Genomic DNA, 60,624 nt, shown 5'->3' on the forward strand with positions numbered 1-60,624 from the left:
AAAGGCAGAGGAGAACAAAGGAAGAAGGAAGTAACTTGTGGAATGCTGAGAAAGGTAAAAACACCTTCACATAAGGAAGAGGAACAGGCTATGACCTAATACTTGCTTGGACCAGTATAAGCATGCCAGGGCAAATATTTAGGCTAAAGTGTGGGAGCTAAGGACATAAAGTACATTGATTTCTTTACCACGGCTAGCAGATATTTAAGAATGTTAGCACAAGTCTTTGAATAAATTTTGCTTCTAAGAGAAGTTACTATTTATTCCTAATTAAATGGGGGAGAATGGGGAGGAAAGTCTTTGAAGAGGAACCTCTACTTTACTTTTTACATCCTGATCTATGGGTTGCAAAGATCCATGGGAAAAGCGTGATTTCCTGGGTGGGGTGGCGCAATCCCTCACCGCCTCTCTGGGCCGGGAGTGGGAGATCCCTGTGCTCCATGCAGCTCCCAGGTGGGCTGTCGCCCCGCCCTGCTTTTCCTTGCTCTCCATGGGTCACTGCCTAGCCAGCATCCAGTATCAACTGGATACCTCAGTTGAAGGTATAGAATGCACTCACCGTTTTCATTCTTCTTGGTGAGAGCTGAAGAGTGCAGCTCTTCAGCTGCAAAATCAGTAATTTTGTCCCTTCCCTCTAAAGGTTTTTTGTAGGAGGGAGGAGCCAAGATGGCTGATTAGAAGCAGCTGGAGCTACAGGTGTGCTCTACTCAGGTGGCTGAGGCAGGAAGATTGCTTGAGCCCAGGAGCTTGAGGCTACAGTAAGCTGTGATCGTGCCACTGCACTCCAACCTAGGTGACAGAGCAAGACCCCATTTCTAAAAGAAAAAGAATATCCATAAGGAATGATAAATGTATGCACGATTGTGTGAGTTACAGTTTTCCAGAGAAAGAGAATCAAGAAAGAATATATATAGATATATGAAAAGATTTATGAGAAATTGGCTTGTGGATTATGGAGACTAAGAGGTTTCACAATCTACTGTCTGCAAGCTGGAGACCCAGGAAAGCCAGTGTTGTATCTCCAGTTTGAGTCAACGGCCTGAGAACCAGGGAGCCTATTTAAAACTGCATAAAACTGTAAGCCTTACATTTGCAGCAACTTGGATGGAGTTGAAGACCATTATTCTAAGTGAAGTAGCTCAGGAATGGAAAATCAAATATTGTATGTTTTCACTTATAAAGGAGCTAAGTTATGAGGATGCAAAGGCATAAAAATGATATAATAGACTTGGGGGACTCGGGAGGTGGGGAAGGGTCAGAGGGGCATGAAGGATAAAAGACTATACAGTGGGCCAAGCGCAGTGGCTTACGCCTGTAATCCCAGCACTTTGGGAGGCCGAGGCGAGTGGATCGTGAGATCAAGCGATCGAGACCATCCTGGCCAACATGGTGAAACCCTGTCTCTACTAAAAACACAAAAATTAGCTGGGCGTGGTGGTGCGTGCTTGTAGTACCAGCTGCTTGGGAGGCTGAGGCAAGAGAATCGCTTGAACCTGGGAGGCAGAAGTTGCAGTGAGCCAAGATCACGCCACTGCACTCTAGCCTGGTGACAGAGCAAGACTCTGTCTAAAACAAACAAACAAACAAACAACAACAACAAAAAACTATACATTGGGTACAGTGTACACTGCTCAGGTACCAAAATCTTAGTGCACCAAAATCTTGGAAATCACCACTAAAGAACTTATCCATGTAACCAAGAACCACCTGTTTCCTCCAAAATATTGAAGAAAAAAAAAATACCCTGCAAGCCTTCAATATCATTAAGATATTTAATTCCTTAAATGTCTAAGAGCACCAGACATGGGATGATTGGATTGAGGAGCAGAACAGGAGCCAATTTTTAAAGGTAGTCTTGCTTCCTTGAGCAGCAGACCCCTTGCTACTCAGATGTTCTTCCTCCTCTTTGTCCTTCCTTCTCTTTGTGTGCCAGGTTGGGCTGCTAGTATAGCCACATATGGGGGCCACTCACCACCAAAGAGGAGAGCTAGCACTCTGTGGGCAGGACTGGTCTCTGTGAAATCAGAGGAAAACCAGACTGTGGCCACAGTCAAACTCCTCTGGCTTCTTTCTCTTTGTTAAGTTCCCAAACATTGGCCTGTTGTTGGTTGACCCAGAGACCCCTCTCAGGTTCAATGATTGGCTGGAAGGACTTACAGAACTCAGAAAAATTGTTATAGGCTGGGTGTGATGGCTCAAGCCTATAATCCCAACACTTCGGGAGGCTGAGGTGGGAGGATAGCTTGAGACCAGAAGTTAGAGACCAGCCTGGACAACATAGCAAGATCCCATCTCTACAAAAACTAAAACAACAACAACAAAACAGCCAGATGTAGGCCATGCACACCTGGAGTCCCAACTACTCAGGAGGCTGAGGCAGGAGGATCACATGAGCTCAGGAGTTTGAGGTTGCAGTGAGCTATGATTGTGTCATTGCACTCCAACCAGTGACACAATCAGAGTGAGACCCCATCTAAGAAAGAAGAAAAAGAAGAAAGAAAGAAAGAAAGAAAGAAAGAAAGAAAGAAAGAAAGAAAGAAAGAAAGAAAGAAAGAAAGAGAAAGAAAGAGAAGGAAAGAAAGAAAGAAAAGAAAGAAGGAAGGGAAGGGAAAGGGAAGAAAGAAAGAAAAAAGAAAGAAAAAGAAAGGAAAGAAAGAAAGAGAGAAAGAAGGGAGGGAGGGGGAAGAAAGAAAAGGAACAAGAAGAGAAAAGAAAATGTATATACTCATTACAGTGAGTTTTGACTTATTAGAGTGAAAGAATACAGGTTAAAATCAGCAAAGGTACCCATGCATGCATCGTCAGCTGATGTTTAACAAGAGTGCCATGAATACACAACAGGAAAATGATAGTCTCTTCAATAAATAAGGAAAATCGTATATCCACATCCAAAAGCATGTAATTGGAATCTTATCTTACACCATACACAAAAATTAACTCAAAATGGATTAACCACTAAAACATAAGTAATATAACCCTAAAAATCCTAGAAGAAAACATAGAGGTAAAGCCCCTTGACTCTTCTAGGTCCAGGCAATGATTTAATATATCTGACAGCAAAAAGACAGGCAAAAAATAAAAAAGCAAAAATAGACAAGTGGGACTATATCAAACTAAAAAGTTTCTGCATTACAAAGGAAACAACCTATGAAATAAAAAGACAACCCAAAGAATGAGAGAAAATATTTTCAAATAACATGTCTGATGATGGGTTAATTTCCAACATAAGGAACCCCTATAACTCAATAGCAAAAACAAAAATAACTTGATATAAAAATGAGCAAAGGACCTGAGTACACATGTTTCTCCAAAGACCTACAAATGGCCATGGCCAGCAGATATATAAAAAGATGCTCAACAGGCCGGGCGTGGTGGCTCACGCCTGTAATCCCAGCACTTTGGGAGGCCGAGGTGGGCGGATCACGAGGTCAGGAGATCCAGACCATCCTGGCTAACACAGTGAAACCCCGTCTCTACTAAAAAATACAAAAAAACTAGCCAGGCGTGGTGGCGGCGCCTGTGGTCCCAGCTACTCGGGAGGCTGAGGCAGGAGAATGGCGGGAACCCGGGAGGCGGAGCTTGCAGTGAGCGGAGATCCTGCCACTGCACTCCAGCCTGGGTGACAGAGCGAGACTCCGTCTCAAAAAAAAAAAAAAAAAAAGAAAAGGGAGCCCTTATACATTGTTGGTGGAGATGTGAATTAATACAGCTATTATGGAAAATGGAATGGAGTTTCCTGAAAAAAAGAATTAAAATAGAACTGCCAAATAATCCAGCAATAACACTTGTGGGTATATAGCCAAAAGAATAAAAATTATAATCTTGAAGAGGTATTTGCACTCCCATTGATTGTAGCATTATCCACAATAGCCAAGATAGAAACAACCCAAATGTCCATTGAGAGATGAATGGGTAAAGAAAATGCACATATGTATACACAAACATACGAACAACAGACTATTATTCAGCCTTTTAAAAAGAAGGAAATCCTACCATTTGCAGTCATTTAGATGGATTGAAAGACATGATACTAAATGAAATAAGTCAGTTACAGTAGGACAGATACTGCCTGATTCCTCTCATATGAGGTATTTAAAATAGTCAAACATATAAAAGTAGACAATAGAATCCTGGTTACCAGGAGATGGGGGAGAGGGATATGGAGAGTTGTTATTCAATGGGAATAAAGTTACAGTTACATAAAATAAGTTCTGAAGAACTGCTGTACAACATAGTGCATAAGTTAACAATAAGGTATTGTGCACTTAAAAATTTTAGAGGATTTTTCTCATGTTAAATGTTCTTATCAAAAACAACAACAAAGGGATAAAAGGAAACTTCTGAAATCGATGGATGTGTTCATTACCTTTATTGAGGTGATGGTAACATGAGTATGTACCTATGTCCAATTGTATACATTATGTGCCATTTTCTGGATACCAGTTATACCTCAATAAAGCTGGGGAAAATAAATTAAATGACCAAAGGTAAAACATATATAGTATCCAGAAAAGACCACAACAGACTTCCAGTTGTCTTTTCCCTGCGCAGTTGTATGGACAGTGCTTAGTTCTCCCAGCAACAGTGTATGACAATACATATAGACTATTGTCAACCAGGGAAGGACACTCAAGCCTGGGTGTCCAGAGTTTCTCTCAGAGGTGAGTCAAATAGATATGACTGACTACTGGAGTGGCTAACCTGAGTCTCCAACCCATCCGAAGGCCAAGCTGGTACTACATGAGCCAAGACCCACACCATAAATCATATTGTTCACATAGACTGTCTGTGGTAGCCCAAACCCCAAGTAAATAAAAACACTTTTATCAGGCAGGATATTCCAAGGGCTTAGATGTAGCCTCTTAATAGCCAGGTGTGAAAGAAAATAAAATTTCAGGACCCTGTAAATGTATTATGCCAAAGGAGAAGTTAAGTCCTGGAGATTGAATCACATAGAATGTTTACAATTGTGCTTCTTAGATTATAGCTTGACTCTCTTCATTTTTGTTCTTGTTCTGTAAATGACTAGGAGACCAGAAACCAAACCTTCACCCCTCCTTCCAATCACTGATGTTTAGATTAACTGCCTCCTTTATTGTCCTGTACCTAACTCAGACCAGATGACACCTAAGTCCCTCTATGACCGTTACATCTTCAGTGTAGAATGCTAAATATGCCTTTCCAAGAAAGAAAGTAAAAGGAAGAAAGGAAAGAAGGAAGGATGGTAGGAAAGGAAGGAAGGAAGGAAGGAAGGAAGGAAGGAAGGAAGGAAGGAAGGAAGGAAGGAAGGAAGGAAGGAACAAGACTACCTTGACCTACTCAGATTGTCATAACTATGCATTAACCCTTATATAGAAAGATGTTGAAAGTCTGTCACACTTCTGCACGCTTTGTCTATACAAGCAATCTCAAATTCTACACTTTGGAGCAGTGACTTCCATTCTTTGGAATCTGTGCTTCCCAGGCAGGCCTATCCTCAACTTTGTGCTTGAATAAACTCTCTTTAAACTAGATTCTGATCCTTTTGGTTATTTGGGGTTGACACAGGCAAGGCCTTTTTTTCTGCTGAATCAACCCTTTACTACAAAGACCTCATGAAGAGCTTAGTTTTCATTGTGTTAGTCATTACCTAGAAAGTATAAATTAGCTATAAAGACTTTATTTACAAGAGATTGGACTTTTCTTCAAAAACACTTTTTTTTTTTCTTTTTTAAAAAGACAGGGTCTCATTCTGTTGCCCAGGCTGGAATACAGTGGCTCAATCTTGGCTCACTGCAGCCTCGACCTCCAGGGCTCAAGCCATCTTCTTGCTTCAGCCTCCCTAGTAGCTAGGCACAGGGCATCTGTGCCTGGCTGATTTTTAAATTTTTAGTAGAGATGAGCTCTTGCCATGTTGCCCAGGCTGGTCTTGAACTCCTGGGCTCATGCAATTCACCTGCCTCAGCCTCCCAAAGGGCTGGGATTACAGTTGTGCACCACTGTGCCCAGCCCAAAAATATTTCTTAAAAGTATTTTAGACATTCTCTTGTGGCTCTTCATCAAAGTGTGTATCTCTTATTAAGCAAAAGTGATGACAAATCATTGAATCAAGCATTCTCAAAATTTATATCATGAAACCCAAAAAGTATAACCCACATACCCCACTCACAATCACAAATTTTCTCAAAAATGTCTACAGCACAGCCAGTCTACACTGTTCCCACCCACCCAGGTCCCTCTGTTGTCTGGCCTCAAATTGGATACATAGAGAAGAGGCTAATACTGTTATCTCAGTCTAGTTGGCTACAGGTAGGGTTGCACCCCCTTGCGAGAACCATTAATGTAGTGGGCAGTGTGCAGCATTCTAGAAAATAAAATGAAAGACAAAACAAAATCTTGGAGCATCACATCTGACAGAGACAAATTTTGTTTGCATAACTTTTCTTCAGAGTATGTCTATGTTACTGTGCATGTGTCCGTGTGTGAGTGTGATTTGTGAGTGGTATGTGCATGACTGTGTGTGTACTGTGGGTGCGTGGTGGGTGGTGAATGTGTGTATCTGTGATGTGTGATGTCTGTGGTGTGTAGAGAGGTGTTGGTGTGTGGGGTGTGGGAGTTGTACTGTTTGTGAGGTGTGTGTGTGGGGTGTGGGGAGGTGTGGTGTGTGGTACATCTGTGTATCTGGGATGCATAGAATCTGCAGTGTGATGGGGGGCTGTGGATGTGTGGGGAGGTGTGTGGTGTGTGTGGGTGTGTGTGGTGTATGTTGTGGTGTGTGTGGTGTGTGGTACGTGTGTATCTGTGATCTGTGGTGTGGGGGTGTGTGTAGTGTATGACGTGTAGTGTATGATGTGTAGTGTGTGTGGTCTGTAGTGTAGCTGGGTGTGGGTGTGTGTGGGGGTGAGTGGTGTGTGTGGTGCATGTGTGTATCTGTGATGTGTGGTATGTGTGGTGCGTGTATAATGTGTATGCATGTAGTATGTGTGTGGTGCATGTAGTGTGTGGGGTGAGTGATTGTAGGTGGGCTGGATCCTTTCATGACATGGATTACTTCTGTAGCCCTTGGGCTGTTAAGAGGTCACATGATTTGTGTGGAATAGTCAGGAGCCAGGCAGCCTAAACTTGCATGTTGACACTGGCTCATAGGAACTTTGTGACCTTGGGCAAGATTCCGAATCCCATTGCATCTGTTTCTTCACATAAAAACTGTGAACATAATAATAGTACCTGTAAGAATTAAAAAAAGAGGAGAGAAAGACGAAGGGTGGCTCGACAGTAGACAGGTTTATTTCAGAAAACAAACCCGTGAGGGACTTCTGACCTAATTAGGTCAGAAGCTGCACTCTCTTACAGAGTAAGAGTTTTTAAGGATTCAGGCCTGGTACAGGGGCTCATGCCTGTAATCCCAGCACTTTGGGAGACCGAGTCAGGTGGATCACTTGAGGTCGGGAGTTCGAGACCAGCCTGACCAACATGGAGAAACCCATCTCTACTAAAAATACAAAGTTAGCTGGGCATGGTGGCACATGCCTGTAATCCCAGCTACTTGGGAGGCTGAGGCAGGAGAATCACTTGAACCCGGGAGGCGGAGGTTGTGGTGAGCTGAGATCACGCCATTGCACTCCAACCTGGGCAACAAGAGTGAAACTCGTCTCAAAAAAAAAAAAGAGAAATAAAAGGATTCGGGGTGGGAGAGTTTATCAGACGCTTGGATTGCTTCTGTGACTCTTCGTTTTGCTTATCTGGGAGGGACAGTTGTGTGTCTGTTCCCATACATTTTTCTGCAGCTGCAGGCATATCCCCGAGTCTGCCTTTAGCTTCCCTATCTTAGAGCACCTGAAGGGAAAGGAATGTGCTTACTAAGGCCCGCTGTTTTACTGGGGCTCCAGTGTATGAGGGTGAAGTTTGGCAGCACCTAAGAGACTTCCGCCCCGCCTTTCTCTGTCCCCGAGCTGTCTTATCTGTGTGATACTGTCTGCTCTTTTCTGGTTGCTTGTAGTTAGAAGTGATTTCCTTGAAATGCATGAAGCTAGAAAGGGAGCTGGAACTTAAAGTGGCAGTGTTTGTTTGAGATGACGGTGCTCCTGCTCTCTCAGTACCTATCTCATAATTTGTCGTAAGAATTAAATGAAAACAATATTAAACGGAAAACATTTACTACAGTGTCCAGCTCAGTAAGTGTTATTTATTTATTTATTTATTTATTTATTTATTTTCTTTTTGAGACGGAGAAGTCTTGCTCTGTCACCCAGGCTGGGATGCAGTGGCGTGATCTTGGCTCACTGCAACCTCTGCCTCCCAGGTTCAAGCGATTCTCCTGCCTCAGCCTCCTGAGTAGCTAGGGTTACAGGTGCGCACCACCACACCCAGCTAATTTTTGTATTTTTGGTAGAGACGGGTTTCACCATGTTGGCCAGGCTGGTCTTGAACTCCTGACCTCATGATCTGCCCACCTTGGCCTCCCAAAGTGCTGCGATTATAGGCATGAGCCATCGTTCCCAGCCTATGTCTTTTATTTTTTATTTCTATTGTTGTTATTGTAGGTCATGGTCAAAAGTAAGAAACACTTAGAATGCATCAAAGCCAGTGCTTATGGGAAAAGGACTCCCTATTCAATAAATGGTGCTGGGAAAACTGGCTAACCATATGCAGAAGAATGAAATTAGACTCCTACTTCTCACCATATACAAAAAATAAGATGAATTAAAGATTTAAATGTAAGACCTCAAACTATAAAAAATCCTAGAAGAAAACCTAGGAAATACACTTCTGGACATTCGCCTTGGCAAATAATTTATGACTAGGTGCTCAAAAGCAATTGCAACAAAAACAAAAATTGGCCGGGCGAGTTGGCTCACGCCTATAATCCCAGCACTTTGGGAGGCCAAGACGGGCGGATCACGAGGTCAGGAGATCGAGACCATCCTGGCTAACACGGTGAAACCCCGTCTCTACTAAAAAATACAAAAAAGTAGCCGGGCGAGGTGGCGGCGCCTGTAGTCCCAGCTACTCGGGAGGCTGAGGCAGGAGAATGGTGTAAACCCAGGAGGCGGAGCTTGCAGTGAGCTGAGATCCGGCCACTGCACCCCAGCCTGGGCGACAGAGCGAGACTCCGTCTCAAAAAAAAAAAAAAAACCAAAAGTTGACAAGTGGGGCCTAATTAAACTAAAGAGCTTCTGCACAGCAAAAGAAACTATCAACAGAATAAACAGACAACCTACAGAATGGGAGAAAATATTCACAAACTCTACATCTGACAAAGGTCTAATATCTAGAATCTGTAAGGAACTGAAATAAATCAACAAGCAAAAAAACAAATAACTCCATTAAAAAATGGGCAAAGGACATGAATAGACAATTTTCAAAAGAAGACATAAACACAGCCAACAAATACGTAAAAAAAAGTTCAACATCACTATCAGAGAAATACAAATTAAAACCACAATGAGATATCATCTCACACCAGTCAGAATGAGTATCACTAAAAAGTAACAATATAACAGATGCTGGCAAGGCTGTGGACAAAAGGGAATGCTTATGTGGGAATGTAAATTAGTTCAGCCCCTGTAGAAAGCAGTTAGGAGATTTCTCAAGGAACCTAGAACTACCATTCAACCCATGAATCCCATTACTGGTACATATTCAAGGGTAAATATATTGTTCTACCAAAAAGACACCTGAGCTCATAGGTTTATTGCAGCACTATTCACAATAGCATGGACATAGAATCAACTAGATGACCATCAACAATGGATTGCATTAAGAAAATGTGGTACATATATATCATGGAGTACTACACTGCCATAAAAAGAGAATAGAATTATGTCCTTTGCAGCAACACGTATGCAGCTGGAGGTCATTATCCTAAGTGAATTAACACAGAAACAGAAAAGCAAATATCATGTGTTGTCACTTATTAGTGGGGGCTAAACTCTGGGTACACATGGACATAAAGTTAGAACAACAGACACTGGGGACTCCAAAAGGAGGGAGTGAGGGAGAGGAGCAAGGGCTGAAAACCTTCCTATTGAGCACTATGTTCACTCTTTAGGTAATGGGATCATCAGAAGCCCAAACCTCAGCATCACACAATCTGCCCTTGTATTAGGTTAGTGCAAAAGTGTTTGTGGGTTTTGCCATTGAATGTAATGGCAAAAATCGCAATCACTTTTGCACCAACCTAATAATAAACCTGCACAAGTACCCCCCTGAATTTGAAATTAAAATTTAATTTTTTACAAAGCTATTGGCTTCCATCAAGCCAGTTTCTTGTCCAGGCTGGAGCATTCTACCAGTTTGGTGTGTTTCGACCCCATCATCTCCTAACTGAAAACTCAGTTTTGCTAATTAAGATTAACGTCATTACTAACAAGATGGATTGGTATTATACGCCTCCTGATATAATGCTCTAGGAAGCATACAATATAACACTGTGGCACTGTTGCCAAATGCATGTCCTCTATTTAATAATGAACAAACAGCCAACAAACTCAAACGCAGGCCATTCAACAAGACAGCTGAGTAGAACTCCTAGCAAGTGTCAAGGTCTAAAAAGACAAGGAAAGACTGAGGAACCATCAGAGGTGGAAAGAGATTAAGAAGCTGTGACAATCAAATGCAGTGTGGGATCCTGGATGAGACACGAGTGAGAAAGCTGGGGAAATCTGAGTAAGGCCTGTATTTTAGTCAATTGTGTGGTATCAATGATAACTTTCTGGTTTTGGAAACAATACTATGATCAGGTAAAACGTTAGCCTTAGGATAAGCTGAGTGAAGCCTATTTTTAAATAATTTTTGTAACTTTTCTATAAGTCTAAAATATTTTCGGCCGGGCGCGGTGGCTCAAGCCTGTAATCCCAGCACTTTGGGAGGCCGAGACGGGCGGATCACGAGGTCAGGAGATTGAGACCATCCTGGCTAACACGGTGAAACTCCGTCTCTACTAAAAAATACAAAAACTAGCCCGGCGAGATGGCGGGCACCTGTAGTCCCAGCTACTCGGGAGGCTGAGGCAGGAGAATGGCGTGAACCCGGGAGGCGGAGCTTGCAGTGAGCTGAGATCCGGCCACTGCACTCCAGCCTGGGCCACAGAGCGAGACTCCATCTCAAAAAAAAAAAAAAAAAAAAATTCAAAATACATAGTAAGCTTATGTGTGTATAACATATACACATATACATATGCATGCATAAAAACATATATAAATATTATATATCCTGTAATCCTGAGTACAATATATATCATAATTGGCAACCAAGTCACGGCATGCTGCAGAGTTTTACCCCCTTGAGATTTTCTAATTAGCTTGCTCTCTGGAAACCTGTGATCCTTTCACTACAGGTTTGCTGTTGACCGCTCTATCAGAGGAAGTAAATGTTTTTAAAGTTTCTTTTTGAACCCGCCAAGGAGAATCCCAAGAGACAAGTTAATAAGAGCTTATTATGGTGATTCCTCACCTCCTGCCAACACTCCTCATTCCCAGAAGACCAGGCTGGGGCCACACAGCTGGAGCATGCATTCACAGAGTGCTGTCTTCCCAGGCAGAGGAAGCAAATGGCAAGAGTCCAGGATGAGTCTGACGGGAGCTGGGCAATTTAAACTCCATAAATGCAATTCTCCAACATGAAAATCAGATTCCCCAACCCCCACCTTTTATCCCAATGCCTAGGAAGATATTTTTCTTCTCTTCAGCTGCTTTTTGTTCAATATCTGAGTGGTATAATTTGAATTCAAACAGATCAATCTTTCAGATGGAGTAGAAATGATCTCTGAAGGAGCCCTGAAAGTAATTAATCTCTTGGTACTAAATCAACAGTCATCTTCACTTCTCAGCACAAGAAAGCAATTAGTCTCAGAGGTGAGAACTCATTTAGGTGATCACATTAAGATTGATTTAGATAATGATATTTCACTCAAGTATCAGACTGGTGATATTGATAATAATAACTCATACATGCCTGTTTTTATTTCCTGTCTTTATAGTAACAAAATTTAAATCTTCCTGAAAAAAACTAGCATGTAGCAGCCACTGAGAGATCTGTCTTGGTCACTTTCCTAGTTTGGACATGGGGCAAGTTGGTGCAAACTGTAGTTAATATCGGCAAGGCCTTTCTTTGGCAACCATTATTTGCACAAAATATCGTAAGACAAGATTTTTTTTTTTTTTTTTCATTCATGATTTGTATCCTTGTCACAACTTAAGACAAATTACTGAGGAGTAAACTGACAGCGTAGGAAAGTTTGCTTTGTAGAAGGAAGACATTATGTTCTAATAGCAGATGTGAAAATATGACACATAGTTCAGTCTCAAGGCCTGCATGTGTTTATTTAGCAACTACTATTTGCATATGTAGCAGGTTATTAAAATGCAGCTCTGCTCTACTTTGAATTGCCAATTTAGATACATCAGATACCACAGATCTCTCAATGCAGAATTTAGGAAGGAAATGGCCAGGGAACTGGTCCGTAATTCCTCCCTTATGGTCAGCTTCAAATATATAAAGAACAGGATGAGTGTAGGGGTTATAGAACTGGTAAGATTGTCTTTGTCAAGCACTGTTTCTCCTGGGCGCCCTACCCTCACCATCTTCAAGTGGGATAGAGTTGGTTGGAGGGTGCATTCATTAGTTCCATGTCTAATTCGAAGGAGGTCTGGCTTCTGAACCAAGACTGGGTTTTGAAATTAAAATAATTGTAACTGTTGGGTACTATATTAATTTTATATTCCTGATGTAACAAATGTAAACTAGGCCGGGCGCGGTGGCTCAAGCCTGTAATCCCAGCACTTTGGGAGGCCGAGACGGGCGGATCACGAGGTCAGGAGATCGAGACCATCCTGGCTAACACGGTGAAACCCTGTCTCTATTAAGAAATACAAAAAACTAGCCGGGCGAGGTGGCGGGCGCCTGTAGTCCCAGCTACTCGGGAGGCTGAGGCCGGAGAATGGTGCGAACCCGGCAGGCGGAGCTTTCAGTGAGCTGAGATCGCGCCACTGCACTCCAGCCTGGGCGACAAAGCGAGACTCCGTCTCAAAAAAAAAAAAAAAAAAAAAAGACCTAAGACCATGCCAGGCATGATTTAAGTCACACCTGCAGGTCATCAATCTTGTTGCATAGCATTATTATCCTAACTTAAAACATTTCTTTCTGCTGATTCCAAGTTTTAGACAGAGTTTTACTAATCCAATTGAAATTAAAGAATCTGTGAATATATCTATAACCTATAAGACCCTGCTTCAAGATAGCCCACCTTTTCAGGCCAAATCAATGTATACCTTCCATGTATTGATTTATATCTTTGCCTGTAACTCTTGCCTCCTGAAAATGTTTTAAAAAGCTACAATGAGGGGGTCAGATCACGAGGTCAGGAGTTCAAGACCAGCCTGGCCCAAATGGTGAAACCCCCGTCTCTACTAAAAATACAAAAATTAGCTGGGTATGGTGGTGCGTGCCTGTAATCCCAGCTACTCAGAAGGCTAAGGCAGGAGAATTGCTTGAACCGGGACCCAGAAGGCGGAGGTTGCAATGAGGCAAGATGGCGCCACTGCACCCCAGCCTGGGCTACAGAGCCAGACTCTGTCTTAAAACAAAAACAAAAAACTGTAATCTGATCACCTCAAGGGCACTTTCCCAAGACTCCTTGAGACTGTGTTTCCTTGGGCTGAAATCACTTATCTTGGCTCAGAATAAACCACTTTAAAATATTTTACAGAGTTTGGTTTTTTCATAACACAGTTTAACACAAATTTGGCGCCTTACTAGCCATATGCAGAAAATGAAGCTGGACCCTACCTTTTACCATATGCAAAAATTAATTCAAGACGGATTAAATATTTAAATATAAGACCTCCAACTATAAAAATCCTAGAAGAAAACCTGGGAAATACTCTTCTGGATATCAGCCTTAGCAAATAATTTATGACTAAGTGCTCAAAAGCAATTGCAACAAAAACAAAAATTGACAGGTGGGACCTAGTTAAACTAAAGAGCTTCTGCACAGTGGAAGAAACTAGGGCCGGGCGTGGTGGCTCACGCCTGTAATCCCAGCACTTTGGGAGGCCGAGGCGGGTGGATCACGAGGTCAGGAGATCAAGACCATCCTGGCTAACACGGTGAAACCCCGTATCTACTAAAAATACAAAAAAAGTAGCTGGGCGTGGTGGCGGGCGCCTATAGTCCCAGCTACTCGGGAGGTTGAGGCAGGAGAATCACTTGAACCCTGGAGGCTGAGGTTGCAGTGAGCCGAGATCGTGCCACTGCACTCCAGCCTGGGTGACAGGGCGACAGGAGCTAGACTCTGTCTCAAAAAAAAAAAAAAAAAAAAAGAAAGAAAGAAAAAAAAGAAACTATCAGCAGAGTGCACAGACAGTTTGGGAGAAAATACTGACAAACTATACATCTGAAAAAGGTCTAATATCCAGAATCTATAAGGAACTGAAACTGAAACAAATCAACAAGCAAAAAACAAATAACTCCATTTAAAAATGGGCACAGGGCAGGGTGCAGTGGCACACGCCTGTAATCTCAGCACTTTGGGAGGCCGGCAGATCACCTGAGGTCGGGAGTTTGAGACCAGCCTGAGCAACATGGTGAAACACCGTCTCTACTAAAAACACAAAATTAGCCAGGCGTAGTGGCGCATGCCTGTAATCCCAGCTACTGAAGAGACTGAGGCAGGAGAATCACTTGCACCAGGGAGGTGCAGGTCACGGTGAGCCGAGATCCCGCCATTGCACTCCAGCCTGGGCAACAAGAGTGAAACTCCGTCTCAAAACACAAACTCACAAACAAACAAAACTCTTTAAAAACTAGAAACCCTCCAGGTGCGGGATATAATGCTCAAACCTGGGGATAACAGACCATATGGACAATTAGCTATATACAAATTGACAAATATATACATACATACCATTTTTTTAAGGCTCTTGATCACAAGTAAGCTTTCTAAAATACAATGCACCACATTCTGACATAAACATTCATACAGAAGGACTCAGGGGTAAGTCAACTTGAGGCTTTCTTGCCTCTGCTTCTGTCTGTTCTGTGGCTCTAAAGCTATACCCTGCACTTTTTACTGCTTGTCCAAATTATAAGACATTACAGAAACGAATCTTATTCCAAACCTTTTTAACTTATAATGGTCTATTAAGAAACTAAATGAAGTAAAATTTTCTAACCTAGTACAAATGAAAATGAAGTCCATAACACTGCCTACACCACAGCAGGCTACATGCACCAAACAGTACTCATTAAAGAAAGGACTTAAAGAAATAACAACAAAGATTGTAGAACTACTCGAGGAAGACATTATTACAATTGTCATTTCAAATAACTTTAATAGTTCAGTATGGCCTGTCTTAAAAACAAACAGGAGCTATCGATTAACTATTGACTATAGAAATTTAAATAAAGTCTCAACTAAAATGTTAAGAGCATTACCAGATGTAGAAAAGCTCATTAATAAGATCATTAATCATAGTGACAAATTCTATACAATCATAGACATGTCAGATGTGTTCTTTGCCACACTAATAAATAAAGAAAGCCAGGAATATACCAATTTTACATGGGAAGGTAAACAATACCAATTCAAAAGATTACCACAGGGATATCTAAATAGTTCAGTAATAGTTCACTCCATGTTATCATCACACATAGACCAATCAAAATATACATCTGGCCGGGCGCGGTGGCTCACACCTGTAATCCCAGCACTTTGGGAGGCCGAGGCGGGCGACTCATGAGGTCGGGAGATCGAGACCATCCTGGCTAACACGGCGAAACCTCGTCTCTACTAAAAATACAAAAAATTAGCCGGGCGTGGTGGCGGCGCCTGTAGTCCCAGCTATTGGGGAGGCTGAGGCAGGAGAATGGCAGGAACCCGGGAGGTGGAGGTTGCAGTGAGCTGAGATCCGGCCACTGCACTCCAGCCTGGGCAACAGAGCGAGACTCCATCTAAAAAAAAAAATATATATATATATATACACACACACACACACACACACACACACACACACACACACACATCTATAACAAGAAAAACTTGGGACTGTGACGTGCATCCCCCAAACTGGAAAGAAACCAAGAAACCAAAGAATGACTTGGACAAGTCTAGTTCGAGAAGTAAATGAATGTATTAGGACTTACATACAGGGACTCCTGGATGGTGGAAGGATAGCTCTGGAGATCCACACCACCTCTCATTTCTAAACTGCTTAAGCTAATTTTCTGGCTCTTTGCCCGCTGTGTTTAAGCAATGAGACTGTTTTCTCGGAAGGTTGTCAGATACTCCACGGGATGTCTGGCTCTCAGGGACACCTGCTCCTAGGCTGGGCACCCTGGCTTTGGCTCACTGCTCAGCCTTCAGGGTTCAGGCAGCAGACGCACACCCTTAAGTAACCCAGTGGTGGACACATCGTGCTACAAGTCACTAATAATATTATACACAGATAACATCATAATGGTAAATAACGACTAGGAACAAATTAAACAGGAAAAAATCCCAATTAATAACACATTTAAGATTATTGGGATGGACTATTAATACAGATAAAAACACAAGCCCAGGCAGCAACTGCAAATTTTTAGGAGTCTGATGATTATCAGAAGGGAGAAAAATCTCAGCCACAGTAACAGATAAAATAAAAGCCCTTAAGCTGTCAAAAACAAACAAGAAGCACAAAGAGTAACAGTTTTATCTGGATACTGGAGACGGCGTCCACCTTACTTAAACATCATCTTGGAACCAATATACCTAGAAAATCCCAAGACTTCACATAGGGACAAGAACTAAAACACTCAAAGACTACATTAGCACATTTCAAAGACTGCATTACCCATCTTCAGATTCACAACTTGGGTTGAAAGTCTTGATGAGTGATGAAAATAGAACGTGATCATTATGGACATAGAAATCAGATTCTAAATCTTCTGTCTGGTTGGATTTCAGACAGCAAAATTCCCATACTCGAACAACAAATACAACCCATTCAAAAATACGTACGGCTTATACATGAAGCCCTAACAAACACTAAGCATCTGACTGGCAACAACATTACAATAAAATGCCATACGCCTTTTCTCCACTGGATAAAACTGAGTCCTGGAAAACCAACAGGTATCCAAATTGATCCAAAACTGCTCACACGGAATGGATACATCCAGGATGGAGACACCAGTTTTAAGGGTCAACCAGTTCTTCTCAGGGAGCAGATTCACAAGACTAAAATAGATTTGCCAGAATTTATTCTGCAGACAAGAAAAATCCTGACAATATAGGAAAATGTGTCCTGGTCGGGTTTAATGTCTTGCCTAACACCTGGTTGACGGAAGGATCAGCTTCCATGACCGAAAAGGCCAGACCCAGTGAACAGCAGCAGCACTCAGACTCCAGGACCATATAATCCTGAAGGAGTCAAATGAATTACTCTCTCCACAGCATGCAGAACTGATTGCAGTCGTTACAGCAGTTGGACACTCAGTATCAGAAAATCGAAGGAATGTATATATGTGTATATACTCACAAATTCATGAGGAGTCACAACGAAGTAGCCCCATAATCACACAAATGGAAACAAAATAATTTTAAAATTAATGACAATGACATATGGTCCAAATCTTACTGAGAGGAACTATATCAATCATCAAAGAGAATTAAGATATTTATGACACATATCAGCATACCAAAAAGATAACTGAGGCTGGGCACAGTGGCTCAAGCCTGTAATCCCAACACTTCAGGAGGCTGAAGTGAGAAGATTGCTTAAGCACAGGATTTGGAGACCAGCCTGGGCAACACAGCAAGACCCCTGTCTCTACAAAAGATAAGAAAAAAATTAGCCATACGTGGTGGCACACACCTGTAGTCGTAGCTACTTGTAAGGCTGAGGCAGGAGAATCGTTTGAGCCCGGAAGGTTGAGGCTGTGGTGAGTTGGGACCATGCTACTGCACTCAAGCCTGAGTGACAGAGAAGGATCCTATCTCAAAAAACAAAAAACATTCAAAGGCCACCAATTTAATAGATAATTAGATGAATTAACAAGGAACATAACAATTGACACACAAAACGTACCCAAATTAAAGCTATACAGAAATCCACACAACTCATGAAGATGTTCATTACCACCTCTATAACTCAGAAGAAAATCAGACTATGAATGGGACATACCCCAAGTACCCCCAGGAACTATAATAAAACAGAAAGATGAATTTAAAAGTAAACAGACGCTGTGAGCAGCTTACACTCCACAAACATTCATATAATTACGTAAGCAGAAAGGACATTTAGGCACACACTCACTGTTCAGATGGCTGTTAAGACAGAAATCAAAAGGTGACAAGACATCAAATTTAAAAGGTTATATAGCTAATTGTGAGCAATGTAAAACTAACCTGGAGAAATATGGATACACTAAACCATAGATACATACAAACCCAACACCTTTAACTTCTGCCCACAGATAGATTTTTTTTTTTTTTTTGAGACAGAGTCTCTCTCTGTCGCCCAGGCTGGAGTGCAGTGGCACGATCTCGGCTCACTGCAAGCTCCGCCTCCCGGGTTCACGCCATTCTCCGGCCTCAGCCTCCCAAGTAGCTGGGACTACAGGCGCCGCCACCTCGCCCGGCTAGTTTTTTGTATTTCTTAGTAGAGACGGGGTTTCACCGTGTTAGCCAGGATGGTCTCGATCTCCTGACCTCGTGATCCGCCCGTCTCGGCCTCCCAAAGTGCTGGGATTACAGGCTTGAGCCACCGCGCCCGGCCACAGATAGATTTTATAAGACCATTAAATCACCCCAACCAACAAAAATATGCAGTAACAACAGTGGATACATATACAGAGATTGGCATAACAATAGTGGCGAGCCACCTGTTTGCCAAATACACCATCTTAGCCATAGAAAATTGGGCAGTGTACTGTGGAGCTTCCAGAATAATTTAAAGTAACCAGGAAACTAATTTTAGATCAAAGATTACAGAAGCTTTAGCAGATAAATGGGTTATACGATGGAATTTCCAAGTGCCTTTTAATTCCAGTGCAGCAGAATATAAGGAGAGATTAAATGGACTACCGAAAAGAGAACTTAAAACCTTAGACAAAATGAGCACATTCCAACAAGCTCTTAACCTGGGATGTTTTAATTTAAATAAGAAAGAAAGACTTTATAAGAGCAACCCCCACTCTTACCTTAATCAACTGCCTTTAATGGTCACAAAGGATATAGAGGCTGGGCTTGGTGGTTCACGCCTGTTATTCCAGCACTTTGGGAGTCCGAGGCGGGCAGATCAGGAGGTCAGGAGATCGAGATCAGCCTGGCCAACATAGTGAAACCCTGTCTCTACTAAAAATACAAAAACTAGCCGGGCGAGGTGGGGGCGCCTGTAGTCCCAGCTACTCAGGAGGCTGTGGCAGGAGACTCGCTGGAACTGGGGAGGTGGAGGTTGCAATGAGCCGAGATCCTGCTACTGCACTCCAGCCTGGGTGACAGAGCGAGACTCCGTCTCAAAAATAAATAAATAAATAAATAAATAAATAAATAAATAAATAAATATAAAAATAGATACGCAAAACAATGATACAAAGAGTATAACTCATAAGGTGAGCACTAAACTAAATGACAATACTATCTCCCAACAGAACATCATGGCCAATGGTCACAGAAATACTTACTGGACTAGAGAAAAAAGAGGAAAGTTACAATTCCCCATTCTCCAACCTTTCTCCAAATTCTACTAGACCTAGATTTGTTACCACACTTTCTGCAATATTGGTGCTACACTGTTTTAGTCATTGCATTAATACTCTCCATAAAATTAATGGAAAGTGTACTTCAGTTCAATTTTACTTGCCACTAACCCCATATTTTTAACCTCAACATCACTTCTAGCCATCAGCAGAATAATCAAATACTTTACTCACTTGAGACAACGTGCCTACAAATTTGTGTAGTTTCTCGACTGATCTTATCACCTTTCTCATTCACCCTCTATTAGCCATCATAATAACACACCCTTTCTCAAGATAATGACTGTATCCAAGGATTATTTAAATTCCAAAGAGAACTATTTCCAAGTTAATTTCTGTTCCCTGATCCAATCAGTCTCCCTAGTAATCATCTATTGCCCCTTAAATAGAATCCTTCTTCTCCCCCTCCCATAACCTGTTTTACCAGGATCCAAGCCCCCATTATTTCTGTAACCTCAAGATGGTACATAAGCTTCTGTATGGCATTGGGAGGCTGGGTCTTTATTCTGAAGGCTCCTGTGGATATATATTAAATAAATTTGTGTGCATGCTTGTAGTCCCAGCTGCTGGGGAGGCTGAGGTGTGAGGATCTCTTGAGCCTCAGAGGTCGAGGCTGCAGTGAGCCATGGGAAACTTGGCCACAATGTATACAAACCACATTTAGGCCAAGACTTTATAGAAAACATAGACAGATATGTCATCATAACTGGAAACTTCACTCTATGATGGCGTGTAACAGAAACTAAAACAGGCTTATTTTGGACATAACCATGAAAACCACACCAATTCCTAATCATCACAGTAGCTACAACAACATACAAAATTCCTACTAAATTTATTGTTTGCTGGGGGTCAGCATCTTCCAGAAACTCTTGGTGGTCCTGGACACCGCTGGATACAAGTATTGTTTTAATAAATTACAACCAAACTTTTGTTTGTACATGTGAATATTACATGTGATTTTTGGGGACAATTAATATTCACATGTACTCACAGACTAGAGACCTATAATCTGCTACAGTCTAACTCACCACAGTATTTGGACCATTTACAATCACATACAAAATGACAGAGATTATCAACACATTATTTACATAAAAGAACCAAAAAATATGACTATATTGGACAAATTTACTAGAAAAACCAAATATGTACAAAATCAAGTTGTTTTTCCAATGCGCCCAATGGAAATTCAGAATGATCCAAACTTTTATTTCAAAGATGTAGAGATAGCATACAATTTAAATCAGTTTACTGGTGGGAAACACTAGGAACTAAAATAAATATGGATAAAGTCACAAGAACAGACCCAGGTATGTCAAATTAGTTTTTCTCCATGACCCAACCATCCAGTGGGTCATGGAATATGGTTACATGGTCAGCTCAACTCCCTATTCAACAAAATAGAACAAGACTAGTCTCCATTTACCTATATTTATAGCTAGAGACATCTCTTTTACAAAGTGCAAGATTAAACGATGGGACCCTGAACCTTGCATAATGCTGGAATAAGACATTATTCTTTTTTGGGTCAGGATGGTCTCAATAAGACAGGATTCTAGAATAAGACACATTGCTTAAGAACACAACACTGGAAACCACAGCGGACCAAAGGAATAACAAACCCTCCACCTAAAGTATTAGAACCTATTCTAATTAATCTATTAAGATTAATTTACAAATCAACACCTAGGAGAGTCAAAATATTTTTGATAAAAGAACAGTTTAGACTGGGCTTGGTGGCTCATGCCTGTAATCCCAGCACTTTGGGAGGCTGAGGCAGGCGGATCACCTGAGGTCGGGAGTTCAAGACTCAGCCTGACCAACATGGAGAAATCCCATCTCTACTAAAAATACAAAATTAGCGGGGCGTGGTGGTGCATGTCTGTAATCCCAGCTACTCCGGAGGCTGAAGCAGAAGAATCGCTTGAACCAGGGAGGCAGAGGTTGCTGCGAGCCGAGATCACGCCATTGCACTCCAGCCTCCGCAACAAGAGCGAAACTCCCTCTCAAAGAAAAGAAAAGAAAAAAAAAAAAAAAAAAAGAACAGTTTAAAGTCACATATATTCAAGCACAATGTATACAGCTCTAGGAACAAGGATGTGACAAACAGCTCATTTTACCAGACTTACCACCACTAGAAAAATAGATAAATATTATTTAAGAAAATTTCTATAATATTTGTAGCAATTTGAATTATTTGAAACTAGTCATTTCAGCAGTACAAGAAGCAGAAATTCAGGAAGTTAAAACAGGCCTATTTGATTTTAAACACTGTGTAAAACACAAACGTGCATGGACCTGGTTCTGTCTGATCGTGTAGAGTGTATGATAACACAGCCTTTGCCTGGAGATCTGAAAAAGGTGCCCAGAGAGAAATAAAACTTCGGAAAACAGTAACAAATTAGGAGTATAGGCTCATAATATTACAAAATGTTAAGAAGATAGAACTTAAATGTGATTTAGGAGTTTTTAATTATTAAAATAATTTTCACAGGCTTCCCAAATTTGAAAAAATGGGCAATAAAAAACTTAGAATAAAAACTAAAAGCATCTATAAAATACATTTTAAGACCGGGGAAAATTAGAATGTAGACTAGCATATGATAGCATGTTAATGTCAATTTTCTTAGGTGTGACATGGAGTAATGTCATATCTGCGACTTGCAAGTTGGGGGTAAGGTTTCACAGATCTCAACTTTCTTTTTTTTTTGAGACAGAGTCTCGCTCTGTCGCTGGGAGAGCAGTGGCGCGATCTGCGATCACTGCAAGCTCCGCCTCCCGGGTTCCCGCCATTCTCCTGCCTCAACCTCCCGAGGAGCTGGGACTACAGGCGCCGCCACCTCGCCCGGCTAGTTTTTTGTATTTTTAGTAGAGACGGGGTTTCACCGTGTTAGCCAGGATGGTCTCGATCTCCTGACCTCGTGATCCGCCCGTCTCGGCCTCCCAAAGTGCTGGGATTACAGGCGTGAGCCACCGCGCCCGGCCATACAGATCTCAACTTCCAAATGGAATAGAGAAGTTCGTTCTCTCTCTCTCTCTCTCCTATCTCTCTATCTATGGAGCGATCTATCTATCATCTATCTATATCTATCTACCTTGCAAGAGAGAGAGAGAGAAGAGAGAATGTGACAAAATATTAACAGGTAAAGAGAAACCAGGGTTGGTTGTGGCATTATTTCAATTATCTTTACTTATTTAAAAAATGAAAAGATAGATGCTGGGGTGAGGGAGAAGCACCTAATCTCTTTTCATAGCGACAATTACCCAAGCGTCGTCGTTAAGGAGCTAGGACCGGCCCTGACCCGCCCCTTTGGGCACCTAGAGAGACTTTTTGAAGCCTGTGACATAATTTTAAGACCAGCCATTTTTGGCATCCCCAGAGCTATCTTTCTGGATCATTTTGTGCTGCTGGCATTCTTTCTCCGTTCTTAAGATATGCATGAGTAAAGACATTGACTACATAGACTGCACTCATAAACCGTAGTAGAGTTCATTTCAGGTAACTATTCTGCAAAATAAGGAAACCAGATGCATTTTGCCCTTTGTTTAGACATCGTCACAGCTGACTCTAGGAGAATTGCCTATTGGTTAGCCCTAGAGTCTTTGAAACAATTTTAAAAAGCTCCCTTTCCCTGACCGGGAATCGAACCCGGGCCGCGGCGGTGAGAGCGCCGAATCCTAACCACTAGACCACCAGGGAAGCCATGGCAAGGGGCTTAGCAACATTCTATACTAAATAAATACGCAGTGACGTATATCCTATAGAGACGTACAATTGGACGCGGTTTTCTCGCGATATTTGGGAATACGCTGACCGCGCTTCGCTCCCCTCGGTAGTACCCCCCGCTGCGGCAGATAGGGAAAACTAGGCAGCAAAGATGAGTTGTAACCTTCGTCCTGGAGAAGACAATAAAATACCAACAGAGTCAGGGGAAATTCTGGGGTTTCTTCAAGGGAATAAAATATTACTAAAACGAATGTGTCAGAAGTGGGATTCGAACCCACGCCTCCATCCGGAGACCAGAACGCCCGCAGGCAAGGTGCTTACCTTGAGTCTGGCGCCTTAGACCACTCGGCCATCCTGACACTCGGAAGTAAGGCGCCTGTCACTTACTCTCGTAATTGTGTTCACTGGTGTCGGCCTGTCGCGTCACACCCGTGTTGCGGCCGCGGGAATCCTGCTGACTGGTCGCGACTTTTCAGCGCTTCCTGTTCCCGGCGGAGCTCTGGAGAAAGCCGCGGCTGCAACGCAGCCCGGTGTGGCCCATAGCGCTCTCCCGGCCGGGAATCGAAGCTAACGACCGGGGGTTAGTGACCGTATGCCAGCGCCTGGCCCCGCAAACGCAGGACGATGCCTGAGAAAGGCAAAGCACCAGCTTCCGCCTCACACTCCGGCCCTCGCTGGGGAAAGTGTCTGACAAGCAGTTACTACTTGGAAAGTAGTTGGAAAAACGGTTGCCACAAAGTGACAGATGGATGCTTTTGTTTGTCTTCATTATCATCATGATGATAGCGGCTTTCTGCTTGATTGTTCCTGCGCATACCCTCCCCTCAAGGTCCACGGCGCTTCCTCCAGGAAACCACACAGATACGGTTGGCGATAACGGCGGGATCGGGAAGTCCCAGGTCGGAGGGGCCTGGCGGGCCTGGGCTGAGGTGAGGGCAGTCAGGCTGCGTTTACACAGCAGTGAACGGGGCTTCAGCGTCCAGTGGGAAGGCCCGGGACTCGCACTGCAGAGCAGCTCTGGCAGGGTCCTCCCGGTTGGCTGTGAGGTTACCTGTGAGCCCGGATACCACTCATCCAGGCACTCGTTCCTTGAATCTTAACACTGAGTGTCCACAGCGAACACAACGGTAAATAGACAAAGCCCCTACTAGGTGAGCTGACTTGCTAGGGAAGGAGATAACTAGCACAATCACATGTACAGAGTGAGGAAAAAACAAAAGCAATGAAGCGGTGGAGACGTTCTATTTTTAGACTGGGCAGTTAAGTAAGGCCTCACTAAACTGACTTTTGCTAAAATATTTTTCAAAAACTAAAATATATGTCATGCAAATATAAAATCCACATGTGTCAAGATTTTATTCCATTAACTAATGATGAAAGATAGTAATTTTAAAGAGAAAAATTATTCTGATACTCGTTCAAACAGCAAGGGAGAATTTTATTCAGACTGTTACAATAGGGGTGAGAGATTGGGCTCAACTCCAAATCAACAAAGACAGCTAGAAATTTAAAGCCAAGGAGCAGAGTGTGGGGGTATCAGTGGATGGAAAATTACTAAGAGAATGGGCCAAGTGGGGTAGCTCAGGCCTGTAATCCCAGTGCTTTGGGAGGCCTAGGCAGGAGGATCACTTCTGCCCAGGAATTTGAAACTTCAGTGAGCTATGATCAAGCTCACTTTCAAAGAAATTTGAAATTTCAAAGAAAGAAAATTACTAATAGAAGATATTAAGGGTAGGGGAGAAGGAAAGAAGGAAGGAAGGGAGGGAGGAAAAATTACGAATAGGAGTAGGGGCTATAAGCTAAACAGGCCTTAAAAGATTCTTACTTAATGGAGGCCAAAGACTTAGACATCAAAGGTGAGAAATGAGTAACTTGATCAATATCAAGGCTGGCGGAATTCACACTAAACTGAATAGCAGGACTGTTTGCTAAGACTAGACTTTACAGGCCAAAGACAGGATAGGGGCCAAAGTGGAGGCCTAATCAAAAAGAGGAATCAGAGGAGTCTGACTAAAATTTGGTCAAGGAAGGTTTTTGTCAGTGACCTATACAAAGTTATCAATGTTACAACTAATTAAAAGGAGAATTTCAAGAGACTTTTAAAATAATAATTCAGCCAAATGAAGGCTGAAAAGAGGTTGGTAACAGATTAAAGTTGGGTTAATATCCTGAGTAATAAACTGTGATATTGGAAGTTGGGATTTCTTTTTTTTTTTTTTTTTTGAGACGGAGTCTCGCTCTGTGGCCCAGGCTGGAGTGCAGTGACCGGATCTCAGCTCACTGCAAGCTCCGCCTCCTGGGTTCACACCATTCTCCTGCCTCAGCCTCCCAAGTAGCTGGGACCACAGGTGCCCGCCACCTCGCCCGGCTAATTTTTTGTATTTTTTTTAGTAGAGATGGGGTTTAATCGTGTTAGCCAGGATGTTCTCGATCTCCTGACCTCGTGATCCGCCCGTCTCGGCCTCCCAAAGTGCTGGGATTACAGGCTTGAGCCACCGTGCCCGGCCGGAAATTGGGATTTCTACTTCAGGGTTATCTTTTCTTTGCCAGAGATAAATCAGTTGTGTCTCTTGACAAATTTTATTTGTATTGCTATCCTTGGTCTTGCTCTCAGACAGAAACCATTTTCGTTACTATTAGTTTTCTAAAAGTTAACCTCTACCTCATACCAAGCTGCAAAATAGCCAAGTCAATAAAAACTAATAAAGGTGCACATACCAATGGAAACAATCCCACAAAGGGATTGATGGCTATTATGGTTATTTCCATATCTTACCCATGTGAATAATGCTGCAATAAACATGAGAGTGGAGGCATCTCTTCAACACGATGATTTCAATTACTTTGGATGTATACCCAGTAGTGGGAGTGCTGGATCATATGGTAATTTTGTTTAAATTTTATGAGGAGCTTCCATATTGTTGTCTATAATAGCTGTACTAATTTACATTCCCACCAACAGTGTGCAAGATTTCCCTTTTCTCCTCATCCTCACCAATGCTAGTTATCTTTCATCTTTTTGATAATAGCCATTCTAACAGATGGAAGGTAATATCTCTTTTTTTTTTTTGAAACAGAGGTTCGCTCTTGTCACCCAGGCTGGAGTGCAGTGGCAAAATCTAGGCTCACTGCAACCTCCACCTCCCAGGTTCAAGCGATTCTCCTGCCTCTGCCTCCTGAGTAGCTGGGATTACAGGCATGCCCCACCACACCTAGCACAATTTTGTTTTTAGTAGAGATAAGGTTTCACCATGTTGGAAAGGCTTGTCTTGAACTCCTGACCTCAGGTGATCCACCTGCCTTGGCCTCTCAAAAGTGCTGGGATTTATGGGCGTGAGCCACAGTGCCTAGCCAGAAGATAATATCTCATTGTGGTTTTAATTTGCATTTCCCTGATGAGTCCTGATATTAAGCATGTTTGCATATAGCTGTTGGCCATTTGTATGTCTTCCCTAGAGAAATGTCTATTCAGATTCTTTGCCTATTATTTAAGTGGGTTATTTGTTTTCTTATCATTGAGCAGTTTCTTTTTGATTCTGTACAAATTTTGGGATTGTTTTTTCTTCCCCAAATGTATTTAAGGATTGCTTTTTCTATTTCTCTGAAAACTGTCATTGGAATTTTTATAGGGATTGCATTGAATCTGTAGATTGCTCTGGTAGCATGAACATTTTAATAACTTTGATTCCTCCAATCCATTAACATGAAATATCTTTCCATTTACTCATTTCTTCTTCAATTTCTTTCATTAATCTTTTATAGTTTTTAGTGTAAGCTCTTTCGCTTCAGTGGTTAAATTTATTCTTAAGTATTTTATCTTTTTTTAGCTATTGTAAATGAGATTGTTTTCTTGATTTGTTTTCGGAATAGTTTATTGTTACTGTGTAGAAATGCTACTGATTGTGTATATTGATCCTCCAACTTTACTGAATTAATTTATTAGTTCTAACAGACTTTTTCAATGTAGTCCTTAGGGTTTTCTATATATAAGATAATGTATTATTCTGCTGTTGGATGGAATGTCCTGTGTACATGTGTTAGGTCCATTTGGTCTAGAGTTTAGTTTATGTCTGATGTTTCCTTATTGATTTTCTGTCTGAATTATCTGTCCATTGCTGAAAGTGGGGTGTTTAATTCCCCTACTCTTATTATATTGCAACCTGTGTCTCCTTTTACCTCTATTAATATTGCTTTATATATTTAGGTATCCCAATGTTGGGTGAATATATATTTACAATTGTTGTATCTTTTTGCTGAATTGATCCCTTTATTTTATTTTATTTTTTTTGAGACGGAGTCTCGCTCTGTCACCCAGGTTGGAGTGCAGTGGCCGGATCACAGCTCACTGCAAGCTCCGCCTCCCGGGTTCACACCATTCTCCTGCCTCAGGCTCCCGAGTAGCTGGGACTACAGGCGCCCACCACCTCGCCCGGCTAGTTTTTTGTATTTTTTAGTAGAGAGGGGGTTTCACCGTGTTAGCCAGGATGGTCTCGATCTCCTGACCTTGTGATCCGCCCGTCTCGGCCTCCCAAAGTGCTGGGATTACAGTCTTGAGCCACCGCGCCCAGCCTGATCCCTTTATTTTTATGTAGTGACCTTATTTGTCTCTTTTCACAGTTTTTGACTTAAGGTTTTAAAGTTTATTTTATCTAAGTATAGCTGCTCTTGCTCTCTTTCGGTTTCCATTTGCCTGGAGTATCTTTTTCTATCCCTTTACTTTCAGTATATGTGTGTCTTCATAGGTGAAGTGAGTCCTTTGTAGGCAACATACAGTTGGGACTTCTTTGTTTTTTTAAATTTATTCAGCCACTTTATGTTTTTTAATTGGAAAATTTAATCCATTCATATTCAAAGTATTTTGAATTCTTTTTAAGCAATTTATACATCTCCATCTTTTTAGAGTCAGTCACTGGTGCTTTATTTTGTCCCCTTGGTGATGCATATTTTTTTTAGAGATGGAGTCTCGGTCTCTCACCCAGGCTGCAGTGCAGTGATATGATCTCGGCTCACTGCAACCTCTGCCTCCTGAGTTCAAGCAATTATCCTGCTTCAGGCTCCCGAGCAGCTGGGACTACAGACATGCACCACCACACCCGGCTAATTTTTGTATGTTTTAGTAGAGATGGGGTTTCACCATATTGGCCAGGCTGATCTTGAACTCCTGACCTTGTGATCCGCCCGTCTCAGCCTCCCAAAGTGCTGGGATTACAGGCGTGAGCCACCACGCCCACCCGGTGATGCATATTTCTAATTGTTCTTGATTCTTCCATGCATTGGTGTGTGCATATTTGAAGAAGTAGCTACTTATTCCCGTTTTTGAAGACTTGATTATCTAAAAACACCCTTTATCTATCAGTCAGCCTGTCCAGAAATTCTGGGCAGGCTGCCTGTTGTGGTCAATGGGTGAGCTTGCTGCTTAAGTCCTCGGGTTGGCTGGTCTAGTGACTGGATGAACGGGCGGGCAGGACTGAAGGCTGGATCCACTAGGGTGGACCTGTTGATTGGATTTGCTGGGGTGGACCTGGAACCTGTGTCCCTTGTGGCAAACCTGAATCCCAGGTCTACAAGGGCTGACTTGCCACTGGAGTGGGCCTTGAGCCTGAGTCTGCAGGGACCAGCCAGATACTGAGATGGGCCTGGAGTCTGTCCTCTGGAGCCTAAGTCCACAGGAGTAAACCTATGTCCTGAGTTCACAGAGGCTGGCTTGGAGGACTGAATCTGCAGCAGTATCACTGGATCCTCTGTCCACGGAGGCTGGCCTGGCTCCAGGGTCTGCTGGGGTGGCCTGGACCCCGACTCCACTGGAGCCTGGGATTATACGTACTTACCAGGTACCTAGATCCACGGGGGCTGGCCTGAAGCCTAGGTCTACAGGGGTTGGCCTGAAGGCTAAGGGGGTGTGTGTGTGTGTGTGTGTGTGCTCTTTTGGAGACTAGGTCTTCAAGGTCTAAGGGTGTTGACCTGGTGCCTGAGGCTAGATGTGCTAACTTGGCTCTGGGGTGGGCCTGAAGCCTGCAGCTGCAGAGGCAGGCCTAGGACCTTGGGCTACCGGGGTCAGCCTGACTCTGGGGTATGTCTGGAGACTGAGTCTATAGGGCCTGGCCTGTTGCTTGGGTGAGCTTCAAGGCCTGTGCCACTGGTGCTGACGTGGGCCCAGAGGCCAGAGACTGAGTCCCTGGTCTGGAACCTGGGGATGCAGGATCCAGCCTGGGGCCAGGGACGCTTGAAGGCTCAGACCTCATGTACTGGCCTAGAGTCTGGTGATATGGGGGCCTTCCTGGTGCTGGGTTTGACTTGGGTGGGCCTAGTGTTAGGGTCCAAGGCAAAGTCCAGTGCTCACTTCTCTCTTCTTTCTCCAAGTGGAAAGAATCTCTCTGCTATGCTGCTTGAGGTTGAAGAACGGGTGATGCAGGCAAATGTAAAACTGTCCTTCCTACCATCTTCGATGCCCCTCTTCCTTTTTGTGTTTTTTGTTTGTTTGTTTTGACAGTGTCTGGCTCTTTCACCCAGGCTGGAGTACAGTGGTGCAATCCTGGCATCTTGACTCACCACACCTTTGCCTACCAGGCTCAAGCCATCCTCCCACTTCAACCCTTTGAGTAGCTGGAACTACAGGTGCACACCACCACACCTAGATAATTTTTATATATTTCTTGTAGACATGGGGTCTCCTGAACTCAACCAGTCCACCTGCCTCAGCCTTCCAAAGTGCTCAGATTACAGGCATGAGCCACCATGCGCGGCCAATGCCGCTCTTATTTCTTTGCTATACCCAGGTGCTGTGGTCCGTGGTCTCTCGTCTGGTTTCCTTACTTCTTTTTTTTTGAGGCAGAGTTTTACTCTTGTTGCCCAGGTTGGAGTGCAATGGTGCAATCTCGGCTCACTGCAACCTCCGCCTCCCGGGTTCAAGCAATTCTCCTACCTCAGCCTCCCAAGTAGCTGGGATTACAGGCATGTGCCACCTACACTGGCTAATATTGTATTTTTAGTAGAGATGGGATTTCTCCACGTTGATCAGGCTGGTCTCGAACTCCCGACCTCAGGTGATTCCTCCTGCCTCAGCCTCCCAAACTGCTGGGATTATAGGCATGAGCCACCATGCCGGGCCATGGTTTCCTTACTTCTTGTGAAAATATTTTCATCTGTGAATAGTAGTTCAAATTGATGTATCCACAGGGGGATAGGAAATGGAGAATCCCGGACCGGGCACGGTGGCTCATGCCTGTAATCCCAGCACTTTGGGAGGCTGAGGCAGGAGGAATCACCTGAGGTCAGGAGTTTGAGACCAGCCTGACCAACATGGTAAAACCCTATCTTTATTAAAAATACAAAAAATTAGCTGAGTATGATGGCACTGGCCTGTAATCCCAGCTACTCGGGAGGCTGAGTCAGGAGAATTGCTTGAGCCTGGGAGGTGGAGGTTGCAGTGAGCCAAGATCGCAGCATTGTACGCAAGCCTGGGTGACAGAGCAAGACTCTGTCTCAAAAGAAAGAAAGAAAGAAAGAAATGGAGAATCCTTTTCTGTCATCTTGTTCTATCCCTAAGGTGGTCAATTTTTTATCACTTTGGAGTCCTGTCTGAAGGGAGAAAGTGAAAAATGGAGGAGGGTTGTTTTCTATTACCCTCATATCCTAATGCTTCTGGTGGCCTATTTGGCCTTCAGACCCTTCTGGCCAGCCTGACCTCACCTCCCTGTCTCCCATATGCCCCAGCAAGCTTGGTGCCTTTTCCTAAAGGTGCTTGATCTGTCTTTGTTCCTTTTGCCTTGCCCAGAAAACTCCCTTGCTCTAGCTGAGCCCCATGGACCACGGATGCTGCAGAGAATAAAACAAATTATCTGTCCTCAAGATGCTCAGATTCCAGCAGAAAGACCTAGAATAAATAAAATAATTATTTGGTGGGGATGGGTAGTGATACGTACTGTTGAGAAAAATAATGCATAGAAAGAGGTTAGGGAGAGATGCAAGTGGTTCAGAAGGTCTCTCAGTATGTGGCATTTGAGCAGAAATTTCAAGAGTCAAGGAGTGACTAGATAAAATATCTGAGGGAAGAGGGCTCCAGGGAAAGAGAAGAGCAGAAGAAAATGCCAACAAGGAATGCAAAACAGACAATATGCTGAAACTGAGTGACAGGGCCTGGTGCTAGCCTTTGGATTGACAATAAGCAAAAAGGAAGGTTTTGAGCTGTGTGATAAGATCTTTCCTGCTTTTCAAGGATCCCCTGGGCTGGTTATGGTGGTTCATGCCTGTAATCCTGACTCATGCCTGTAATCCCAAAGCTTTGGGAGGCCAAGGAGGGAGGATCAGTTGTGCCAGGAGTTTGAGACCAGCCTGGACAACATAGCGGGAGGCCATCTCTACAAAAAATTTAAAGAATTTGCTGGGCATGTTGGCACATACCTGTAGTCTCAGCTACTTGGGAGGTTGAGATGGGAGGATTGCCTGAGCCAGGACTTCAAGGATGCAGTGAGCTGTGATTGTGCCACTGCATTCCAGTCTTAGTGATGGAACAAGATACTGTCTCAAGAAAGAAAAACAAAAAGGATCCTCTGGCTGCTGTGTGGAGGGTAGACTATAGAATACAAGAGTAAAGCAGAGAGAACAGTTGAGAGGTGCTGCAAGCCACATTGGTCTGGACTGGATGGAAGCAGGCTGGGTGGTGAGCAAGATTTGAATTCTGGGTGTATTTTGCAGGTAGAGGTAATAGGATTTGTTGATGTGCAAGAAGTAAATGAGCCACAAAAAGGATTTTTTGGCCTGAGCAATAGAAGGAAAAACCTCATCAGTTACTGACAAAGGGAAGGCTAAGGGGAGGCAGATTATGGAAGAGAGAGTTAAGTTTCAGACCTTCCAGTTTGAGATACCTAATAGATATGTCAAGTGAGCAGTGAGGAACAATCCTCTGGAGTCCAGGGCAGAGGTGATGCTTTGTGATCAAGTCCTGTCCATTTAGTTTTCAAGGTAAAGCATCTTTCATTATGGTCTGGCCTAGGGGAAAAAGCATGGTGTAGTTAGCCTCTGCATGAGTACCCAGAATGTCTAAATATAGTCCAAAGGCTTGAAATACATATAGGCTTGAAGCCCAAGGCCCTAATCTAGTGGATCACAGTCTCTGCTCAGGGCTCCAAATAGGATGTTTAGTCACGAGCTGTTTTAGGTGCTCCTGGAGAGAGTGAAGTGAAGACTAACAATGAGGAAAGGGGAGATAGAGAATTCTTTAGTCCCAACCATGTTTCCCAGTTCTCACTGGTGGGAAGGGCTTCATTTCTAACCAGCTGAATGAGCAGTGTGAGGAGGGTAAGATCTACCAGGTCCTGGTGGGTGGAAGCATGGAGAGAGAGCAAGGGAACAACCCAAAAATAGTCTGGTGAGTGGACTAAACAGGAGGGGAATGCAGCAGGAGTAGAACTAGAAGAAATGTCTTCAAATTGTTGGTAGCTCACAAACTCTTCTGTATTAGAAGCTTAATGCTGGAAGATGGCTGAAGAGAAATGGTTGGGTTCATTTTTTAGCCCAAATGCAAAACTTTTTAGGTACAGAGGGAGGAAATGAGATGAGGCAAGAAAAAGGGGAGAAGATGAAGGAGAGAAAGAGGGGGCAAAATTATGCAATGAGAGAGTCAGAGGGGAGGAGGAGGAAGGGCAGTTAGAAGTAAAACAGAAGGAACAACATTAGAGCACCCAGGCTGTTCGTGCTGAGGGGCACCTGCAGGTCAATGCTGGTTTGCCCTCAGCCCTCATCTCGGCCTCCCTCCTGTGCTCATTGGCGCCCGGAAGTCCAGAGGGGGCCGAGGCAGCAGGGGGCTGGCACTTCAGCGCTGCCCGAGTGTGCGCACACCTGGCCGGGTTGCAGTAGCGCCGGCCTTGGCCTCAACTTTGCTCTGAGATCAGACTGGGCACTGGGAGCGGGGAGCCGCCAGGCAGTGGGAGCAAGCATTTCAGAGCCCGTGGAGCAGGCACCAGGAGCGGGGAGAGACCAGGCAGCACAGCCAGGCATTTCTGAGCCTGCGCGGGCAGACGGGCCGCCCCTGGAGAGTGGAGATGCCTGGGTCCGCAGCCACAGCTTGAGCCGCAGTAGCTCTGCCTGGGAGGGCGGGGCTCCTGGCTGCTTCTGGCCCCCAAGAGCACAGGGAGGCCTGGGTCCGCAGCCACAGCAGGGCGGCAGCAGCTGCACCCAGGAGCGCCAAGCTCCCACCCAGTCAACTCAGGAGCGGGCGGGGCTTCTGCCTGTTCCTGGCTCCCACTCGCTTCCTGGAGCGGGCCGCCTCCCCCACCGCAGCCAGCATCAGGGCAGTGGCCACGCTAGACGGGCTGCTGCTGCCATCAGCACAACCACAGCGAGGGGCGCAGGCACTGCTTCAGCACCAGGAGCAACGTGTCGCTCCGCGGCCGGCGTCGCGAGCTCCGCAGCGGCAAGCACCCCTGTAGCCGCCAAATTTCCCACGGCCAGGCTCTTGGCGGCTGGCTTCCTCCTCCTTCATGTCGTCTGCCCTCCGGCCCCGGAGCCAAAGCTAACAGCACCAACCCAGGCAGCTGGGCCAGCCAGGAGCAAGGGCAACGGCATCTGTTATGTACCACCCCGCCCTACCTGGGCCACACGGCATCACAGAGGGCCCAGGTCCCCCGCACCAGGGCGTGATCAGACTCAGGGTAGAGGCATCACCCTTAAGTTGTCAGGAGCTCAGGAGAAACGGAATTGCACTCCCAGCAATGATGACTGGTTGGAGGATGAAGACACCAGTCACTGAGAGGATGAGAGCTGAGAAAGAGAGAGAATTCATGCAAATACTTGGAGCCTGGGCTGGGCGAAGGGTGTCTGTGGGTCTCGTGGAATTTGGGGCACAAAGTCCTGAAAGAGTGTTCCTCTTCCCACTGGGAATACGTCTCAGGATTTGAGGGCAGTGGGTTGACTCAACTTCTGTAGCAATTTGGCTCATTCTTCCTTGGACCTGGGGAATGGAAAGTAGTTTTTCTCTTTGGAGAGATGATACTAAAAGTTCAGAGGGTACAGCAATATTAGATTTGGCTATGCCAAGACAGGAGATAAGAAGAGCGCTATGGTGCCATGTGTAGTCCAGGAAAAATAAATGTTATGAAGATAAATGTGTCCTCCACATGGAGCCTTTGATGTGTATAAAAGAACTGGCAGTTTCAGCCGTCTGCAAACTGTATAGCTCAACGGTGAAAACATTACCAATAGCTTGCATTTAATCTTAGCCTTTGTAATGGGATGCTAAGATGGAATTCAAGGTCTCAGACTGCAATGAGGTCACTAAAGGCAGAGAACCAATGTTTACAGATAACCCCTCCTTAGAATGTTAGCACTCCTTTGCAGCACTTACAAAGGAAGGGGCTGATGACTGTTTTCGAGAGAGTTGGCTCATTCCTTACCTAGATGATATAAGAAATTAAAGAGAGGCTGAGAGATTTATTTGGAGAGGGTTATTGAAGAGCTGGGCATTGGCAGTAGTTTCATTTTATTATTTTAAACAAGATCAAACCAAGAGAACCAAGAATGTTCTTGGACCTCAAAGTGAGACCCAACATTCTAAGAGTAACCAAGAGTTATAAGACCTTTCATTCCCTTTGATGAAATCACAATGATTTTGCAGATATCTTTTAGGGACCTTGAGGAAAGGATAAAGTTTGTTCTCGATGGAGTCCTGCTCTTTTGATGTAAAAGTTACACTTTCATTAATGAGTAAAGTAGGTGGGACATCTTCTTTCCTACCTTACACTAGTCAGACAAGTAGGCTGAGTCACTGATACCACAAATCAAAAGGAATATGCACAGGACACACTGGGCTCAGCCTAAGGGTGTTCATGTTTGGACACCATGTCATTTGAGATATTTAGGCTGCAGAGGAGAAGGCTGGGCTAGTCAACAATCATTATATTACCAATAACAAACACACAGGGCTGGGCGCGGTGGCGCAAGCCTGTAATCCCAGCACTTTGGGAGGCCGAGACGGGCGGATCACAAGGTCAGGAGATCAAGACCATCCTGGCTAACACAGTGAAACCCCGTCTCTACTAAAAAATACAAAAAACTAGCCGGGCGAGGTGGTGGGCGCCTGTAGTCCCAGCTACTTGGGAGGCTGAGGCAGGAGAATGGCGTGAACCCGGGAGGCGGAGCTTGCAGTAAGCTGAGATCTGGCCACTGCACCCCAGCCTGGGCGACAGAGCGAGACTCTGTCTCAAAAAAAAAACAAAAAAAAAAAACCAAAAAAAAAACCAAACACACAGATAAGTCCCTGAGATGATTTCAGAAAGTAAGTGCCACAAAGAAGATACAATAGGGCACGGTGAAGTAGAGCATGACTGAAGAAAGGGAGCTTTCTGAATGAGGGATTTCATAGCTGAGTGGGTGATCTTATATAGAGGTTCACATGACAATAAGGGAGCAAACAGATGAAGAGTTGGGTGGTGGGCTGGGGGACAGGGCAGGGGCTGTGGGGAGAAATGAGTGCTGCAGAGACAAAATAACTCCCTCCAGCATACATGGCACACTTGAGAAATAGCAAAAAGGTGGGAGGACAAAGTGGGAAAAGTTGGGGGATGATGCCAGAGAAGAAGCCAAGGGCCAGATTAAGTTGGGCCTTGAGGCCACGATAAGGGTTTTGGATTACACTGGAGACCACTTACAGATTTTAAGTAAAAGATTTGATCTTTGAGGAAATCATCCCTGCTTTGTGAGGGTACAAGTTAAAGTAGGAGGCAGATCCATTAGGAAGATGTAGCCATAGACCAGGTGAGATGATAGTGGTATCGTAGGCTTAAAAATAGTCCTGGAAAAGATATCTGTGTCCTAATCCCCAGAACATGTGGCGATTACTTTTATTTTATTTTAGATGGAGTCTTGCTCTGTCACTCATGCTGGTGTGCAGTACCACAATTTCGGTTCACTGCAACCTCCTCCTCCCGGGTTCAAGCAATTCTCCTGCCTCAGCCTCCCGAGTAGCTGGGATTACAGGTCCATGCCACCATGCCCAGCTAATTTTTTTTTTTTTTTGTATTTTTAGTAGAGACAGGGTTTCACCATGTTGGCCAGGCACATCTCGAACTCCTGACCTCAAGTGATCCACCCGCCTCGGCCTCCCTAAGTGCTGGGATTACAGGCGTAAGCCACCATGTGCAGCCAATTACTTTATATGGCAAATACTTTACAGAAGTAATTGCTTTAGGATACTGAGATGAAGTGATTATTTGGATTATAAGGATGGACTCTAAATGCATTCACAAGCATCCTTGTAAGAGAGAAGCAGAGGGAGATGTGGCACAGGAGGAGGCAATGTGACCTCAGAGACAGAGATTGGAGTGATGTGGCCACAAGTCAGAGAATGCTGGCCACCATTAGAAGCCAGAAGAAGCAAGGAAAGGGTTCTCCTCTAGAGCCCTTATATGGCCCGTGGCCCCGCTGATGCCTTGATCTGGGTTTCTGGCCTCCAGAACCATGAGAAAATAAATCTGCCTAAAGGGAGCAAATTTGTGGCTGAAAACAACACAATTTATTATAACAGTTACAGAAAATTAATACCAGTGGCTTGGAGTAGGGTTTTAGCAATTGAGAGGGTTGGAAGTGATGGGATTTAAGATAAATTTTTGGAGACAGGACCAACAAGATTTGCTGATGTATATAGTTTAGGTGTCATAAAAGGCAAATAATCAAGACTGATTCCCTTTTTTTCTGAGCAAGGGGGTGGATGATGCCTTCGTTTACTGACATGGTGGAGGGTACAGGCATTATTGTTACATGTTTGCCATATTTATGTGGGAGAAAATATCAGCTATCATGTGTCAGTGCTCTCTACATGCCAGGCACTGTCCTAAATTCGTTACATGTGTTAGCTCAGTTAACACAGGTAAGTCAAGCGGGCAGTAAGATATATGACTGGAGTTGAAAGAAGGCTAGGCTAGGAGCCATCGTGTATTTAAATCCACGGACCTAATTAGATCACCCAAGAGAACATCTGCAGACGAGAGAAGATCTGGTTCAAGGCCTGAGCCAGGGCACACTTCATCTTTTGGCAGAACAGAGGGAATGGATCCAAAAAAAGGAAAGAGGGAGCCAGTGAGGAGGGTGGAAAACCAGGAGCATAGGAAGTCAGAGAAGTAAAACTGGGGCCAAAAAATGTAGAGGGAGCCATAAGGTTGACGAAGACGCGAGCTACATAGTCGCGCTCTTTCTAGGGCAGGGAGGCGGACAGAACTGACAGCTGCTATGTGGCAAGATGACCGTCGCCAGTGACCCTGTGGAGCGCCACTGCAGTGGCTGGGCGGGGAGGAAAGCTCCATCAGAGCCGTCTGAAGAGAAGAGGATGGGAAGCGAGAGTCCACAGAGAACGCCGGCGACTTTGAGGAGGAATTCTGACGCTAACAGAAGTGGGCTGTGACTGTGGGACTCTGCGGTCCAGAGGGCTCCGGCTGGCTTTCAAAGTGACTGGTTCTGCATCACGTTTGCGGGCGGCAACTGTGAGGGGAAATGGAAGGTGAATACAAAACGGCAACAAGTGAAGAGGCAACGCCCCCAGACAGGCCGATGGGCTGGGGCTGGAGCGCAGGACGCCTGACCCTGTCTCTTCCACTTTCCCTCAAACCTTTGGTCACCAAGCGCAGACGCTCACCACAGAAGCGACGCAACCACAACTGCCGCGGGGCTCCGTGACACGCTCGGGCGACTCGAGTCGGGGAACCACGGTTCCCGGCGGGCGTTGCGCGGGGCACCCAGTGCGCAGGCGCACGCCGTCGGCCTCCGACTCGCCCCTCCTTCTGGGGCGCGGGCCTCAGTTCCGGGATACCGCAGCCGACGCCGAGAAGCACCGTTTCTTCTTAAAAGAGAAACGCTGCGCGCGCGAGGTGGGCCCCTGTCTTCCAGCAGCTCCGGGCCTGCTCGCCTCGCCCGGGAGGCGCAGGCGCAGGCGCAGTCGGGGTGAGGGCGCGTGGGGGCGCACAGGTGAGGTCGGGGTGGGGTGGGTCGCGACGCGGTTCTGGGCAACCTGGGAGCTGCAATTGGGATTGGTCCGCTCCACTCACTGCCAGCATTAAGTGGGGGTGCCCAAGACGGGGTGGGGGGCGCCCTCTAGACCTCTGACCCCGGCCCCCACCGTCACTCGACCCAACTGTGAAGAGCGACCCCAGCTGCACGCCAGGACACGACCTTTCCTTCCCCTACAAAGCAGTAAAGGCCGCTGCCCTCTTCAAGATGAAATGTGTGGACCCCCCCAGCCCAGTTGAAATTTGCCGTGAAAGTCTATCGCTCCTTCCCCACGGCTACACTTCAGTGGACTGGAGGGCGCAGGCCTTTGTTCTGCCTGCTTGTGTCTGCCGGCCTCCCCCCGACGACACCCACATGGTAGCGCTGAGCTTCCACACCCTGTATCGCAGAAGGACGGGGTTTGCTCCACACCTGCCACTGCTGTTGAAATAGTTTAGTCTTGCCCCGGAATTGCATAGATCAGTGAGTCTTCCTCACTGATGAGGAAACTGAGGCCCCAACGACAGGTGGAGCCGGGTCCTCGACCCCCAGGATCGGCTGGGCGCTGAAGACACCTTCCACCCTCCAGCCTCTGGTGCACATGGCTTCCTCCCCGGCGGTGGACGTGTCCTGCAGGCGGCGGGAGAAGCGGCGGCAGCTGGACGCGCGCCGCAGCAAGTGCCGCATCCGCCTGGGCGGCCACATGGAGCAGTGGTGCCTCCTCAAGGAGCGGCTGGGCTTCTCCCTGCACTCGCAGCTCGCCAAGTTCCTGTTGGACCGGTTAGGGGCCGGGAGAGGGGCTTGGGGGAGGGTACCCAGGCAGCAGCCCCTAGCCTCCTCTCCAGGGCCTGTCCTGCTGCTCTTTTCCACCCTCAGGTTTCTCACTGTACCAGGACGGCCTGTGTGACTTGTGGCCTCCCAGGGTCCTGCTCCCCTCCTCATGGTCTCAGCGAATAGCGGCCCTTAGGGCTGGCCCCTTACATGTGTGGGTGCCCAGGGCCGAGGGTGGCTGGCCACCTGAGTCCTGACCTGCCTCTTCTCCTCCTGGCAGGTACACTTCTTCAGGCTGTGTCCTCTGTGCAGGTAGGTAGGGGATGGCAGGGGGTGAGAGCCAGAGGGAAGAGGGGCCACAGGGTGACCCAGAAACACCCTCCTTTCAAAGGGAGCCCTGAGTGAGTTTGGGAAGGGTGGGGTAAGTTGGGGAGCACGGAGTAGTTTGATGGGAGCAACCTCTGGGTGGGGAAGGGAGCAATGTCTCAGGATCTGGTGTGTCTAGGTTCTGAAGAATGATAAATTGGACTGTGGCTGAGGTTGCCCTGGGGTTTGAGGGAACAGGGCTCCCTGGGTATGGCTCTCCAGGGTGAGAGGAGACTTCCCAGTTCAGCCTGACTGCTTCCCCCACCCCTCCAGGTCCTGAGCCTTTGCCTCCAAAACGTCTGCAGTATCTGGTGCTCTTGTCTCATGCCCACAGCCGAGAGTGCAGCCTGGTGCCCGGCCTTCGGGGGCCTGGTGGCCAAGATGGGGGGCTTGTGTGGGAGTGCTCAGCAGGCCATACCTTCTCCTGGGGACCCTCTTTGAGCCCCACACCTTCAGAGGCACCCAAGCCAGCCTCCCTTCCACACACTACCCGGAGAAGTTGGTGTTCTGAGGCCACGAGTGGGCAGGAGCTTGCAGGTAGGCTGGGAAAAAGCAGAGTTGTGGAGAAAAGGGAGGAAAGAGGTTTCCCATTTTCTGTAGCTCAGAACCCTGTTCTCTAAAAATCATCCTTTTTCAATGGAAAAACTCTATGTTGACAAAGAAATATATCATCAAATACATTGTTGGGCACGAAAAGCAGAACAAAATACAGTGTATGGTATGCTATCACTGGTGAAAAATACAAATAAGGGGAAATGAGTGTGTGTGTGTGTGTGTGTGTAAGTACTTGTGAATGTATAACATATCTCTGGAAGGCACATAGGAAACCAGGTTGCCTGTGGGAAGAAGTAGGCGATGGGGGGACAGTATTGGAAAGGAGATTTTTGACTGTATAGTTTTGTGAACTGTGTGAATATCATCTCTGAAATAGAACAACGCCTCCTACTCCAATAGCCTCTGCTCCCTCCTCCTCAAGAGTCTCTGCCTGGGTGCAGTGGTTCACACCTATAGTCCTAGCACTCTGGGAGGCTGAGGCAAGAGGATTGCTTGAGCCCAGGAGTTTGAGACCAGCCTGGGCAACACAGTGAGACCCCATCTCTATTAAAAAAAAAAAAAAAAAAAGAGGAGTCTCCCACCACTTCAGACCTTAGAACTTTATATGTCCTCATCCCTTGAGTCCAGAGTTCCTTCCCTTTTGACTTTGCCTGTCCCACAGATTTGGAATCTGAGCATGTAGAGAGGACTCAAGAGGCCAGGTTGCCCAGGTGAGGATGTGAGTAGGAGGGAAAGGGCGGAATTGCATAGATGGTAAGATGAGGGAGCAGGACCTCAGACTTGCCTTCTTTGGGACTGCAGGAGGGTGGGACCCCCACCAGAGACCTTCCCACCTCCAGGAGAGGAAGAGGGTGAGGAAGAAGAGGACGATGATGAGGATGAAGAGGAGATGCTCAGTGATGCCAGCTTATGGACCTACAGCTCCTCCCCAGATGAGCAAGTTGGGGTTGAGGGAGAATGCTGAGCAGAGCAGGAGAGGGAGGCGGCTGGCCTGGCAGTTCATAGCTTTGCAGACTAGAGGGAAGGGCTTGTTGGTGTGGAGGGAAGGGTGGGTTTTGGGGAAGGCAAAAAGAACTAGAGGCTTTGAACTGCGTGGGTGAAAAGGGGTGAAGTCAGGCGCAGGGAGATTGAGGGCTGAAAGCAGATATGAATGGGGAGCCTAGGGTGGGGGTAGGGTTGTTTCAGGTTTGAGGTCTTTTCAGTTTAGGGGCTAGGGTCGGGCTGGGGCTAGCTGACTGCCCAGAGAGTTAATGCCATCTTCCTCTTTGTTCTCCTTTCAGTAGTGAGCCTGATGCCCCCAGACTCCTCCCTTCCCCTGTCACCTGCACGCCTAAAGAGGGGGAGACACCACCAGCCCCTGCAGCACTCTCCCCTCCTCTTGCTGTGCCATCCTTGTCAGCATCCTCACTGGGTTCCAGAGCTCCTCCACTTGCAGAAGTCGGGGTGCAGCCAGAGCTCAGCAGGACCCCTCAAGCGGCCCAGCAGACTGAGGCCCTGGCCAGGTAACCTGACGGCTGAGACAGAAAGGGCAGGGGCGTTCTGGGATGTGGCCCCCCCTCGAGGCCCTCTGCTCCCTCTTTGCTGCCCATAGCACTGGGAGTCAGGCCCAGTCTGCTCCAACCCCAGCCTGGGATGAGGACACTGCACAGATCGGCCCCAAGAGAATTAGGTAGGACTTGGGGAGATGGGGTTCTGGGGAGGGCCGACAGGAGGGAGGCAGAGAAGGGCAGGCAGGAGTCATCCTGTTCCTCTCCATTCTTCTCCCCAGGAAAGCTGCCAAAAGAGAGCTGATGCCTTGTGACTTCCCTGGCTGTGGAAGGATCTTCTCCAACCGGCAGTATTTGAATGTGAGGGGCACAGGTTGGGGCCTGTGTGGCTGCTGGGGTGGGGGGAAAAGGGCTAAAAGAGAAACTGAGGAAAAGGATCTTAAGGCATGGGAGGATTCAGAACCGGGAAGCAGAGGGTTAGGATGGATATGCAGAGCTTTCCTATAATTAGTAATCATTGAATCAGACAACTGGTAGATGAAACCATGCCTCAGGCGCACAGAGCCACGGCCCTCTACTGCTTGTTGCATGGAGGCCACACAGAGATGACAGTGGCATGCATCAGGCTCCCCTGGAGGTGCTAATGACAGTCCTGGGCACTTGACGTGTGTGAAGTCTTCTGGTTCTCACAATATCCCCATGGATTAGGTGCTGATATTATTCCCACTTTGCAGACAGAAAGGTTAGGCGTTGCTCAAGGCTCTTCAGCTAGTGTGTCTTAGTGCTAGGGTTCTGAGCCTGGTGGCCTGGCTTCAGAGTCCATGCCTGGGCTGCCTCATATCCTGGCTTGAGAGGATATTCCTAGAGTGAAGTGGGCTAGGAGATGGTCCTGTCCCCAATCTCACTCACTGGCTGAGAAATTTGAGGCACAGAGGGGGAAGGGTCCAATCCCTACAGTCAGCCAGAGCACTTGGAACAGCAGGTGCCAAGGCGGGGGAGGGCCACAGACACTGGGATGGTGAGGTGAGGGTAGAAGACAGGGAGAGTGCTGCCCACAGAAGATGACAGAGGAATCAAGTGAAAAGGGAGAACGACCGGGATGACAGGGAAGCTCTAGGCTGAGAAGAGCATTCAGCAGGGCATGTCAGTCCTTCTGGAGTCTGTTATGGAGGAGACCAAAGCAGCCCCTGGAAGTTTAACTGTGGAAAAACGGGATTCTAAAGAAGGGGACAGCCCATGCAATTTAGTGAGTGAGGATGCCAACTTAGGCCAGTGAAAAGAGAAATAACTTCGATATTTAGGAGTTAAGGTTGAAGAGCCTGTTACCCTTAATAGTGTTCTAGGTTGAGTGTGTGTGTGTGTGTGTGTATGTGTGTGTTTCCAAAGCAGATTTAGAAGAAAATCACAAATATCCATGGCGAAGTATTAAAAAGCAGGCAGTTGGGGAGATACTGTTGCACATGAATATTGACATCAAATGGGATAATCATACTTACCCAAACCGCTTTCCCCTCCACAGCAGATAGTGCATTCATGATTAGGTGAACCAGGGGTGTCACCCAGAGTGATACTTTGTACAGGGAACATTGCAGGGTGAGCGTGTGACAAGGAGCTGAGATCATGGAAGTCAAGCACAGAACAGGGTGACAGGAGAGTTGAGTGGTCAGGATGGGATGGGTGTGGGGCTCATGGTGGAGGTAAGGACTGAGCCTCAAGGAAATGAGCCATGACAGGGAGAACTGCTGGGGCACCGGGGCCAGGAAGGGGACAAAGGAGCATGCCTGCTGGGTCAGCTCAATTGATCTCCCTGTGGAGGGTGGCTATCCTTTTGCCTCTTCTCTCCCTACCACCCACTTCCTTCTCTAGCACCACAAAAAGTACCAGCACATCCACCAGAAGTCTTTCTCCTGCCCAGAGCCAGCCTGTGGGAAGTCCTTCAACTTTAAGAAACACCTGAAGGAGCACATGAAGCTGCACAGTGGTGAGTGGTGGAGCTCCACCTTCCTCTGTGGGCCCCGTCACCCCGGGCTCTGTGGGTTTCTTCACCTCCCCCTCTATGGGGTCCTGTCAGCTCCCACTCTGTGGGTTTCTTCACCTCCCCCTCTACGGGGTCCTGTCAGCTCCCACTCTGTGGGTTTCTTCACCTCCCTCCGAGGGATGACTCTCACTCATCCTGCATGCCCTGTGTGTTGAACACCTGCTTGTTTTAAACTGTTCTGGGTACTGGGTACAGCAATGAACAGAGTAGGCAGCGCTAACCCTCTTGAGACATCCACTTTAGTGATACAGGGCTATGAAGAAAAGTGGAAGCTAGGGAAAGGAGGAGAGCATAAGGAGGAGTTGCTATTGTAGAAAGAGAAGATGCTTTGAGCAAAGACTTAAGTGAAGCGAGGAGTGGAGACCTGCACCTTATAGACTATGGACAGCACCTGTGGGAAGGCCCTTAGGTGGTATCTGGGTGACATGTTCCAGGAATAGGAAGGCCAGGAGCTGAGAAAGGAAGAGAAGTCACATAGTTGGTGGAGGCCTCTGAGACCATCCACAGGACAGTGTGATGTCTGCTTTAAGTGAGATGGGTGCCATTGCAGTCTTGAATGGCAGAGGGATGTGGCTGACTTTTTAAAAAACCACATTGTGGCTGCTGTGTGAATAGGGGGACCTCAGATGAGCAGAACCAGGCACTCAACTGTGAGATGACTGCAGAGATGCGCAAGAGGGCAAGGTGGTGCCTGGATTTGCTGGTAGCAGCTGAGTCAGTGAGGAGTGGCTGGACGCCAATGTGTGTGCAGATGGAGCCAAATGGGCTGCTGTGGGAAGGATGGGTTGGCTACAGCCAAGTGGGCAGGGAGGAGTTGGGTAACTTGGAGGATTCCAGCCTCAGCAACCATGCCGAAGGTGATGTGATTTTTCTGAAAACAAGGGAGAAATGGTCTTGGGAAGGGAAATTTGATTTGAAACGTGCTAATTAAACATCCAGGAGATGTGAATGTGGAGATCAGGGAAGATGTCCGACAAAAATATAAATATAAATGTGTGGGTCATGAGCATATGGGTGGTATTTAGAGCCATGAGGCCAGAGTGTCCCTAGATAGAGGAAGTGAGTGTCATGGCACTCCAGCCATCAGAGGACAGGCCAGGTGAGTAGTGAGGAAGATGGAGAGAGTGGTATCTGAGGAGCTGAGTATAGAAAATGCTTCAGGGAGGAAGGGGAGATGATTGCCAGTGCGACAGGCCAAATGTGAGCTGAGAACAGGTGACCAGATGTGCGTTCAAGGCAGAGTGGAGACAGCAAGTATGGACAGCTCTGTTTTGCTGTGAGGATGGGCAGAGAAATGGAGCCTTAGCTGGAAGGCTGTGGGCTCAGGGCACAGAGATGGGAATGATTCCATAGAGAAAGGCTTGCTGCTGATGCTGGAGTGGAGTGGGGGACCTCAAGTGAGAAGGGGTCAGTCTTGAGGGGCACAGTGGAGGGCTGCCGGGGGGAACAGTTTGAGTAGTTGTTTATATAGGCACAGATGCAAGTTGAATAGTGGATTTGGTGGGCAGAAGATGTGGGTGTTCTAGTTTCTTGGTGACTTTAGAAACGAGCCCCGCTGAATAAGGCTGGTAGGCTGGGGGTGTTGGAGGCTGGTGGAGAAAGGAGGTGGTGTGAAATGTCTTCTGTATTTCTAGAAAGTTGGAAAAGTGAACTGATGAGGGAAATGCAGACGCAGTAGGGCAAGAAGGGGGCCTTAAGAAGATTTGTGACTAGATGAAGAGAGTGGCCAAGAGGCAGACTGTGCCCCCTACAGTACACACGTGCAGGCCTGGAGCAGACCAAAAGTTGTGTTTATCCTGAGTTGGGCTTTAACCAAGCAAGTACAGTGGACGGAGAGAGGGACAGGAAGATTGGTAGCGTGAATGAAAGAAGGCAACAAAGATGGCTGTGGAAATGCAGGTGAGCGGGGAAGGGGGTCAGAGGGAAGATGGTGGGGCCAGTGGACTGGCCTGGAGTCATGGGATTATCATAGCAAGAGCACAAGCTAGGAGGCCCTGACAGGAACCAGGATGTTTGAAATCACACTTTCTTTTTTTCTCCCCCCAACCCACTGTATCTTAGAAGAAATAGCAATTTCTGAAGTGGTGCAGTGCACGGGTGTGACCTGAGACTGGTGACTAAGGAGGGTGGGCGATGAGGTCAGCGAGGTCAGGGAACAGAGGGCTGGAGTGCTGATCGACAGCAGGAGTAGTGGCTGACAGGAGTAGAGGGGCTGAACCTAGAGTTACGTGGATGGGGAGTGATGGGGCCGAAGGAAGAGGCTGCAGGTGTGTGTGTGTGTGTGGTCTGATGGTGGGGTCTTCAGAGAGGTGGTGATGTTAGAGGTGGTCTAAAGGGCACCATGAAAAGCAGAGATGCCTTTTCTACTTGTAGACCCTGAGGTCTGGTGGGTTAGAGAAGCCACAGCAGCCTGTGAGAGCTGCTGGCAACACTGTGACCATGGGCAACAGACAGGTGCTCTTGGAACAAGCAGGGAGTGCAGTTTCAGGAAAAAAAAAAAGGAGAGGGGACTGGCTGCCTGCAGACAGGTAGTTCCACCGGGCACTGATAGGGTCTGGGACAGGTGGGATATGCAAGCCTGAATAGGTGGTAGATGATTCCAGGTGCCAGAGTCTGTCCTTGGGCTTTGAGCTTCAATCCTAATTCCCATTGTGGACTCCCAGCTTCTGCTTGGCTGCTGCCCAGGGCCTTCAGTTCATACATAAGGACCCAGCTCTCCATTGCATGGGTCTCCTTTGAGAAAGAACCAGCCTAGAGGCTGAGGTGGGGTGGTGCATCTCCATCGGGAGTTCCTTGGTTTGAGTGTGATTGGCGGGCAGGGGGTGGGGTGGACAATAATGAGGTCTTTTAGCTGGGTTCATGTCTTACTTGACCCATCAGGTCAAGGGACCTCATGACCCGTCAGGTAAGGGAGGTCCAGACGGGCTCCATGATCAGATAACAACTGATTAGAACCTGAGCCTCCTGACCTCTGATACTGGTGCACTCCGGTGAGGGACAGTGGGTGGGGTAGGCCAAGGAGGGGCCACAGGGTGGGGGCAGATGCTGGAGTGTTCCTCATATGCCTGCAGACACCCGGGACTACATCTGTGAGTTCTGCGCCCGGTCTTTCCGCACTAGCAGCAACCTTGTCATCCACAGACGTATCCACACTGGAGAAAAACCCCTGCAGTGAGTGCTGGATTGGGGTCTGAGGGTCGGGGCCAGAGGGAGGAGGTGGAGTCTGGAACCTAGGAATATAGGACACCTAGGCATTGGGGAGCAGGAGGAACCCCCTAGGGAAGTCAAGATGGCCTGAGGTCTGTTCCTTCCCTCCTCTGTCCCTAACTCCAGGTGTGAGATATGCGGGTTTACCTGCCGCCAGAAGGCCTCCCTGAACTGGCACCAGCGCAAGCATGCAGAGACGGTGGCTGCCTTGCGCTTCCCCTGCGAATTCTGCGGCAAGCGCTTTGAGAAGCCAGACAGTGTTGCAGCCCACCGTAGCAAAAGTCACCCAGTCCTGCTCCTGGCCCCTCAAGAGTCACCCAGTGGTTCCCTAGAGCCCTGTCCCAGCATCTCTGCCCCTGGGCCTCTGGGATCCAGCGAGGGGTCCAGGCCCTCTGCATCTCCTCAGGCTCCAATCCTGCTTCCTCAGCAATGAGCTCTCCAGCTTTGGCTTTGGGGAGCCAGACTCCAGGGACTGAAAAGGAGCAATGAGGAGAGGGTCTGCTTGAGAAACACCAGATGCTTGGTCCCCAGGAACTCAGGCGACAGAGTGTAGGGTGGGGACAAGACTGGGCTGTAGGAGAGCTGGACTAGTCTTCCTAAAGGACAAAATAAACAGAGTATGCAGGCATGTGTGGGCAGAGCGAGTGTTTTGGCACCTGAGGTGCAGAAATCCTGGATCCCTTTGAAACCATGTACCAGAATGCAGCTTAGGTGCAGGCCCTCACTGCTGACACTTTCCAGACTCACTTTGACACTTTGCAGCCCTTTCATGTGGAGTAAGACACCCACCCTCACACTCAAATAGAGCAGGCAGAGATAATCTGGAGAGTGCTGGGTCACTCCTGGCAGACTGGCTGGAACAGAAAGACATCATTCTGAGCCATCTTGTACTTGCCATTAACAGAGAAAACCCGATGTGTAGGCCTTGAAGTCTCACCTTTTAGTGTGGAATCAGTGGTCCTCCACACAAGATGACTGAGCTGCCTTGGGAAGGTATGAGACCTTGGAACTGAATGGATCACTTCCAAACTCTGGTCAGCAGCCTTAGGTTTGACAAAGGGGGCGCTTGGCATCTAGAACTCAAACAACTTTATTTCACTAGCCATTAAGCAAAAAGTTGTTGACCAGCTCCAGGGGATTTTCCATCCTGCCCTCTCCCTACTGGTGGCTCCCATGATTTGGAAATAACCTCATGTTCCACTTGGCAGTGCCTGGCTTTGTGGACCCATGTGGTTTTGGCCTGAGTCCCAGTGAAAATGTTCCTCACCTGGCTGGGGAACATTGTTCTGAGAGGCCCCTTGATCTGCCTGGGGGACGTGTGGCCATGCTAAGGGCCTTGCCCACCTTCACGTGAGTGGCCACCTCTGCCAGGGTGCAGGCAGCTCCTAGCATGGAGACATCCTGCCTGGAAGTGAGCTTTCCCACCTCCATACCCACATTTCTCAGAAGCAGAGTTAACAGGGAACCAAGAGTTAAGCCACAGGGCTGGTAACGTGACTACAGCCAAATCTGTGACCATTACCTGAAGAGGCAGGACAACAAAAGTAATCCGGAAAGGAGAAGATGCGGGTTGGAATAAGGAGATGGGACAAAAGAAGACAGAACAAAGGCAGGAAAATCGGAAACACCAGAGAGCACAGTGGCGTTAAAGGGACACACCAACACCTGGGCTCTTGCACTCAGGGGAGTCCGTTTCCTGGACTCCCTGCACCTACACCTGAGGAGAGAATCCGAGTTATACGAAGACAGGATGGCAAAAGGGCCGATAGGGAGTAGGTGTAGAGGCGAGGCAGGAGGCCAAGTGAAGGGCGGCCAACAGAAACTGGAAAGGCGGGAGGCCACATCGTCTTTTCCCAAACCTCCATCTACAAGTTGCCTCAGCTGTCCCCGTGGTATTATACAGGTGCTTCCCAACCACCTTTAGAGAAGCCTCAGCAAGCCTCCCGCAACTAGGACACAAAGAACCCTGGATTTTCCTGTTCAGCCGGCCCCTCGAAGACCAGAGCAGTGCCCACTGCGGACTGGATGGCAACGGCGGCAGCGGTGCGGGCGCGCGTGTGGGCCCGCTGATGCTGCGACAGCGAGCGGCTGTGGCTGAAGCACTTGCCGCACTCTGCGCACTCCGCTGGCCGTTCGCCCAGGTGCGTCTTGCGGTGTAGTGCAAGCTTGGAAGCCACGCTGAAGGCCTTGCTGCACTCGGGGCATTTGTGTGGCTTGTGGCCGGCATGGTTGCGCCGATGCACGTTGAGATTGGACACGCACGTGAACCGCTTGCCGCACAGCTCGCAGCGGTAGGGCTTCTCGCCGGTGTGCGTGCGCCGGTGCTTGGTGAGGTCCGAGCGGTCGCTGAAGCGGCGGCCGCACTCGGGGCACGCGAAGGGCTTCTCGCCCGTGTGGATGCGCTGGTGCACCACCAGGTCGGAGCGCTGCCCGAAACCCTTGCCACAAGTGGCGCACGCGTGTGGCCGCTCGCCCTGATGGCTGCGCCGGTGGCGCAGCAGCGTGGAACTCTCGCTGAAGCAGCGCCCGCAGTCGCCACAGGCGTACGGCTTCTCGCCCGTGTGTGTGCGCTGGTGGCGCACCAGCGTGGCGCTCTCCAGGAAGCCCTTGCCGCACTCCGGGCACTTGAAGGGCTTCTCCCCGGAGTGCGTCTGCAGGTGTCGCGTCAGCGTGGAGCTCTTGCCAAAGCACTTGCCGCACACGCCACACTGGTGGGCGTCGGAGGCACTGGGTCGCACGGGGCTCCGGGGCACGTGGATGCGCGCGTGACTCCGCAGCCCGGCGCCGCTCCGGAAGGCTCGCGGGCACTGCGCGCAGCGGTGGGGTGGGGCGGCAGGGTCAGAGGTTGTCCCCGGGGGGTGCGCCCGCGCCTGGTGGAAGCGCAGCGCACTCTGTCGGAAGGTGCGGGCGCACAACGGGCAGCGGCGGGGCCGCTCTGGCAGGTGCTGACGACGCCGGTGTAGCAGCAGCGCCGGGAGGTGCGGGAAGCGGCGGCCGCATGTGCGGCAGGGGCAAGTGCGGCATCGCTGCCGGTGTGCACCCAAGTGTAGGTCAAGGCGGCCGCTGTGGCGAAAGCTTTGTCCGCACTCACTGCAGATGTAGAGGGTCTGGCCGGCATGGGTGCGCCTGTGCGCTCGGAGGTCGGCAGCCCGTGCACAGCGCTCACCGCATTCTAGACAACGGAAGCGGCCGTCACCGCCGTGAGCTCGTTCATGTCGCAGCAGCACTGAGCTGTAGCAGAAGCTCTTGCCACACTCGCTGCACGCGTAAGGCTTCTCCGCTGCCACTGCCCCAGATGTGGCAAACATGGTGAGGATGGGTTCACAGGGAACCGTGCCACTCACATTCGGGGGTCCACCTCCTGACGCTGCGGCTAAGTTTTACTTCTCTTAAGGCCTGGAAAGGGCACTGTAACAGAGAGGAAACGGGGAGGCCGCAAAAACGGGTCTGATTTCAGGGTTCTTCTGTAAGGGCAGACACTGCGGCTGTTCCAGAGATAAGCTGTGGCCAGGTTCACCCTGCACCGTGAGCCTGTGGGGAGAAGGTCATTGTGAGCCTCTGCAGCAGCTCCTAAGGAATGGAGAGGGGAACATGAACTCCCTATTTGTTATAACTTCTTTAGGTAGTCCATCTCCAGGATTCCCTTCCCCAAGACAAAGCAAAGCCATGGGCATCCCGGAAATACGGAGGGGGTGTCCTTGAACCACTTGGAAGGGCAGGAGGGAAACTACAAGTGTCCTGGAGAACAAACAGGAATGGATTCAAAGGGGAGCTTGCATTAGCATGGGAACCATCAACACTGCTCTGAGGGAAGGGAACGCCAAGCCTGTTTGCCGGCCTTAGATGGGGATCCTTGTCTGGGGATACATTAGGAAATGACCAAGGTGGGATGGGGCAGTGAGAAGTCCCCTGCGTTTAGACTATACCAACGCCTTCCTCCAAGACCCAGCTTTCCTGAGTCACTGACATGAACCCAGCCAGGCTTGGGCTGGAAGAACAAAGCGGGTAATGTGATGAAGCACAAACAGTCACAGCCTAAGCAAAGGGTTCAGACCCTGAAGTTACAGAAGGGGCTGGGGCCTGGCCAAGGGAAGGCATTTGAGAAACTCCAAAATATTGTTCCTTGGCTTTGGACAGCACTTGATAAACACACTACCCCATGCCAGTATACAGCCCCAAAGTTGAGAAAGCAACTCAGGACCCAGGAAAGGGGTAAAACGGGAGCATAGATAATTCACAAAAAACATTATTAGAAGTTGGTGGCATTATCTGAGAAACACTTTTCCCGTTTTCAGGAAAGGCTGGAGAGAAGGAAGGGGCATCCTTTCTATAATTAATTGTCAGGATATCCAAGTTGTTTGTGAAGGTTTGAATATGATGAATCTGATCAAGAAAAACATATTGTTTATGAACATTCTGCAGCATTTCCTCACTGTCCCAGCCACAGGAATCTGAGAATCTGGAGTAGCAGAAAAACTCCTTTATGGAGATCAAATCTGCTCTATTATCCTATTTGTCTCACATGATATCCCTGAATTCTTCTGACAAGTTGCTCCGGGCAGCTGTCTGGGAGCAGGGTCAGCCTTTGTAGTATGTGCACAGAACCTCACCTGCCCTCTAGTCAAGAGCACAATGTGGCTGCCCTCCTCACCTGGCTAGCCTCAGCACTGACTACTTCTCTCACGGCCCCGGGGTCAGTCTCCAGCCTTACTGGAGATTAGGTCTAGTTGCTAGTACAGTATAGCCCCTTGTTGCTCAACAGATCAGGGAGAGGATGCAAAATAAATTGGTCAGCTGTTACTTTCTTCTTAGCAGATGAAAGTTCATCATAAATACTCAGACCTTTGGTTAAAATACCCCCATAGACAGGGTCCTTATGTTTTGGATACAAATGGGGTAAAGTGAAAACAGCAAACCTGCAAGTCTGGGCTCTGGAGCTTCTGCTCCCCCACCATGCTGGGCAGGAGTAGCCAGCATGGGATGTCCTCCTCTTGTGCCTCTGGAGTAGGATGTGCTGTGCCCAGCAGAGATGAAGTAAAAGGGAAAATGTGAATTACAACTGAGCAGGGGAAGAAAGGGAGGGAAATATTTTCAGGAGGAGGGTATTTATTTAATGGACATTTTAAAATACAAAAAACTGAATAGTACACAAATCACTCACCATTTTACCATTCTTGTTTCATCCACACCACCACTCCACTTTTTTTTTTTTTTTTTGGTTGGGGGAAGCTCTAGAGTATTTTAAATTCCAGACATCTTATATAAAGAGTATGATTAGTATGATTTTTAAACAAAAAATGCAAGCAGGAGCTCTGGAGTAGACTTTTTGACAGTCTTGCCCTGTCGCCCAGGCTAGAGTGCAGTCACCCAATCTTAGCTCACTGCAACCTCCGCCTCCCGGATTCAAGGATTCTCCTTGCCTCAGCCTCCCGAGTAGCTGGGATTATAGGCGCATGACAGTGTGTCTGGCTAAGTTTTGTATTTTTAGTAGAGATGGGGTTTCACCATGTTGGCCAGGCTGGTTTTGAACTTCTGACCTCAGGTGATCCACCCGCTTCGGCCTCCTAAAGTGTTGGGATTACAGGCATGAGCCATCACACCCAGGCTGAAGTAGACTTTAGAGATTCTTGGTTCCTCCAGAGAGACTTTCAATCCAGACACTGGCTGCTGATTCTGGTTAGATGTCAGTTCAGAGGAATGTTTGCCCTCCTGAAAATAAAAACTTCCCTGGAGACTCAGTGGCTGATCCCAAATGCCAAAGAAAGCAATGCTCATGTCCCACTGAGTGTTCTGCCTCCTCCTTGGGTATCTGGAGACCATGGCACCTCTCAAACCATGTTTCTAGGAGCCCACCCTCTCCCAGGGCACATGCCCAAGGAAGACAAACGCACACACACCAACATGCACACTTAACACTTAAACGGCATATACACAACAGTACCATTTCCTTCCATTACGGATGTGGAGTAAGACACTTGCTAGGGTACAGGTTTGGCGCTTAAGTCCCAAGGCAGGCTCTTCGAGTCTCTCTTCTGTACCTCACCCCATGCTGGAGCTCATCCCACAAGCAAAGGGATCACGCTTGAATTAGAAACCTGAAAGAAAAATTATTCCTGTGCAAAAAAAAAGAGTGACTTCTAGATCATTGTAATCCCCACTCTCCTGACTGAATGTGAGTTTTAAAGTTGCTATACCACCAAATTTCTTTCACTTTGGAAAAAAAGTACAGGAAAGTTCGGAAAGAGGGAAGGGGGAAATATGTACAAATAGGCGAAAATTCTCATTGTTGAATAATGTAAGTACCTTTCAAGCATTTAATACAAATACTATACATATAACTAAAAAAACAAAACAAAACAGGTACTAAGAAGGAAGATAAGCTAATGGAAAAACTATTATTTACAATAGGGGCAAGATAAACTTCTGAGTTTCATATGTCATTTTGTTTCTGAATAATTGAATAATAATTGAAAATCTTTATTTTCAATCAGAATAAAGATGTTTCTTCCCTGGTTATCTGTTCTGCCATGCCAGCATTTCTGGGGTGGGACAAAAGACCTCAAAAAGTCAAGATTCACAAGACACCAGTGGTCATCTTGAAGTCAGAGTTGGTAAACCTGGTCTGGGCAGCAGGGAATAGGGCCGAGGGGAACTGTTCCATGCTATGCTGTCTACTACAGTAGCCCAGAGCCACTTGTGGTGACTGAGCACTTGAAACATGGCTGGTTCAAACCGAGTTGGTTTGTAAGAGCCAAATACTCTCCTCATTGAAAAGACTTAGTATTTAAAAAGAATGAAAATGCCTCATTAATAATGTTTAGCATTGATTATATGTTGAAATATTTTTGGATATATTAGGTTAAATGAAATAAATCACAATACATTTTACCCATTTTTAAAGAAAAGTTAAGATGATAAATGTGGCTTATATTTTATTTTTATTGAATAGTGCTTGTCCAAATGGCCTTTCCAAATCCTGGAACATTTGAAGGGAGGCTAGCCCACCTCAGTCCTTGGAGGGCTTTAGTTGAGAAAAGGTCACTGACCCTGTCTGACCTTACCTTCAGTAAGCATAGAGGAGAGCTGTTCCTCTCATTTTCCAAGGCCCTAGTTCCTAGCCACCTTCTCCAGAAAAGTCTACCTGCTGTTTTGGAAACTGGACATCTAGACCTGGTAGGGACTTGGGGTTGTGACTTATGCAAAACCTTCTCTCACTGCGACTCTCAGAAGGTGAAACCATACCAGTTGTTACTGGTATTAACACACAAGAACTCTCACATGTTTGTACATGTGTTTCCCTTTTGTCTTCCCAGTAGTCCTTTGAGGTGGGTGTTATTAGTAACCCCGATGTGACCTGGGCTTCCTATACAGGCTTGTCCAGTCATCCAGCACAAGTGGGCAGGTGGGTCTGGGGACAGGAGTAAGTCAGCAGGCCACATAGCCCATCTCTCACTCTCCCTAGGGCAGCCCCACCCCTTCGTAAAGGCCCCAAGAGGCTTGCAGCAGCTCACTGAGCAGCAGGGAAAGACCTGGCTGTGAAATTCACAGGGAAGCACCAGGCAGCCAGGGGACAAGAGGGTAAAATGCCAACCCCAAGAACCAGCACTTGGGGCCCCAGGGAATGCTCTGTGTGCACTGTGTTCATCTTGGGGCCCTGACCCAGGAATGGAATGGTCTCCATGAGAAGAGGGGCAGGAACTGGCGGTGGGAGGGTGGGAGTTGTAGCTGCATCAGGAGCGGTGATTCTTCTGCTGGCTTCTCCTTGTATTCTTACCCCTCAGGATCTGAGTGATGCTGCTCAGCATCAGGATCTGTGATACCCCTAGACTGCCCTGAAATCTGGATGAGATAGAAGCAAACTATCCATTCCCCACTCTAGATAGGTGTGGAGTAGAAGTTTCCCTGGCTTTCAGGAGGCAGTTTTGGGGCCTTGCCACTTACAGTTCCTTCTACTGGCAAAGCCCTCTCACTCCTTCATTCAGGACTCTCTACCCTTTCTGAGAGGCTCCCCCTGCCTCCAGACCTCCCTCCTACTCATTGCTCAGCTTTATTCTCCCTGATCTGGGGTGCTGTGACCACTCTGGGCTTCAGCATTGCCCATGTCTCAACGAGACAGGATAAACTCCCACTATGTATGTTCTCTCCCTGTTCACATCCATACCTTCTCTATACTCCCCAGATTTCACAGGAAAATCTCTGTGAAACCAAAACTTTCAAAAGAATGTATTTGGATCATGATCAGACTTAGGCACTTGGGGTAGGAGCGAACTGTTATTCCTGTCTCCACCAGCTCCTTAGACATGTCAGACTGAATCTGAAGCTGGAAGGAGCATATATTAATCAGTGAATGTAACAGGAAACAGGGATTCCTGTCGACTCCAGAAAGATTTAAGTCCTATTCTAGGAGGTGCGGATGGGGAATGGAATTCAGAGCACCAGAACTGCCACTCCTTGCTTCCTTCCCCCATAAACAAACAAAATCCAATACTTCAAAAGAAGTTGCTCCTTCCAGCTTCAGATTCAGTCTATGTCTAAGGAGCTGGTGGAAATAGGAATGACAGTTTGCTCTCAGCTCAAGTGCTCAAGTCTGATCATGAGCCAACACATTCTTTTTATTTTGGAGGCAGAGTCTCGCTCTGTCTCCCAGGTTCAAGTGATTCTTGTGCTTCAGCCTCCCAAGGAGCTGGGATTACAGGCTCGAGCTACCACAGCTAATTTTTGTATTTTTAGTAGACACAGGGTTTTGCCCTGTTGCCCAGGTTGGTCTCGAACTCCTGGCCTCAAGTGATCCTCCTGCTTCAGCCTCCCAAAGTGCTGGCATTACAGGTGTGAGTCACCATGCCCAGTCCAAATACATTCTTTTGGAAGTTTTGGTTTCACAAAGATTTTCCTGTGAAATCTGGGAAGTATAGAGAAGGTATGGATGTAGACAAGGAGAGAACATATATAGTGGGAGTTTGTCCTGTCCTTTTGAGACACAGGCAACACTGAAGCCCAGAGTGGCCAGAGCATCCCCGATGAGAGAGAATGGACTATAAGATCTTTTGCAGCTTCCCTGGGCCTAGCAAGGACTTGGGCACACAGAAGGTATTCAGTGCTTTTTAAAAGTGATGTATTAGTCCGGAATCCAATTTTCCCAAATGTTAGGTCCCTGGAGGAAAGGACCTGACTACAGTCATCCTATTCTCCATAGCATTACCCACTACATATACAAATACTCTGCTTTGGTTTACTGAGTTGAGCCTGCAACCTGTGTAGCAGAACCAGAGAGGCAGGCCTCCAAATTCTGGTTCTTCCCATTACTAGCTGTCTGATTTTACGATAGCAGACTTGGAGTGTCTGATCCTCCTGGTTGGGAAAACTTTAGTAAAGAAAGTTGGCCAGGAGCGGTGGCTCACGCCTGTAATCCTAGCACTTTTGGAGTTCGAGGGGGGGCAGATCACCTGAGGTCAGGAGTTCGAGACCAGCCTGGCCAACATGGTGAAACCCTGTCTCTACTAAAAAAACAAAAAATGAGCCGGGCACGGTGGCACGCACCTGTAGTACCAGCTAACTTGGGAGGCTGAGGCAGGAGAATCACTTGAACCTGAGAAGCAGAGGTTGCAGTGAGCCGAGATCATGCCACTGTACTCCAGCCTGGGCGACAGAGTAAGACTCCATCTCAAAAAAAAAAAAAAAAAAAAAAAAAAAAAAAAAGCTATTATTATAGTGTTTCATATGGAAAGGCCAAACTATTGCTAAGTCTCGCCAGGCGCAGTGGCTCATGTCTGTAATCCCAGCACTTCGGGAGGCCAAGGTGCGGATCACTTGAGGTCAGGTGCTCGAGACCAGCCTGGCCAACATAATGAAACCCTGTCTCTACTAAAAATACAAAAATTGGCCGGGTGTGCTGGCACCCGTCTGTAGTCTCAGCTACTGGGGAGGCTGAGGTGGGAGGATCACTTGAGCCCAGGAGGCGGAGGTTGCAAGGAGCCGTGATTGCACCACTGTACTCCAGCCTGGAGGACAGAGCAAGGCTGCGTCTCAGAAAAAAAATAAAAAAATAAATTGCTAACACTGAGAAATCCGGTGCTTAGGATTTACTCTCCCTAGGACAGTCCTTCTTGTTGTTTGTTTTCTGAGACAGGGTCTTGCTGTCACCCAGGCTGGAATGCAGTGATTTGATCACTGTCCCACTGCAGCGTTGCCCTCCTGGACTCAAGCAACCCTCCAGCCTCAGCCTCCTGCGGAGCTAGGACTATGAGCAGGTGCTATCACACCCGACTAATTATTATTATTATTATTATTATTATTATTTTGTAGAGACGAGGGTTCTCACCATGTTGCCCAGGCTGGTCTTCAACTCCCGAGCTCAAGAGAGCCTCCCACTTTGGCCTCCCAAAGTGCTAGGATTACTGGCATGAGCCACTGTGCCCGGCCCTGAACAGTTCTTAAGAGGGACTCTGAGTAAAGGGCTTAACTCCCGTCTCCACTCCAGGCATCCTAAACAGTCTGCAGCCCTTTTCAGTCCTTCCCCGCTCAACCCCTAAGAATCCCTCACAAGATTAGAGCAGCACAGCATGGGACTTCCATAGCTCCACTTGCGCGAACTGTGCGCTCCAAAAGAAGGGAAGCTGGCCACTCATCTGGGACTTGGTGCCTGGTACTTAAGAGCGGGGCACAACTATTCGCCGGAGGAGGAACACAGCACCTGAACAGGTCGCTTTCCGTGACCCACAGCAGCGCAGCCAATCCTGGGGCGCCTCAGGCGGCGCGCGTCACAAGTTGCTGGGCAAACTTTCTTCGGGCGAGCCCCTCCCCAACCCCGAGCCTACCCTAGCCCCTCGCCTGTGGCGCCCGCCGACTCGGAGGGCGAGACCGGGCCCCAAAGACGTAGTGGGGAGCGTCTAACGCTGCCAGAACCCGGTGCCGGCCGTTGCCCCCTTAAGCCGGCTCAGCCTGGCGACGTTGGGCATGGTGACGCCAGCCCCGAAGGTCACCCGGGGAGCACCGGTGAGGACAGGCGGAGGGGAAGGCCTGGGAGGAGCAGGCCGCGCGGACGTGTCCGGCCAATCGCTCGCTCCGCAGTGTCTCCGCGTCACTCGTAGCCCGGGCGGCGCTCCCGACCGCCGCTGACAACAGTCGCCCGAGGCGGGTGGGAGGAGAATAGCCACAGCTGAGGACCGCTGCCCCGCGCCACCCGTGCCCTCCCCTGCCCTTCAGTCCCCTCACCGGTCGCCGACTGGCTCCTCAGACACCGCGCGGTTCCCACTCAGCCGGCGCCGACCCCCGCCTCCCGGACTGCGGGACTGGGGCGGGGGAGCGAGGAAGGGGCTAACGGCGCGTGCGGCCTCCGAGTTGGGGGAGCGGGGAGGCGCCCGAGCGTCCGGCCCCTCGGGATGGGGAGGTCACGCTCCTGTCCCTCTCGCCCGCGCCGGCTAGTGGTCAGTCTCGCGCGGGCAGTGTCACCGGTTGCTGGGAAGACTGGGAGGCCAGAGAGCAGCGTAGCGGCCACTCAGCCTCGCCCGCCCCAGCTGGAGCCGGGAAGGAGGCGGGGCTAAGAGAGAAAGCCCGGGGGACTCCGCTCCCGCCTCCCGCGCGCGCCAAGGCCCCGCCCTCTCTCCGGACTTGACCAATTCCTGCCTCCCCCTTTGTCTGTCGGCCCACCCCTGGGCCTCGTCCCGCCCAATCAGAGCAAAGGGCGCCGAGCCCGGCGCGCGCCTCAGCCGCCAGCCGCGGAGTTCCGGGAGCCAGGCGGCCCAACCGTCTAGTCTTCCAGCAGCTCCTCCCGCGGCCGCCGGCGGGACCCGGACAGGTGTACCCTTCGGTGCTGCCGGCGCGGTAGCCAGTGCCCGGCGCGGACGGGGCCGCGGCAGCCATCCCCGAAGTTAAGTCAGCGCCTTCTTGTAAGCGAGGCCGGACTGGATACCCATTATCTCTCAGACCTCACCACAACCCTGCCAGGGGAAATATGAACGTTTATCCTATATTTTAGGTGAGGACCCCACAAGTTAATGATACGCCCAAAGTCGCAATGGCAGGGATAGGGGTTACTCCTGGTCGGCTTGCCAGCTGCCTCTCCATGAGCTTGCTGGTTTAACTGCCTGTCCAAATGTTGACCCTAATGTCTTCTAGTAGGAAATGCTACTAGTGTTGTTTTCCGGAAATGCATTTTGGGAGCCTAGCCGTCCTTTAGTGTGCCTATATCATCAGAACAGACGCCCAGGGATGGCCCTCAAGGTCCTTCCTTACTGCTCTGATCTTCCTTTCCAGGTCACTTAGTACCAGTCTTCCTGTTACACATCCTGAGCTCTGCTCAGGGGGTCCCCTAAATTAGTGTACACTTAGACCTGCCATGCTTGGACTGGATAACTCTTACCCTCTTCTCTGTTTTAATTTGTAAAAGCTTAGTCAAATGCTATCTCCATAAACCTATGCTAGAATGCCCCTCTCTGTCCTCAGTCCTGGGGATATATCCATGCTGCAGCGCAACCTCCCGCATGTTGTTACTGTTGTTATAGTCAGATGAATACTGTTCCCCCATAGCTTAAGGGACAGGCCTTGTCCTACTCATGAACAATTGATCCCTTGAGGCATGAGCGCAGGGCCAGCACACCACAGATGATCAGTGAGTGTTTGCTGACCTGCATATGACAACACGGATTAAGGAACACAAATCTGGTAGCAGCAGGCAAGAAAGCTGAAAAGCAAGACACAGGATGCAGGTCTGGAGTGATGAGGTCCTGAACCAGGAAGCGATAACATTGAGAGAGACATGGAAAATGTGCTTGAAGTATATATATTTTTATTGTAAAGAATCATACACAGATAAGGTAGTATTATATAGAGAATGATTAGTTGAGGATATTTCCAGAGTCTTTAAGCCAGAGAAATGTACTAATTTAGACATTTCTGGACTCATTGCTCAGAATTGATGTCATGTTTTTAAGGGCACTGACACACTTGGCTAATCCCAGAGACATGAAGAGGATGGTGACTAGGATGGTCACACGATTAAAGGGGCTGGGGATATTTAACCTAGAAAGAGAAATCTTTTTTTGTGCACATAATGACTGTACACAAATTCTAACAAACTTTCACGTGAAAGAGGCCTGGATTAGATGACTTTCTTCTGTGTAGCTTTGGAGGGAAAAACTCAAATAACGTGGGGAAAGAACAGGAAGCTGGATTTAGGTTTCCTATGTTATGGAAGTCATCACAGTGGGGGATGATAATTGTAACAGGAATGCCAAAAGTAGTGAAAGAAAGGTCAAGGACGAAGTTATGTGTATATCTGTCAACTAAAAATATCACATCCAAATAGTTTTATTTCTCTACACATCTACATCAATAAATGACAACTCTTAATGTGGTTCTGTAAATATTCAAAATATTTATGGAAGGTCTACTATATGCCAGGTAGTATTCTAGATGTTGGAGATAACAGCTGTGAACCTTCTAGATGAATCTCCCTAAAGATCTGATTGCATCACACTCCTGCTCAGTAACAGTCAAAAAAATCTGTACAACCACCAAATGAAGTTTACTCTTCTGGTGTGATAGTCAAGACCCTCTTTCACCTATTCCAACCTGTCTCTCCATTCTGTTCTCTTAAACTCTTCATTAAACCGGATCACTCCCCACCTGCCTTCTACATTTCTCTCAGCTTGGCATACATTTCTCCTATTGCTCCACTTTTTCTTGTCTGCCAAAGTCCTACTTATCCTTCAGGCTTCTGTTCAAACGCCAACCCACTCTCAAAGTGAAAACTGTATCTTCTTTCTGAAGACAACTAGTAT

The 60,624-nt window shown here is 47.3% G+C and overlaps 2 protein-coding genes and 2 non-coding genes across 12 annotated transcripts; 1 reads left to right on the top strand and 3 right to left on the bottom strand.

Moving 5' to 3' along the window:
- Positions 1-23,350: 23,350 nt before the first annotated feature.
- TRNAE-CUC (transfer RNA glutamic acid (anticodon CUC)) lies at positions 23,351-23,422 on the bottom strand. The gene has a single exon. It is a non-coding gene; the product is annotated as a tRNA-Glu (tRNA).
- A 280-nt stretch (positions 23,423-23,702) lies between these two features.
- Positions 23,703-23,808, bottom strand: TRNAL-CAA (transfer RNA leucine (anticodon CAA)). The gene is made up of 2 exons: positions 23,771-23,808; positions 23,703-23,748 (listed from the first exon to the last, which is right to left on the bottom strand). It is a non-coding gene; the product is annotated as a tRNA-Leu (tRNA).
- A 154-nt stretch (positions 23,809-23,962) lies between these two features.
- On the top strand, positions 23,963-47,474 carry LOC105463342 (zinc finger protein 692). 6 transcript variants are annotated; one of them, XM_011710378.2, is made up of 12 exons: positions 38,233-38,401; positions 39,012-39,202; positions 39,474-39,505; positions 39,833-40,096; positions 40,776-40,824; positions 40,916-41,050; positions 41,395-41,616; positions 41,706-41,783; positions 41,883-41,961; positions 43,468-43,582; positions 46,711-46,810; positions 46,973-47,474. In XM_011710378.2, the coding sequence occupies exons 2-12, from the start codon at positions 39,024-39,026 to the stop codon at positions 47,277-47,279; spliced, it is 1,560 nt and encodes a 519-aa protein (XP_011708680.2). In that variant the 5' UTR covers positions 38,233-38,401; positions 39,012-39,023; the 3' UTR covers positions 47,280-47,474. The 6 variants fall into 6 exon arrangements, with proteins under 6 accessions (XP_024642960.1, XP_024642961.1, XP_024642959.1 ...); XM_011710380.3 differs by having other exon boundaries at positions 38,238-38,377; XM_024787193.2 differs by lacking the exons at positions 38,233-38,401; positions 39,012-39,202 and adding an exon at positions 24,285-24,378.
- A 1,115-nt stretch (positions 47,475-48,589) lies between these two features.
- Positions 48,590-58,384, bottom strand: LOC105463341 (zinc finger protein 672). 4 transcript variants are annotated; one of them, XM_011710376.3, is made up of 4 exons: positions 58,058-58,384; positions 52,788-52,941; positions 51,763-51,860; positions 48,590-50,377 (listed from the first exon to the last, which is right to left on the bottom strand). In XM_011710376.3, exon 4 carries the CDS (start codon positions 50,152-50,154, stop codon positions 48,796-48,798), a length of 1,359 nt encoding a protein of 452 aa, XP_011708678.2. In that variant the 5' UTR covers positions 50,155-50,377; positions 51,763-51,860; positions 52,788-52,941; positions 58,058-58,384; the 3' UTR covers positions 48,590-48,795. The 4 variants fall into 4 exon arrangements, with proteins under 4 accessions (XP_011708678.2, XP_011708679.2, XP_070929023.1 ...); XM_011710377.3 differs by lacking the exon at positions 58,058-58,384 and adding an exon at positions 57,537-58,015; XM_071072922.1 differs by lacking the exon at positions 58,058-58,384 and adding an exon at positions 56,384-56,505.
- Positions 58,385-60,624: the final 2,240 nt, after the last annotated feature.

The sequence above is a fragment of the Macaca nemestrina genome, chromosome 1 (genome assembly GCF_043159975.1).
Source record: "Macaca nemestrina isolate mMacNem1 chromosome 1, mMacNem.hap1, whole genome shotgun sequence".
Classification (NCBI taxonomy): domain Eukaryota; kingdom Metazoa; phylum Chordata; class Mammalia; order Primates; family Cercopithecidae; genus Macaca; species Macaca nemestrina.

Bases quoted from the DNA above. Each gene is read 5' to 3' on its own strand.
- LOC105463342 (XM_011710378.2), top strand. From the start codon at position 39,024: ATGGCTTCCTCCCCGGCGGTGGACGTGTCCTGCAGGCGGCGGGAGAAG. The intron at 41,617-41,705 runs GTAACCTGACGG...TGCTGCCCATAG, and splicing joins CAGACTGAGGCCCTGGCCAG to CACTGGGAGTCAGGCCCAGT. The intron at 43,583-46,710 runs GTGAGTGGTGGA...ATATGCCTGCAG, and splicing joins GCACATGAAGCTGCACAGTG to ACACCCGGGACTACATCTGT.
- LOC105463341 (XM_011710376.3), bottom strand. From the start codon at position 50,154: ATGTTTGCCACATCTGGGGCAGTGGCAGCGGAGAAGCCTTACGCGTGC.